General features: G+C 44.0%; 2 protein-coding genes across 4 annotated transcripts; one reads left to right on the top strand and one right to left on the bottom strand.

Moving 5' to 3' along the window:
* Window positions 1-2,806: 2,806 nt before the first annotated feature.
* LOC121671147 lies at window positions 2,807-16,448 on the top strand. Its single transcript, XM_042042394.1, has 8 exons — window positions 2,807-2,926; window positions 6,465-6,568; window positions 11,508-11,655; window positions 12,136-12,229; window positions 13,238-13,356; window positions 13,913-14,055; window positions 14,669-14,866; window positions 16,262-16,448. Exons 1-8 carry the CDS (start codon window positions 2,807-2,809, stop codon window positions 16,371-16,373), a joined length of 1,038 nt encoding a protein of 345 aa, XP_041898328.1. The 3' UTR covers window positions 16,374-16,448.
* Window positions 16,449-34,276: 17,828 nt separating this feature from the next.
* Window positions 34,277-64,502, bottom strand: GOLIM4 (golgi integral membrane protein 4). 3 transcript variants are annotated; one of them, XM_042042025.1, is made up of 16 exons: window positions 63,963-64,502; window positions 51,864-51,938; window positions 50,623-50,672; window positions 49,832-49,885; window positions 49,178-49,328; window positions 47,885-47,967; window positions 47,243-47,326; window positions 43,970-44,137; window positions 42,805-43,134; window positions 41,365-41,591; window positions 40,859-40,938; window positions 40,164-40,276; window positions 38,438-38,605; window positions 37,957-38,025; window positions 36,460-36,540; window positions 34,277-36,135 (listed from the first exon to the last, which is right to left on the bottom strand). In XM_042042025.1, exons 1-16 carry the CDS (start codon window positions 64,147-64,149, stop codon window positions 35,974-35,976), a joined length of 2,082 nt encoding a protein of 693 aa, XP_041897959.1. In that variant the 5' UTR covers window positions 64,150-64,502; the 3' UTR covers window positions 34,277-35,973. The 3 variants fall into 3 exon arrangements, with proteins under 3 accessions (XP_041897959.1, XP_041897961.1, XP_041897962.1); XM_042042027.1 differs by lacking the exon at window positions 47,243-47,326; XM_042042028.1 differs by lacking the exons at window positions 43,970-44,137; window positions 47,243-47,326.
* Window positions 64,503-70,907: the final 6,405 nt, after the last annotated feature.

Raw genomic sequence — 70,907 nt, 5'->3', positions numbered from 1 at the left:
TTGGCTCTGGGCTAAGGTCCCTGCCCTCGTACGCTCCCGTGATGTCTCTCTAATGCTGCAAATGGGAACAACATGATGCTGTAAATTGCTGACTGTAAAACAAGATGAAGGCTGATGTGCAGAACACGCTGTGCCCCAAACTGCTGGCCAGATCACCCACTGGCCTGGTTGGGCCAAAGTGCCAATGGGTTTATGTGGCAGGAAAATCCAGCGAGCAACCAGAGCATTCCAAAACAAGCTGACAGATCTGCAGCGTTTGGGAGCAGCAGCTGATGCTCCCTCAGAGATGTAACACGATTCCTATAATCACAGATATATATTTAATTTTGTTTATTTAAACCAGCCCATGTTTTGCTGGGAGCATTAATCATCTGGTGTCACACAAGGGAGTACGAAATGTCACCCTTTGAGTCACATCCCCAGCGACACTGTTAGCAATGCTCTGGCTGTACTCCACAGCTGGAGAAAAAAGGGCTTCATGCCTTGCTGGCTGTAGAGCAAACACGCTCTTGCAGCTTCATTTTGCATTCAGCAGCTCTCCAAAACAGTGAAGGCAGCATGAAAAATGAGGAGGAACACGACTGAAGCTCAGCTGCTGATCTTTCACAACTCAACTGCCAAAAATATGAGGGCTGAAAGGAGACTTTAAAGCACAGGTATCAGCAGAAATATTAAACTGCCTTAATCAAGACAAGAACACCTGGTCACTCAGTCGTTTAATAAATGAAAACAGGGCTCTCTTCTTCCCCCAGTGCGAGGCAAAAAGAAAACTCTAATTTCTCAACTGGGAATACAGCATGGAGCTGGCAGCGAAGTGAAGCAGCTGAAAGATGGTGTAGTTAATGGTTGAGACTGGTTCAGTGACCAGGCAGGCCTGTGACTGGAGAGTATTGTGCCATAAAGTAGTTCAACATCACCTTCATAGTCCCTTTAGGCCAGCACTGGGCTTAGAGCCTCTTTGAAGTCCAAAGATTGGGATGGATGTGAAGTGTATGGGGTTTAATCCTTTTTATTTTCCCTTAAAAAGCTGCTTGTCCTATCACTCATCTCTGTTAAACTAGAACGTGAGGTGAGGAATGAGCTCTGAAAAACACAGATTCGTCTGCAGAGGGGATTTTGGCTGAAAAGAGCTAAAGCAGAGCGAGGCACTGCATGAAGTCATTCCACTTTCAGCCCGTGGTTTGCCTTCCCTGGGCCCTGATTGAAACCCAGCCTTGGCAGCAAAGACTGATGCATATGGATGGAGCCCTGCCCTTATCAGGGATTACAAACTGGGCTCTGGGAAGTCCCAGCAGCAGCTTTGGTGTCCTGCAGTGCCAGGACTTGTGTGGAAAGCCAGTGGTGTGGAGAGTAAGGGCAAGGTAAATCATTCAGATGCTTTAAGGTCTTCTTGTCTTTTGAATACAGCCGAGTTCAGAATCCCTTCTCCACTGAAGTCAGTAGACCTGATTTAAAATAAATATTTATAGCTGTGCCTTGTGAATGTAAAGTGCTTGTTGCTGAGAAATCCCCTGCTTAGCAAGTACAACTCCTCAGCTGCGGCACAAAGCGATGGAAAATCTGTACCAGGAATGGCTCAGTACCCCCAGCAGTGCTGGCAGGAGAACAGCGTGTAGCCCTCAGGACACAACGATGTGATACAGAAAATGCAGTCTCTGAGCAGGAACACATTTTCATTACATTTAAGTTCTTCTGGCAGGCCGTGCCAGTTCCTAACTTTACATGCAGGAGTTGAGGACAGCTACAGTGTGTCTGTCTCCTGCCTATAAAAGCAGCACTGGAGAGAAGCAAGGCTCATTCTTTTTTTATGCAACACAAGGCTGCCATTTTCTCAAAATGAAAGCAAATGGGAGCAAATTATTTGGATTTTCTGACAAAAGCTGCACAAACACAGCACCTTTAATAAAAACAGTTGATTCTTCTCATAATGCTCCTCTCTTCCTTTCCCCATGATCACAGGAGGCCCTGCTTTCTGCTTTCAGCTAGAGAACATCTTTATTATCCTTGCAGACAGTGAATAACAAGGCATTCATTTGAACTTAATTTTTTTTGGCAATAAGACTCGGGGAAAGAATAGGGACAAAAGAATCGGAGATGTCAGGAACAAGTTCTGCCTGTAAATACACGTTCAGAGTTCTCAGTTCCTTCTTTGATTAGAATGGGGACAGGCAGCTCTGAATTTTAAACAACTGAGTTATGTTTGTCATTCAGCTGCATTGTTTTTCCATGTTTTCCTGTCCTTTCCCTCCTTTCTTAGCTCGTGTAGAGCTGGGTTGTTTTTACCACCTTGGCCCAGCAATCCAATTATTTTCCCATCCCATGCTTAAAGAGATTATGTCTATTTGTCTCAAATATCTCATACATGACAACCTGGCAAAGCCACTTTAATAAAGAAGTGCTCTGGTGACTCCCAAGTATTCCCGGATTTGCAAGATCGGATTTTCAGGAAGGCAGGGGTTTGATGGATGAAATGAACGAATTTCTTCAATATATTTCAGGTGATCAATTCCAAAAAAAAAAAAAAAAAAAAAGAGGAAACATAAATCTTTAGCAGCTGGCAGCAGCTTCATAATTAAATCCAAAAAAAAAGATGGAAGTTAGAGAGGAGAATAACCAGAGATGCAGCTTCCAATGACACAGGGGAAAAGGCTTACTAGGCTGCAACAGGAAATTGTCTATCAAAATTAATTTAGAAAGATTTTCATATGATTAAAATTACCTGATGAGACTTACGTTTGATAAATTAGGAAGTACTTAATGACTCTCGTATTCTATTGGGAATTATTAACAACTAACTCGTGAAAAGATGAAACATGAGATTCGTGATAAAGATGTGGATGGAGGAAACGAGACTGACCTCACACTGGAGGTTTCATCTCTGGGTGGTTCCATCACATGCCTGATTTGTTTGTTTTGGCAGCTTCGGGTAAGATGTTTTAGATTTTGAGTATTAGACAGGAATGGCAGTTGGAGAAGTGGAGAGTGAGAGGAAGCTCATTAAAACGGGTGGCAGTTTGTCCCTCAGCTTCAGTGAGCTCCAAACCGTGACCTGTGTGAAGGTTCAGCCTCTTGGGAGAGATCTGGCAGGTAGCTGGCAGGTGCCTTTGGGGTTTTTCCACATTCACACCCGAGTTTGGTTCTGCTCCAGTTGAATTCCATGGCTTTACTCCTGAGGGCTACAAGGTTAATCATGATCTTATGTGCATCTGTGGGTTAGGGATGCAATGACTTCATTCAATATAAAAGCCATGTTTTAAGGTAAAAGGGAAAATATACCTCATTTCAGCGAGGGATATAATGGGAGAAATCATCAATCAGGAGTGTTGTGTGCCATCAACTCCACTTGGGATACAATTATGTTTTCCCTTTCATACAGGCAAATGAAGAGACAGTGAGTTATGTCCATTATTTCTTTTGAAAAGGAAGTTTTGAGAGGAAAGAATCTTGAAATGTTACTTATTTGTGGTCTTTCCTCAGTGTCAGAAAAAGTCTAGTTCATCCAGAAATTTGTTAGAAAATATAGATTTTATACTGGAATAGGCCTCTCCTAAACCAAATAAAAATGCCATTCTTCATTCCATAAACATCTTTTCTTATAGCTTCATCCAAAAACTATTAAATCAAGGAAAGGCTCAATCTCCTTGCCAGACATTGTCATTATGACTTGCAAGCCCACTGTTTTTTCAGAAGAGAGAACCAAATTTCAGTCCTTGTTGCTTGGTTACAGCCCCTCCAACCCTCTTGGAACCCATGGGTTTGTAACACCTTAGAGAAGCAGCCATCTATAGTTTTCACTTCAATTATTTATGCAGCTGGTTGTTGATTCCTTTTTGTCTGGTGACCCCGATGAAATGTTTCACTCACTCTGCTCTCCTCCTGCCCAAGGCTTTATTCTGTTGTCCTTGGCTTTTCCCTGGGAATGCTCTCCAAGTCCTACCAGTGGGAGTCAAATACTCTCCTGCAATCCTGAATGGGCAGGACAAAAAGAAATGTGTTGCCTGGGTAACTCAGCAAAATAACCAGTTAGTCTGAGTGAGTGTGCCTGCTTATCTGCTGGGGCTCAGCTGAGCATTTGTGCATTAAAAGTGTGTTTCTTTTCTAGGGCCATGCACATCAGACCACTGAAATGTCCCAAGAAATTCTCTCTTTCTAACTGACTCATCCAACATGAATGCCCTGGATCCCTGGATATGTTCAAACCAGGTAAGATCAATGTAGAAGTTAACTTTTTGCTGGTGCTGAAGTGTTGTCACATTTTTAGGTCTGATTTTACTGGTGACATCAACCTAATGGTTTGACATCACCAGTATGTATCGAGTTAACACCAAAAAAAAGGATTTTACATAAAGAACATAAAATTACATCAACAAACTGATTTATCCCTGATCAGAAAAATGTTATAATAGAGTAATGTCTTTTAAGTATTCTTTAACAATGATTAACAAAATGTCAGCTCAGAAACTCAGGCAGTAAATGCAGACTTTAAAGCCACACTGCTCATCCAGTCGGTCTTAACGAAGTCAGTGGCTGGGAATCCTGTGTGAATGCTGACCCCGGGCACAGGAACAGAATTTCTGCTACCACAGTGCCAGGATTTCATGGTCTGAGCATCTCAGTTATTGCTGTATAAAAGGAGGAGGGATAATATTATTTCCTCTCTTCCTAGTCTTTGTCTGTCTGCTCTGTTCAATTAAAGCACAAACTCTCTGGAGCAAACTTTGTTTTCCTGCCTTTCTCTGGTGCCCAGAACAACAGGGCCTCTGTGGCCTACAGCAGTGAGAATAATTGAGATTATTTCTGTCATTAATCAGACCTCAGGATGAGCCAGATTCTGCCCAGTTCCTACAAATTTCGTGGACATGCAGGGAAGTGTCCAGTGGGTCAAATGTAGATGTGAGAGACCCATGGCTGAGACTGATGCCCACCCTGTATTTACCCAATTCAAAGAAAAAATTCCTGGTCAAAACTGGATAAAGTGGGAAAAACAATTTCTTTCTTGGAGAGCTGGGACAAGCTGCTGAGTTTCTTGTCAGAAGCACATTTTTATGGGCAGGTTGTAAAGATCTGAAAAATAGTGTTTATAATGGAAAGGCTGACACCATGTAAAATACATCGTTCCTCTGAAATAGCACAGAGATAATTTTTCATGGGCTTTATGAGGAATGCATTTGCCATAAAAGATCTGAAGCCCATTAGGCTGTGATGGAGACCAATACCTTTCATTTTATAGACAGAGGAAAAATGGTAAGTAGAAAGGCCCCAAATTATAATCTTGTTTGATTTAGATATTAATTTCTTTATTCTTAGCAGACAGAGAAATGATATGCTCAAGTGACCTGATGAATCTCTTAATACCCCGTCCTCGCCCACCCCGTAATAAACTCAGTTTTAGCACATAAAGTTTTAATGAAACCTGTGTGGAATGTCTACTTTGTTAAATTTCACATAACAATCTGTCAATTCAACATTTGGAACCACAAAATGCCTTTGCATAGAGCTGAAATTCTCTAATTACCATTATTCCCCTCGACTTTACCGGCACAGGGAAATTTGCCAGCAGAATTTCTAAGAGAAGGTTTTGGAGCTTTCAGCCACCATTGGGGAAGCACAGACCTTTCTGTAGAGAAAGATCTTATAATGATCAGCCTTTGTAATGACCAAAAAGAAGAGAAAAGAAAAATGTGAAGGAAAAGGAGGATAAGCTGAAAGGTAGAATTCTAAACCACAGAGGTTTTGACTATATGACATTTCCAATTGAATATCCCCAGGCAGAGGGGACTGTGTACTTTTTCCACATTGCTTTTAATCTATTTATCGCCTCTTTTTTCAGTACAGAGCCCAGGAGCTCAAGTGAGGAAGGAGCTGTGTCTGTGGTGTGGGAGTTGCAGATCAATAGGGCACGATTTACAGCTCCATTATAACTTTCCACTAAAACCTGGGTCCCGTCGCTACTGGTGGAGTTTAAAAGCCATCTGTGAACTTCAGCAGGGACTAACCAGGGCCCATAACCATACTGGGCTGCTGCAATTCCATCCTGGAACCCTGCCAGCATCTGCACTTTGTCTGGGTGAAGCAAACAAAAATCACTCAAACTCGTTTCGAAGAGAATAATTCACTGGGCTGATTCTCAGAACCTGCAGCTTTAATGTTTTAAGAAAAATATAATATAAAAACAGACACAAACCTGACCTGTTGGTTCCCACCAAGAGAAGGATCTCCTGTTTGCATTTTCAGCTGCAAACTCGAAGAGGGAAGCCTGGAAGGTTTTCCTAAAATGGCTGAGCACATTCAAATGAGGCAAGCACACCCAACAGAGTGAAGAGGTGCTCGTAAAGAACTTTCCTGAACATTACATAAAGTATGAGCCTCTTTAAGTATTTTCTTTTCATCCACAGTTCTTGGATAAATTAATAAGGCATTTAACAAGCCATTAATGAAGCAGGAGATCTTTTAGGCAATGAAAGTATGAACTTCAAGTGGACAAAACTGTGAAAGCAATTGGTGAAAGTGAAGTTGGTGGAGCGAGCAGACCAGAGATTCAGCTGGATGATCACATATCTTGCTACAGGTATCACCAACCTATCTTTAGGCACCTTCTGGAAAAACAGTTCACTGATACCAGCTCGATCAGCCCAGGAATTTGTTTGATGTGCTTAAGAGATTGGTAACAATAGCTCCTAACGTGACTGCGTTGCGAGGTGACAGTGTTTCCTTGGAGACAGTGAATCCATCCAGCCCCGCCAGGATCCCGGCAGGTTCCCCCCTCTCCAGAGGCCGGAGAACTCCCTCCCTGTGCCGGGGCAGAGATGGGAAGATAAGCTCTGCCTGTAGACAAATAGCCTTGTGCAAGATGTGAGGATTTTATGCAGCAGCGAGACATGTCTGAAAGGTAGGAGGGTGCAAGGAGACATGAACCTGTAGTCATTGCACAGCTGGCTTGACATGCTTTGACAATGAAGATAGAGTTACAGGATTGAGTGTCTTCTTAAAATGTACCAGCCTGTATTGCTAATGGAGATTGTTGTGCAGAGAAAACAGGAATTCAAACGGGGTTGTTTTTCTTGGTCTCATTGCCTGATCGCTGAAAGAAAAAAGCTGTCCCAACAAAAATGTTGAGTTTGTTATGAAAAGATGTGAAAGGCACATGGAGTGAGATGTGGGCTTTGTATCGTTGCAAGTTGGATCCATGAGGAAAATGTTAGTTAATATACTAGGAATGTATCATTATGGTGATAGGACCTAATTAAGTTAATTATGTCTTTGGGGGGGCAATTTTATGAAGCATAAAGCAAGATAATTGATGCTACAGCTATCAGCAAGGATGCTTTGTAGCTGTAACTTACAGGTGTGTTTGTCACTAAATTATGCTCAAAAGAACCGCTTCAAAATGTTGCATAATGTCTCATAAAACTCCTATAAAAATAATTGAAAGGTAATAGAGCATGCAAACACTATGTCCATATCTTCTACTATCCTAAGTTCAGAGAGTTCTCATAATAAATGTTTGCATACCAGCAAAGCTGCTCTGGAGCAGTAAATTGTGTGCTTTTGAAATGAAGCACAGCCTGAGTTCTGAGTTTGCCATCCTATAAATACTTCCACAAATTGTGTCAGGAAGTTAACCCTGCAGTTCATTTATGTGGATGATTTTGGCATTTGCCATTGACTGGGACAATGGAAATAACTGGGTGTTTGGAACCTGGGAGCAAATATTTATTTGTGCAAGTGGTTTGGGCAGATCCAGAACCAGCTCTCTCAGAGTCTATGCAAAATCAGCAGCTCTGACCTAGTGATAACAAATCTTTGCTTTGGGAGGATTTATTGCTCTTTTCTTAGTTTCTTTAATTTGGATTTTTTTTTCTATTTCTTAAAGATGATCTCAACACACACTTGGTTTGGTTCCTTTAGAATGGTCCAAGTTTTCACTTCCATAGTAGCAGGACTGAACAAACTTTGCTGCTAAATCAGAACCTGACCACTGAGATCAACCACCTGGGAGCAGGGGCCTTCCCATCAGATATGGGCTGTGATTTGGTGGGATGTAGCAAGCACCACAGGAATTCTGACTCTGGATATGTGAAGAGTTAGTATAAATATCCCTACTACTTGTTCCCAAACCTTTTATCCAGGGCATTTCAGATCTGTAGGAAAAGCAGAGAAAGCTAAGCCTGCTTGAGGATGCTGATTCCTGAAGAGCAGCCAGGGATAAGGCTGTGGGAAGCTAGACCAAACCCCAAAACTGCTTGAAAGGCTGGGACAAAAAGCCTTTCAAATCCCAAATGCAAGAGTTTGCTTAAAACCTCCTTTATCTTTGCTCCTCTTTAACTGAGCTTCCCATTTTCCGTGCAGCAGAGCTGAACCTGTGCTGGAGAGTCTCAGATGTTTGTTTGTCGAGGCTGCTGTTTTATCAGGAGAAAGGAGTCCTTTGGCTGACAATCCTTTTTTAACAGCCAAATATCTAAAATGTACCCAGGAGGGATTTTTCACTCAGTTTTTCACTCAGTGTCTTTCACTGGTGTCATTTCAAAAGTAGCTCAGCTTTAGCTCTTCAAAGTCTTTTGTGGGCTTTTAATGTATCCTGCACTTAAAGGCAGCTGGACTCAAATGTACTTGCACTGCAGTCAGGAAACTTGGAGCATTCTGGGCTCCATGGAAATGTGGCCAAGGTGTCAGGGAAAGGAGAAGCATTTCACAGCCACACAGCCGATACTGACATCGTGGTAAGGTGGGACTTTGATCAGGGAGCTCAGCAGTGCACGATTTTCCAAGGTATGGCCTGATATCTCCTCAGTCATGTTCTGAAAAATGCAGGAGCTGTTCTGTTCTCATTCCTGACAGTTTGCAAAACATTTCAGACACTGAATTCCTCACTGGGACTTCCACTGAGGAGAATACATAAAATACAAAGGGTTAGCTATGAGTGCTTCCAGTCACCCCACAGTCTGTGCTCCCTCTTGTCAGTTCACATGGAGCACTCCAGACTTCAAGGTGCCTGCAAAGAATTGTTTGGTACAATTTTGTGGGGTTTTCTTTAATTATTGAGATTAAAAAAATGTTGTACCTGGATTTGGTGTCAGTGGCAAAGCTGTAGCCATGACAGGAACTGGACTGAGGGCCAGCCTCAGCAGTTAGAAGCTGGTCACACCAGGTTTTTCCCCCCATTACCTTTTGAAATTTCCTTTCCAAACTCTATAATAGAATTCTTAAAATACAGTCAGGTACCTCTGCTTAAAAGACATCATAAATACTCCCCCACACCCCCCAAAAAGAGGGGGAATGGAAGAATGCAATTTCCACAGAGGGTTTCCATTAGTGAAATTAATTCTTCTCTCCTAAGAATTTAGGTCTATGATTTATGATAACCACCAATTTCTCACTGCAGGCAAAGTGAGAGGAAATGACTCAGCCTGGACAGACATCATGAATCTAATTTTTTTCCCCTTAATGCTTGACATAATCTAGTGTGCTGCTCCCAGAGGTGTCATTGGAGATTCATATCCAGCCAAAGGGCCTCACAATCAAGGCAGGAAATTTTGTTCCTTTCATGTATTGTGCGATCTGTAATTGCTTGGAATTGCATCCTGCCTTGTTCATTGCCAGTCCTTTTGCATCAATTTTGCAGCAAAGTAGGAAGGCAAACAAAGCAAGGGAGAGAAAAGCTGTGTGGCACTTGCCCCCCCCAAAAAAATCCTTCTGTGACATAATGTGGGGATCCAGCTGGTGCTTATTAAACTCAGGCAGTTTTGAGGTGAAAGATGTTTCTTTCTGTCACTCTTTCCCATGGAAATCTCACTACCCTCCTGATTGGGGAAGTCGTATCCATCTCACTTTTTTTTCTGGAACTCTGTGTTTTATTTGCCATCAGCAATACAGAATTCTGTGAGTGGGTTTTCTGCTGGGAGATCAGGATAGATATCATGTTAAATGGTTCAGCTAAAATGTTTTATCCCACATTTCCAGGGACTGGGAGTGTATATTCCTGTCTCAGCAGAGGAGGTAGTATCTAGCTGAGAGGAAGGTAGGTTTTGAAAAGTCTTGCAGTTATAAATAGTCATTTGAATACATCTTAAAAGATCACTTCCAAACTGAGAAGAATAACAGACCTTTTCTTAAACACAAAAGAATTTCTACATATTTCATATCCAAGATAGGACTAAACAAGAATTCCCAGCACTCTTTTACTTTTCTGGCCTTTTTTTACCATTGACCCAATGTAAATTCTCTTTTCACGGGGTTGCTGTGTGTGAACTCCTGCTGCTCTGTAACACACACACCCCACAAGGGTTTGTTTGCCTTGGAGTGACCTCAAAAGTGTCTCAGTAAATAGCTGTTGTTTTCCAAAATGCTGAGCTCACACAGCTTCCTCGAAGTCACCTGCAGTTCATGGGGGCTGGTTTGGTCCCATTAAAACCCTGCCATGAGGCACGAAGGGAGGAGAGCTGTTCCTCAGAGCTGTTCTTGCATAGTTGCAGTGAGGTCAGCAGGACACATCTCCTCAGGAGGGTTTGCCAATAATCTCTAATTGTACGTTTTAACCAATGTTCTATTTAGCCTGTCTGCTACTCTCACTATGAGAGCTTCTTTGCCTTCCTCTCCAAACCATTTTAAAGCTGCATTTTTATTCTGTATTTCTGCTCCTGACTCCAGTTGTTTTGATGCTGACTGACAGCTGAGACTCCCTGGCAAGAGCTCCCTGAGCCTGTACAGCAAACAGCAAATTACAGTGCTGGGTGCACACCCTGACTAAATTAAATCATTGTTTTCAAGTATTCCGTGGTAAATTCCTAAATTGCAGCTGCCAGTCTGCAAGTTCTTGAGTCCCTCTGAAGCACAATTAGAGCAATTGCACCATTTGGGGTATAGAAAATGTGCTTTTGGAAGTGTTCCTAGGCAAGCAAAGCACACGAACACACAACTTCAAGCTGAAGGTTGGACTTGATAACCTTGGAGGTCTTTTCCAGCACTAATGATTCTATGATTTGAGCACTCTATTAAACAAAGTTCAGCTTTTCTCTGGCAAATACCTGAGATTCCCCTGGAACCTATTCAAGAGATTAAAATAAATATACTAATATTAGTAAAATAATTAATTAAAACTCATGTACAATGAAATAAAATAAGTGACTGAGGTATCTTTTCACCCAACCTGGATCCCTAAAAGCAGGGCTCTCCTGGGTAGAAGGGAACACATCAGGCTGCTGAACAAGTTCAGCTCTCAGTTTTCTCCAAGACTCAGTTTTTCTAACAAACTGCCAGTAAATTCCTCTTTCTGATGTTTGGACATATCTGTGAAAGCCTCCTGTGTGCAAAGAAATGCTGCTCAGGTGAGAGGTGAGGGGATTGCCCATGATTTGGCCTCAGGATGTGGCTGTTGCCTGCTGGCAAGTCCTACCCTGCCTGACCTGTTCTGTACTTTCTGCAATTATTTTCTGTAATTATTAAACAAAACCAATAAAATTTGCATTTCTCTGGACAGAATCTACACTGGCTTAACATCTCCTCTCTAGTTCCTCAGGTCTGACTACAAGCAATCAAAAGTTCAAGTCCTATCCCACCTGCTGCTCCATCCTTAGTGATGCACACAATATTCCGTCGGGTTTATCCCAAAACAGAGGAATCTTCGGGCAGAACTGGGATTCCAGGCTACCTTCCCCAGTAAGTGCTGGATTTTCCAGTCTGATTGCAGGTTTGTAGAAAAGAGACATTGACAAAGAGGAGCTAAGGCAGAAACCTCTTCCTCAGCTTTGAAGTGGTTTTTGTCCACCTCCTTTTATCTTCCAAAACTGCAACAGAATATAAACAAGATTCTATTCTATGGGGTCAGCTGTGGCAGGGGGTTTGCCTCAGCCTTTGAGCTCTGTGCACCAAACTGATGCCATGGGCAGGTGGGTAATGAGCCCTGAAAAGGCTCTCTCCAATATTTGAGCCAATTTATTGGAATAAACCAGGATGAGCTGTGGCAAACTCCGCTTAACTGTGAATTCCCACAGCATTTACCAGCTCCTGGATATGGCTCGGACTGGAGGGATTTCTGCTGTAATAAGGCCAGAAAGTAAGAGAAAATACAATGTCAAAAACCTCAGGAACTTTTACTGATTCTTTTATATCTTTATTTTGCCTTTTTTTTTTTTTAAGCTTCCTTCTGACTCCTTCAAGTATCTTGGCTGGTGTGACATAGAAGAACACAGTGTTCAGGGAAATCAGCTCCACTGTCCCCGAGTGAGGGAAGGTAAAGACCAAAAAGACACTTTGACATTTCAGCCCTAACTCTATTTAGTCAAACAGTGCATCCTTAAAAGTTAGGAGCTTAAATCATGGAGTTTGCCATTCATTTGAAAAAGGGCAGGATTTCATCCCACAGTGTCCATGCTTGCTTTTTTTATTTCATCATTATGAAATGATCCTTTGTAATTTCAAAAATGAGAAACAACTGCCAGAACTGCAAATCGAAGAATTTTAGTATTAATGTGGTGCTGATTACTTCTCTCAAAAGTTCATTAACATTTGAATGTTCAGGATGCAGTAGCCATATGCCAAAGAGCCAAACAAGAAAGCAAGAGGGAAACTCTGTCGTGCAAACAGTGTGTTTTAAGACAATTGTCTCAATTTCTATCTATTGACACACTCAAGAATAGAGTATGAAAGATGGGTTTTAAAATCCAGTATTTGCATGTTTGGGAGTAAACAGTGGAAAATTTCCAGCCTGCCCTTGCTTTAATTAGGAATTTGAAGATGTCCATAGCTCTGAACATTTCATTAAGACTTTAAGTCTCCAGTGTTTGTCTGTCTTACTACAAATGAGGTTTGAGTGGGGCTGTTGGTCCCAGCTGCAGTCGTTGTCGCTGCTCTGGAAGCTGCAAACGTTTTCCTTTCTCAGGCCAATCAAAGGCTAACTCACAGCATGGGAAGGAATAAGAAGGATTTTAGAACCCAGATCCTTATGGACAACCCTTCAGAAACAGTTTTCATTCTGAGCTGTAGCAGATCTGTCATTTACCAACCATGCACAAAATCATCATGACTGTAGATTGCTGGCTGAATTACAGGCCTGGAAATGGTAGAAAAATCTTCACAGTAATTTATATCTCAGAAGCCTGGAAACTCACACACCTATAATATTATATCTATTTCTTAATTACAGAATCTTCCCCGCAATATATATATATATTCTCCCAGCAAGTGACTAAGTGCCAGTTCTGTATCACATCCTTAACTGTAACTCTTTCTCTCTGACCAGGGCCCTCAGAAGAAGAGCTGTTTTTCAGAAAAGAAGAACATACTTTGAAAAAAAGAAAACAAGTAACTGACACGGAGAAATGGGAAAAGAGACTGCAAGAGAACTGGGAAAACTGTGCTGTAAAACTTTCTCATTAACATTTTGTACTGGAGTTGTAAAGAAGCCAAATAATGATGTGCTGGCTGCTCACTGCATTTAATAGGTTTAAACCTGGTCTAAGGAAGGTGTCCCTGGCTAAGGCAGGGGGTGGAACTGGATGAATTTTAAATTCCCTGCCAACTCAGACCATTCTGTGAGGACTCTATGAATATTTATATCTGGCTGCTGCACAGCACTTTGGTGCCAGATGAGTTTAGAAGCCAAACCCATAAACCACGATCACTTGGTCCTGCTCCCTCTCCCCACACACACTGGTAACCCCTCTCACAGAGGAAGGAGGGGCTGGACACTAAAATTCATGCTTGAGAGATGGTTTCTTTCTTCTTTACTTTCAAAGAATTATGGAGTCCATCATTCTGAAATGAATTTGGCACTTGGTACCACCGTTACAAGAGCAGCAGCATAAAATAATATATTCTCATTTTAACTACCTCTGACTAATTCTATATTTAATTATATAGTTATTACAAAGCAAAGGGGGAAAAAAAGTGCTTTCTTTTATTTTTTCCTTTCCAGGAGTTGAACCTTTCATTCCAGGACCTGGGTGATCTTTACCAGGTGGAAAACTTCAAAAGAATCCTCAGAAGATTAATTCGGGTGGAAAAGCTTTGGTTGGTGGACAATTCTTTGACAGACCTAAGTGCCATAAGGTTGCCAAGGTAGACAAATTGTCCTGTTTCTATTTTTATCTAATATGACAGAAATCAAAATTTGACTTAAGTGACAGCTGGAGCAGGCTCTTGAGAACTGCCAAATCTGCTCTTTTGGGGGGGATTGGATTGGGAATCCATCAGTTTATTGCCATTCTGAGTTCATGTCATCCCTGGGCTGCAAATATCCAGTGAGGAGATCAGATGATGTGCCCTTTATTCCTGGGGGATAATTAATGAGTCTTGTCAAGTTCAGGGAGATCTGTGCCAAAAGGGGAAGTTGTTGAGCACAGAAGGAAATTCTGTGAAGAAATGGTGGAACATGACCCAAGCAGAGAGGCCAAGCATGACCATGACAACTATAAATACATTTTATAATCTATCTGTTGCTACTCTGCTGTTGTGTGTTTAGGGGTATGGAGAGTTGTTATACTGAGGACAGGAATAATGATGCATCTATTGTACACCATGAAGTTGGGAATATGAAGTGCAGGGATCTGATCTGGCAGTCCATGATTAGGCAAAACCAGCACAAATGTAAAACTAGCGTATAAAACCCACCCCTGTTGTTGGGATTCTGTCCCAGATGTGATAGTGATGCCATACACTTTGTACTTTACAGATGCAGGGAGCTAAATGTAAATAAAAACCACTTTACATCCTTCAAACAGCTGCCAAAGATCCCTCAGATTCAGCACTTATCTCTCGCTGAAAATAACATCGCAACCCTAAGTGGAATATCAGACTTCAGATCCACTCCACTCGAATCCCTCGTACTCAAGAGGAATCCCTGTGAGTTCCAAGAAAGATACAGACAACTGTAAGTCTGACCTTCTCAGGGCTAACAAAAGTGATGAACACAAAAATGTGTTTGTCAGAGAGTTTAAAAGGAATAAGATCTCAAATCCAACCAGCTTTCTAAAGAAGCTTTTCGTTTACCCATGGTTTCAACTACCTGAAATGCTTCAGGAACATGGGTTAGTGAGCCATTATGTGATAAAAGTCCCAAAATATTCAGAAAGTGCCTATGATGCTTTTTAATGGCATGACTGGCAGTCCTGGAACTGAACTAAGTCCATGGATCAAGTTTAGAGACAGTGAGCAGGGCAGATAAATTAGATTCCCTTTTATTAATAGAAACTACCTATTACTCAAACTCTCTTCAGTCTCATTGTATCCCTGGTGGATTCTGCAAGGAGCCTAAATTGCATTACATGTCAGAGGCAGAATCAGGAGGATGTCTTGAAAGATGGGAGCAAAAGTAGCAGAAAATTAGGTTCCCTTCGTTTGATTTTTCTGGATTCCCTCCTGTCCCTGTGGCAGGGCTGTGGAAGCTGCTCTGCCTCGAACAGCCCCTCAGTGAAGATTGTGTTGCAGGCTTTGGGGTGTGGTGGAGACTTAACAGAGCAGCCTCAGACACTGGAAATGGAAATTCAAATCCAAGGCATTACAATCCTAGCAAATGCAGGAGAATATAATCTATTCTAAGTCTCACTCTTAGAAAATCTGCATGGTTGCATGGTTTTCCCCCCTACAAACACAGCCCAGTGTTGATATTTTAAAGATGAACCTTGCAGGGTGTGTCTGAGATGGGATACATCTCTTCCCATCACTTCCTGGGAGGGGGGAGAAAGAAAGGAGAAGTTTAAAAAAAGTGTTTAATGCAACTTTCTGAGTTTCCAGTATGTTTTCCCTTTAGTCTAGTGGGCATCCCCTTGGCAGTGTGGTGGTACTGGTGCTTTCCAAAGGCCTGGAGGCAAATATCAGCATGGAAGTGAAGTACATTTTAAAGGATGGATTTCACATTTTATGTGCATATCAAAGGGTCCAGGAGAACAAAAGCAGAAAAACACCTTTTAACAATTCCTAATTGTGCTTCTGCTCTCAATCTGCCAGTTCTTAGGGCAATTAAATATTGGTATTATTTGGTATTATTCTGGTATTATGTTCATTCTCAGGGTTGGAAGACAGATTCTTTAAGTGCTTTATTGAGTCTGAGAATATAAAAGTGGTGCAACAGAGTGAATCTGAGAGTTTTAATTAGCTCTTTATCAGATAAATTCTGCAACAAATGACAAATCAAGATTTCCAACAACCCAAATGTATTTTAGATATGTTTGAATCTACTGTTTCTTTTTTATCAGCGTCTGTTTTCTCAACATTTCCCAAGATTATTTAATCTCAATTTCTATTTTTTCTTTTGTCTCTCTTTAAGTGTATTCTCCAATTTGCCAAACCTGAAAATACTGGATGGTATCCCAAAACTGCCAGAGGACTGTTCCCCCCCTGATGTCAGGTTTTTTTACAGGATGTGTACTATACTCTAGCACTGTATTTGTGTAGGATCACAACTGTGCTACAACCACCTTGCTTAAAAGACATAATAAATCCTGCTTATGGAAGTCCTTTTTTTTTTTTTTTTTTTTTTAATTTTTCTGGCCAAAGAGATATTGAAACAGAAATATAACATTTTGGAGTGCATTTGTGATAGCACAGACTTCAAGTAAGTATGGATATGGATATGGAAATAAGACACAATGGTATGCTGAATATCATGGGTTTGTTGTATTAAAAATATTGTGTGATTTTCTCAACTAGGAACTCAGTGTAGACAACACCTCACAATTACTGACTCCTACTGCATTTAAGTAAAACACATCCAAGTTCAGACCCCAAGTTCACTGTGGGAAATGACACAGGGATGAACACCCAAAGAAAAGGAAAACAAATCCCACAACTGAATAAAAGAACCCACCCAGGTCCAAGTGCTCTTTAATGAACTTTGTACGTGGGAAAATCTGAGCCACCCCAATCATTCTGACCCTTAGAAACAAAAAAATAATAATTAAAGAAGGTCTTGCTGTGGAGTTTGGTGTGGCCAGAGAGCACTGGGGAGGTAAATTGTGAAAAGGAAAGGAGTCTTTTGACTCACTGCTGACATTGTTTAGGGATGTGCTGTTGCTTAATAGAGGATCCTCAAAGCAAAGCCACAGGAGGGAAAGACCTGTGGAAGCCGAAAAGGGATTTGTAAGGGCTCCCAGGAGATCTGGATGCAATTATCTTTGAGAGGTATCTGTCCTTGGCTTTGACTGATTTGCTGTTCAATTTTAGGGGTTTTTTTCCCAACCAGCACACAAATAGCTGTGCCACCAATGGCGCAGGGGAAGAATGACAGGGTCCTGGGAACGAAGACAATTAAGAGAATTGCCTGATTCCAGAGACATCAATAAATTCTCTGCTGTGTGTTGGCTGCAGGGGTAGGTTGGTTCAGTTGCAGGGAGGAGGAACGAGAGCTCAGCCCTGCAGGGCTCTGCAGTGCCATGACTTAGCAGCAGAAAGGTCACACAGCAGCTCTAACATCTGTACTGCATCCAGGCAAGAGAAATCACCAGCTTGGAAAGTTTCCAGGCTCTCCCTTAGGGCTCTCCTTACCTCTCCCACAGCTTAGCAGTCAAAACTGGTGATCAAAATATTGCATGAACTAAATCATAAGATTCTGAAGGTATTGCAGGGTCTAGCTCAGAGGATTTTCTGCAGCTGTGACAGGAAAAGGCAATGGAGCACTGCAAAGAGATGTCAGCTTGATGGTCACTCTCAGGCAATATTCTTGAAATTCAGAGAAGCAGAGCAGTATTTACATGCTCACAGGGCTTGATAAGCAGACCTGGCCAGTGGAATCCACCCCAGCACTGGGAACAGAGCACACTGTGCCAAACCCCTTCATAAACACACCCCAGAATCAGGAGGGAAATTCAACAACACACAGCAACGAGCTTGTACAGGTTCAGAGAGACATGATGTGGTTTACACAGAAACAACAAGGCAACCAGGGCTCTGAAACAGGGAGACAGAACATCATGTGCTATATGTGACAAACTGGTCCAGAGAACAGGAATCTTTGCTGTGGAGGGGATAAGAACAGAAAACATGAAAGCTTTCCATGGAGTGAGGCTAGTGGCCTATTTCAGGCCTAGAAATTAATCTGGAGATAGTTTAACACAGTAATCATTATCAAAAACCATTGTTGTGTCTGGGGATGGAGGGGTAAACACAAAGCATTAAATACATTCCTCTCAGCTGAGGATGTGTGTGAGCAAACACCGTGTTCTTGGAAATAAGGCAGGGAGCTAGAGCAGAGGGGAAACAGAGCCTGAAGGACCACCCTCACTGACCAGCCTACCCTCACTGACCACCTTAGTGTACACCTCACTGACCACCTACCCTCACTGACCACCTTAGTGTACACCTCACTGACCAGCCTACCCTCACTGACCACCTTAGTGTACACCTCACTGACCACCTTACCCTCACTGACCACCCTACCCTCACTGACCACCTTGTGTACACCTTACTGACCACCTTACTGACCCTTACCTGGCCAAGCCCAAGAGCAGAGAGCAGCTGGACACTGCTGTGGGGCTGTGTGATTGGAAATGGGAAACAGGCTTTTCCCAAAGTACCAGACCCTAAGGAGCGTTCAAATCAGCAGTGCTCAGATCACTACACAAAGCACTCGAGGACTAGGCTCTCTTCCCAGAATTCAGCATCAGAAAGTGAGGCTGAGATGGGAAATTGCTCCAGTCCCCTGGGTAGATGTTCCAGTTACCAGCTCCTGGTAAAGCTACCACCCACTTCTTGCACGTGCAATTAGGAGCTGCTCGAGTCTCTCCTGGGAACAGGCCCAGGGGCTCTGCTGTTTAGACCTCAGTGCTGGCTCAGTCACGACAGAAAGGCACAGATGCTGATTTATTCTTTCCCAACAGGAAGTCGGTTCTGCTCTCATAATTTTTCATTTCATTATTTTAATGCTCTGGCTCTAGGATCCCAGGGAAATATGAGGTAATACAGGGGAGCCTGATGATTTTATTTAAAGTGCATCCAGAAGCAAGAATGTACTGGTGATGTTTGAGTGATTTTGCTGAAAAGAGGTCTAAAGGAAATCACAGAACCACAGAATGGTTTGGGTTGGAAGGGACAGAAAAGCCCATCTTATTCAGCCTCCTGCCATGGGTTACTCCAAGCTCCATCCAACCTGGCCTTGGGCACTGCCAGGGATCCAGGGGCAGCCACAGCCTGTGCCAGGGCCTGCCCACCCTCCCAGGGAAGAATTTCTTCCATCCATTCTGAAATAACAGCTGCCACCGGTGAGCTCGGTACCAAAGTACCATGAAATCAATTTCCAATTACTTACAAAGATTCCTTTGAACCTGACATTTCATGAGCCCAACACTGTCTCATTTAGCTGCCTCTTCACTTCTCATTATGTCTAAATCTCTCAATACAGAATAGAAAAGTTTGAATAGAAAAATTTGAGCCATATCAAATCAAAACCCAGATTAATTAAATGAACAGAAAACAAGATTTTTCATTAAATCATTTATTATGATCCCAGGAATTCCAGAGCAGGGTTTAAAAGCTCTGTAATTATTACAGTTCATGGGTCATGGAAGCAAAGTTGTACCAGAGAAGAAACCATCAGGAACTGATGAGCATTTCAAAGATCATCTGCTCATATACACCTCATCTTGTAGAACATGAAGGACAAACACCCTGTGTTCCTACTGATCCGAAGTCTTTAAATCACTCAGGAAATAAAGCCTTTGAGCCAATATCCTTCCCTGGGACTGTTCACTGCAGCCCCGAGTGGATGTGAGTACAGTGAAGAGGGAAGCAGGGCATTCCCTTGCAGAAGTGTCTTCTTTTAGTGCCTTCCACTGGGCTTCAGAGCCTGGGAGAGTGCACCAGAGGCAAAGCAGAGCGGATCAGCTCAGCCTGTAATTCATCATCAAAAGTGTTCATGCAAATATTCACCCCCAAATTTCCACACTGATATGGACTAAACAACTTGCCAGTGAATCCCTTGAGTTCAGCCTGGCAGTGCTGGAGCACTGAGTGGTTTTAAGGACATCACAAGGGACTTCTCGAGGTCCTTGTCAGCTCTCCAGTTGTTGTATCCATTAGAAATTTGCCTGGCACACCCTTTGGAATGTGCCGTGGGTGTGGTCAGTCCTGGCGGGAGCTGCCCCGTGGCCGTGCCCTGGCAGCCACAGCCCCACTGTCCCTCCAGGGGCCACCTGGCACATTCCCATGGCCAGGAAGGGCATTCCTCCTTTCCTTTTCCTGCCCTGGCTCCTGTCCACGGCAGCTGAGTGTTGGCAATGCCAGGACTGTGGTGATTTGGTGTTGGCTTTTTCCCTGACCCCACACAAGTGAGGACCCAATTCCTGCCCATGCTGGGCTCACCAGCACAGCCTCCAGGAGCACATCTTCATTCTGCTGCAGGGATGGAGGGAGGGAAAGCACTCACAAACCAGGGATCAGGTCACCAAAAAGGGCACTGCGAGGGGCTGTTAACCTTGGAGAAGCAAAACTCTCTCCCCTTTCCCCAGAGAACCTACAGTCTGAATATATCAGACTATATTAATTTTTTTTTCCCATTTCCTTCCTGACTGTTTAAAACCAAATACCTCCTGGTCTGTGTAAGGCAGCTTGCAATCATCACCACTTAATTTTTGCTGTTCAATAAAGCATTTTCAGCATTTTTGAGTATTTCTTTGCTATCAACACCAAAAGGAAAAATTAACTTATTGAAAATGCTGACTGACGCTTTGATCTATTTGGATGCATGTATGGGACATGCAGGGGAACATGGCAGGAAACATGGTGGAAATAAGCTATTAGGATATCACAGATCACTCATTTTCCATTTGTAATCTATCATTCCAGGCAGATTTGTTTTGGAATTACCAGGTACACACTATATTATGCAATTGAAAGCCCTGAAGGTAAGGAAAGAAGGCCATCAACAACAAATGCTTTGGATAAAAACAGCCTTAAAAATAAATGTACTAACCTAAACAGGGTTGAGAGGAGCTTGGACAGTAATAAATTGGGAATGACCAGAAGGTTCATGATTAGTCAAGCTACAGGAAATGGTCCAGTCAGCCTTGGGGACTGAAATCCTAGCCACGTTTGGGGTGGGTTCTTTCTGGTTCTTTTTCAGACTGATTATTTTATTTTTCTTATGTGATAACATATTTCCCATTCCTACTCTACACAAAGTCTATTTTTTATCTAGTAGATTGCTATAATCACTCTTTACACCCCAAGCACTGAACCAGTTTAAGGATGCTCCTATTAAAAGGTGTGGACAATGAAGTCAGGGTTTCTGTGATGCACTTTTAATTTTCTGTATAAAACGTACAACTTTCCATTTTTTCTGAGCTCAGGGAAACTCAAACAGGTGTCTGGATCTGTTCTCAGGGCTCCCAGCCCTTCCTCAGTCAGTTCTTGGCTCTCACCTTTTCTCAGCATCACACACCTTTGAGCTGTGCTCTCCCAGCTTTTGTCTCACTGCTTTTCCTGTGTCAGCTCCGTCACCCTCCTGTGCCTGCAGAGCCCTTCCCCACGCTGGGCTGATGCTTCCCAAGAGCCTCAAACTCCATCCCAGGCTGTCTCTGGGTGCTGCAAGTCCATCATTGCCTCCAGACCGAGCTGTTCTCTCCTTGTCCATTCCCTGGTCCTGCCCTGCTCCTTCCAGTGCCACCTCCAGGGCCACCACAGCGTTTGGGATGCCTGGTGTTGTGTAGACAAAAGGAAATTGCTGGTGGAGCAGGAAGTTCTGTGGGATTAAACAAATCAGTTAAACATCATCCTGTCTGTCCAAGCTATCCCTGATTATCTTTCAAAAGCAGAATTCTGTGTGAGGACAGATGCCTAAAGCAGGGCACATTCTACAGCAATGTGTTCAGCCTGGAGGACATTTGGAATCTAAAAGACAAAGAACAGGTTGCTCAACCCTGCTGCATTTCTGGTATACTCAATTCAACGTTTTACCGCTGGCTCCCACTCAAAGTATCTGCAGTTTGCTCTCCTCTGCTATTTTGTTTTATTTTATTATCTTCCTTTAAGCATTGCAGCAAATACAACAATAGAATCAGAGCTGAAGCTCCAAAGGGTGGATGAATGCCTGAGGAGAAGAGGGAATATAATGTTAATTCTACAGAGGGGAGTGCTCAAAGTGCTTGTCATGTCCCATACCACAAAGATGAGACTAAAATGTCCCAAGTTTTTACTGTGACAGTGTCACACTCAAGCACCCTGAACCAAAATCCTCACAGTATCACAGTGCCTAATTATTATATTTGGTGCCTAATACTTGTCAGCTTGAACGTGCCAGAATAAATCCAGGATTACATTCCCTGCAGATATAATCCCATTTATTCTAGCTAGGTTTATTTACATCACAGATGTCTGACAGTTACTGAAGAAGCCATAATTAAACCTGCCCTAAATCTGCCTGTAAGTTCTGGATCTTCACATTCCGATTCAGTGCCATGCCTGGATGTCTGAAGCAGTTTTGGTGCTGGATGCAGCGCTCATGAGCTCAGGCAGGGCCTGGAGGGAGCAGTTTACCTGAAGAAACGTATCCAGGTTTGTCCAGGTTCCAGCACAATTGTGTGGCTCTGCAAAGTCCTGCACAGCACTATCTGGGGACAGGGAATCATGGAATCATAGAATGGCCTGGGTTGGGACAGACCTTAAAGCTCATCCAGTTCCACCCCGCAGCCATGGGCAGGGACACCTTCCACTGTCCCAGCTCACTGCATCCAACCTGGCCTGGAACATTTTCAGGGATGGGGAGTCCACAACTTCTCTGGCAGCCTCACCACCTTCACTTCCTCCTAACACCTAACCCAAACCTGCTCTCTTTTAGTTGGAATCCAGCCCTCCTTGTCCTGTCACCCCAGGGCTTTGCCCAAAGTCCCTCTCCATCTTCCTTGCAGCTCCCTTCGGGTACTGGAAGGCCCCAGTTAGGTCACCCCAAAGCCTTTTCTTTTCCAGCTTGCACAAACACAATTTTCTCAGCCTTTCCTCTTAGGAGAGATGCAGAACAAGGTAAGCAGATCATTACTCACTTTTTGTAGGCTGTAATCTTCAGGTTATTAATTACTGAATGTGACTTTGCTGTTGAAAAGCAGCTGCTAACCAAGTTCTTTAAAGACTCTCTATACTGCTGAAGGTTCACACTCTCCTTGCTTTTATCCACTTTTCCAGGAGCTCTGTCTGCTTCCAGCATGGACACTGTGCTGGATTTTCCCCCTGGTGCTGGGCTGGGGGTCAGGGGTGCCTTTGTGTAAGTGGCACATCTTGTTCTGTCTGCTGCCACTTGAAATCTCCCAGGAGCTGTTTCTGCTGAGTTCCCATCCAATCTCCGTCCCTTTTTGTTTCTAATACAAACTGACTGTGGAGTGAGTGAATTCTGTGTGCTGTGGGGAGAAGGTGTCTTTGTGAAGCCTGTACCTGAGGAGAGTCGTGCCTCCCGGGAATAACTAATGGAATTCCTGTGCTCTTGATGTATGGTGTCTGAATGGCTTCTTTCTTCAAGGCCTGTGGAGCTCCCTTAGGACTCATCTGAATTCCTCCTCCAGCCTCCTTATGTTGTTTTAATTAAGTTGTAATTCATCTCTTTCTTTAAAACAAATTGTTGTCCTCATTTACTTGGAGTCCTTTAATTTCAGTGGGGCTGCATGGCCTCTGTGCTGCTTGCAGGAGAGCCAAGCTGCAATTCCAGACAGGAGGAATCACTTCCCAGATATCCTCAGCACTTGTCCTTTCCTAGAGGTGAAGGGCAAGGCTGCTGTCACCGGCTGGGACAAGGCTCACTCTGAACCACGGGGCTTTGCAACTCCCTCAGTACTAATTTTAGCTGCTTCCTGGAGTCTCCTTTCCTTCATTTTGCTGTATAATCCTGTTAGAACAAAACCCATTGACTGGGAGAGAAGATATTCACAGAATTAGGGGCTTATCTATTTGATAGATGTCTGTCTGAGCACTGGGAACTGTCACAGCCATTCATTTTGTCTCGGGTGAGATAATATGACATGAACTATCCAACAATGAGAACTGGGGAGAGCAGAGCAGCCACAAAACCCTGGCCAATGAACTGAAGTGCAGCTGCCAAAAGTTCAAATGACTTAGAGAAAAAACGGGTTTTATTCAGTGGAATGAACCACAGCCAAAAGAAACACAGATTTCACAGAAAAAACACTGAACTTTTTGACAATAATAACCAGCTGCAATTTGCCACTCTTTCTTCCTTAAGCCATTCTGGGTCTCTTGGTTGTTGAGTTTTTGCTGAAAGTTGTACCCAGCATGCCTGAAAGAGCCCACCTGAGGGAGCTGGCACTAGGTCTTGGCTTTAAAGTGCCTTTTTTCCTCTTTGTGCTAATTTTTTGGGTTGTGCAAATTATTCTCCAGCGCTTCCTGCAGGCCTCAAAGAATTCCATTTCATAGGATTTCTAAAAGGGTAACATCCCCTTGTTATGGAGCCCCTTAGAATTGCCTAGATGTTGATGTTAAAGATCTCTTTTAGAGTTACAGTGTGCTGTTTCTGAGGAGAGAGATTCAGCTCCCAAAACCCTCTGTGGGGCTGGGTACACTCAGAATGATGCCTCTTCCTGGTCTTAAAATCAAGAGTCAGACACGGTTAGAAGGGAAAAAGGGATTTTACTTTGGTATTTATTTTAAGGATCTTTAGGTGCACCACGTCCAGGTGGAATGCACCGAAATGCACACAGCAATGCACACCCCAGAAGATCTGGTGTAACATTATACGTGTCACTAATTAGCAGATCTATCAAAAATTCCCCAATGAGAGGCTCGAGTGAGCCCCCCTCCCCAAGGAGCCTTCCCCTGGATGGTTCTATCTTGGTTTACAGAATTTGTTCTGGAGAGCACCTTGGGCTCTGGGGCACACTGATCCCCAGCTACTAAGCTTCTAAAATGTTGAGTCTCTCAGCTGAACAAACAAGTCGAAGAATGCAGGCAAAAAGCACTGAGAATACAGAAGTTGCAAAAAAGTTATAACAAGGGTACAAAAGAAAAGGCAAAAAATCTTCATGGCATCAAGAGCACCCCACGTGTCTCTCACAGGCTGTTTCTGCTGAGCACTGTCTAACCATTTCTTCCTAAGAATTATGAAATTCACATTTTCCACCTTTAATTTCACCTTCAGATGAAGCCCTATCAATATTTTCACTCCCTGGTTTGGGGGGCTGTTACCGAGAGGCCCCAGGTGCTGCCTGTCCTGTAATCAGGCATCACCTCTTGCTGCCAAAGGCAGCTGGGGCTGAGCTCCTCTCCCAGGTGGATCTTGTTGCTGGCATTTATTGTGGTGCTCAGGTTGGGGTAATTCAGTGCTGACCCATGGACAGAAAGGATGGACATCACTTCCTGGGACAGTTCAGGTTGGAATGGAACCTTCTGGAGGCCACCTGGACCAGCCTCGCCCAGGGAAGGGGAGATGCTGCACCCCAAAGGTGCCCAGGTTTCCCCAGAAATTGCTGGCTGTCACCAGTGTTTGCGGATCAGTGCCTGTTACACCGAGGATCTGTTTGCATGTCCCCTCTGGCCTAAGGGCTGTGCTGGAAATGCCTGGGGTGAGTGCAGGGCTGGCATTGGGAGCAGCTGTAATGTCCCAGGAGTGCCAGACTCTGCTTTGCTCAGGTACCAGGTCGCAAACAGAAGGGGCTTTATGCAACAGGTATTTAGCCAGCACTTTTCCCAGATGGAATAATGTCCAGCACAGCTTTTTCATCCCCTCAGCTGCCAGTGGGGATCAGGGTGTTATATACAGAGGAAAATAGTTCTTATCATCAGTTTTTGAGGGTTTTGTTGTTAAGTTTTCCTTGTATGATGGAGAGTCTATGCTGCTTTAACATTACACAGTGTCTCAGCTCCTAATCCTTTCACAATGAAGCAAATATATTTTGCTAGAGAGATACCAGAAATCCTGCTTGAAACACAAAGCAAAGCCAAGCAACAGCAGCAACAAAATTCTTGTACAGTGAAATTGCACGAGTAACACTGAGGAAGCATTTCAAAGGCAGTGAAACCTCTCCACAAAGGTAACTCCAGCCAGCAACCACTGTCTGCAGGAATGGTTTTAAAGTATTTCCACAGTTTTCATGCTCTTTTCTTTGACCTTTAGTTCAAGGCCATCTGTGCTGAGCAGCTGATTCTTGTGGTCCCTTGAGTGGCTGCTGTTGTTAGGCTTCAGAGTGTATAATGAGGACTAAAACCTGTTGGAAGAATACACTTTTAAACCTTCCTCCTATCAGATAAAGTTTGATATAACTAATTTAGCCCCTGGAGGAACAATTCTATTAGCCCTTTGATAGCTAATTTAATTCCTGATAATTTATTGTGCTGGATTAGTTGGGAAAACAGATTCCAGCACCTTTTGGAGAATAATAAAAAATCATCAGGGGAACAAAAACACTATGGAAAAGGAAAATAGTTGAAAGATGAGGCTGAGAGAGCTGGAAGTGCCTGCCTGGCGTGTGTTGTGTGAGGAAATTGGCAGCCCGAAGGGGGATCTGAAGGCAAGTGCAGAGTCTGGGGAGAGGATAAGGGGAAGAGCCTGGCTTGAGGGAAAATAAAGGTTTTTTAGGCTGTGTTTTGGCAGTTCCTGCTTTTCACTGTCAGATAAAAAGGTGTGTGATGAAGAAAGGGGCAGTGGTTACATCTGAGTTTGCTTTTTTTTCATAACCTCAGGGATTTTTGTCACTTATTTGATTTTTAGCTGTTGTTCCCATAGACCTTCATCTCTGGGTAAGGCCACAGAGTGCTGATTTGTGCAATCCCCTGCTGGCTCCTGTTGTTGACTCTGGAGCTGGTGCTGTGCTCCCCAAGTGCCCAGCCGGCATCAAAGCAAGTTCTGCGTATGGAAATCCAAAAGGAGATCACTCATTGGCACTTGCTGTGTTTCTGACGTACAAGGCTGGGGAAAGGTTCTGTCAGTGAGCTCAGGGAGGAGCAAAGCTGCTCCTGTTTGCAGGACATCCTGCTTTTTAACCTGCAGTGCCCTCACACTCAGGCACAGCACAATCACCAAAGTCCATCTCTGAAATCTGTGTCCATTCCTCCCCTGATGAGTTTTGTAGCGCCACAGTTGCTGCCAATCTGATTTGATCACTGCCATGTGTGAACAATTTCCCTGCCAGAAACCCAGCTAGCAAACACTGCAGCTTCCTGCTCTGGTCAGGCCTGGATCAGGACAAAATTTCAAGGCATGTGGAAACCCTTCTCCTGTTTCCTTCTGTAGCCTTGTCACAGGTTTTTGTGTCAGTGTTCGGGCAGGCTGCTTCCTTTCTCTGTCCCTCCTTCTTTAAGGTGCAGCCACAGTGTTACTAGGGAATAACTTGTCTGTCTGAAGCAGAAGGTGCTTAGAGAGCAGAACACACAGCAACAAACCCAACGTTTTAGAGCAGTGTTTGCACAGTCAGTCACTCCAGCAGCACTGTGGATCTCAGTGGGATGAGCCCTGTGAGGCTCGAGAGGCTTTCTGTCACCTCAGAGTGCCCTGAACACCTTGTGGGCATATCCCTTCTGGCTGATTCTCCCTGTTGGAGGAGTGGCTGTGCTGGGAAAGCAGTGCTGCCCACAGGAGCAGGTCCAGGGGATGGAGGCAGCTCCCAAAAATCCAGTTCCTTGCAGAGGCACAGCTGTCAGGGCTGACAGGTTGTTAGAGATTCATGTTCACTTATGAGCCATGAAATAAAGCTCATCTCCCCAGCAATTTATTGCTATGCAGTGCCATTGATTTTTATGGGAGCTGCCTGGTGTTTCATAGCAGAGTGTAATTCTGCTCCTTTTTTCTTGGACATTTCCAATTTGCCTATCGTTCACTTAATGGCTCAGCCAAGAGCCCACTGAGCTTTTATAGTATTTAAATGGGAGACATTAGCATGGCATGGATGCTTTAATACACCTATGTATGAATCTTTAATACATTCTTATTGATCAAGTCCTTGTATGATAACAGAGATCTGTCCTCCCTGTTTACACAGCCAGAAGGGAAAATTATTGCAAATGTCATGTGCAGGATTTAGCAACAAGGGACTCAAACCCACTTACTCTAAGTTGTAGAATCACAGAATAGTTTGGGTTAGAAGGGATCTTAAAGATCATCTGGTTCCAGCCTTTCCCCTGCCATAGGCAGGGACACCTCCCACTGTCCCAGGCTGCTCCAAGCCCCATCCAGCCTGGCCTTGGGCACTGCCAGGGATCCAGGGGCAGCTGCAGCTTCTCTGGGACCCTGTGCCAGGGCCTGCCCACCCTCACAGGGGAGATTCCCTTCCAATATCCCATCTAACCCTGCTCTCTGTCATCCCCTTTGTCCTGTCAATCCAGTCCCTCCTAAATAGTCTCTCTCCATCCTTCTCGTAGCTCCCTTCAGGTCACAATTAGGTCAGCCCAAACTCTTTTCCAGGCTGAACAACCCCAGTTCTCCCAGCCTTTCCTCATAGCAGAGATGCTCCATCCCTCTGATCAGCCTGCTGTCCTGACTCCTGGGTCCTTTGAGAATGTTTTTGCTCCAGTTTGTGTTGGAGTTTTTGTGCCCAGGAGGAGCCCTGTGTCTCTGCCTCTCTGTTACTGGTTCTGCCCAGCTCTGTTTGGGCTGGTGATGTTCAATCCTGCTCTGCACCGAGCCTTGATTTACAATTAGATGAGAATTGTTGCAAAGGAGCTAAAACAGGTGGTAGGGTTTAAAAGGCCCTCAAGGAAATAATTAATTTATGAGGGTAAATCGTTGGTAAGATGATGTGAGCGTGTGGAAACAGCTCTCAGGGTCATTAAAAAACAAGAACAGATTTATTGACTGATCAGATGTCAATAAGCTTCCCTTACAAGCGTGGACATTGTATCCTGTGAGGGAGCTGGAACGGGCAGGGGAGGGATCTGCCATTGCTAATGCAATATTAAACAGAATTCCTCTCTACTTAATCCTCTTATTAGGTATTGCATTTCTTGGCCTGTCAGTGTCTGCTGCCTGTTGGGGAGAGCCAGGAAGGGAGCGAGCTGCTGCTTTTTGAGCACATTTAAATGGTCTGCATACAAAGGGATGATCCAGCAATCCATTTGCATTGGTGCTGTGCCTATTCCCAAATAGGCCCAAATCTTGTGAGGAATGGGGAAAATTCACTCAAAGGTTGCCATTTTCCACCCTGACAGTGGGATGGATGTCCTGCCCTGCAGAAGATGGATGTGCCTTGCTCGCTGGCAGCTCAGTTATTGAGTGTGAGACTGATAACACAAAATGAGGGTGGCCTTTCCCTCCCTATCCAGAAGGAACCAAACAAACCAAGCCCTTCCTGTGAGGCCCGAAGCCTCAATTTCTTGTTTCTGTGTTTTCCTTGCCTGGGATGAAATCTGTGGGCTTTGGAGGCAGGGAGGATGCTCCAAACCCCACTGCCCACAGCAGAGGGGGTCAATGGGTGGCTGAGGGATCAGTCAGCACAAACAGGCAGGGAACTTCTGCAGGTCCCCTGGAATCTGCCCCAGTGGCAGCCCCTTTGGCTCTGAGCACAATTACCCCAAGAAAACACTGTCAGAAGGAAAAACGCAGCTTTATGGAGGCAAGGCAACAAAACTGGAAGCTGACTCTGTACTTTTACTTGATGTGAATGCTGCTTTCCAGAGGAGGCACCTTTAGCAAAGCCCAGCTGCCTGGGAACAGGAAGAGGTGATGCAGGATGAGCAAATCACAGACCAGGTTAATGGCCAACAGAATTAGCAGTTGTGGGATTACCCTCTAAGGGAAAAAATATTGATTTTTATTTAATTTTTTGTTCTCAGCTGCTTAAACTACCAGCAACCCAAGCTAGAGCTTAAGCTGTGATGCTGTACCTGGAATGAAAAACATCACAGCTGTTGCACACCAAAGAGATTTAAGGCACCTTTCTGGAAAGCCAGGGCACTTTGAAATATTCATGAATCTTTAGCAGTTTCCTGAGATACAGAGGAATGTCAAATAATCTCCTCTTCTTTTTCCACACTGGAAGGTTTAATAGCTGGAGCTGTGAAACCTTTGCTACCCAGCAAGATGGAAATGCCTCCTTCCTTCTCTCCTCACGACACTGATTGTAATTCCTGTAATGCTGATGGTCCCTCAGAACAGGGGCAGCTCAGGTTTGGAGCTGAGGTTAATTTAGTGGAGGTGTTCCCTGCAAAGGCTTCAGTCCAAGAGGCTCAGTAAAGCAGTTTTTAGTGGTAAGGGGAAGACCTGAGGTGTCAGTGCACACATCCACAGGGATCCACACGGAGCACTGGAAAGCCAGAACAACTGCTGAGGGCAGGAATGCTGAATAGGGGGAATAAAACAGGCTAAGAAAGGCTGGAACTGGCCTTTGTGTTGCATTTAGGCAGCAGTAGAGCAGAGGTTTCTTTGAGGCAATCTGACAGGAAGCTTTGGGTGGGGAATGCAGCAGGCACAGAGGTAAATTGCAAATTTAACCATGTTTGCTGCAAGGAGAAGCCTTGAGGGGGATGTCTGACAGTGTGGAACCACCATGCAGAATAACCTGGTGAGCTGCTAATTACAGAACAGTCCAAATAAATGTGGAAACTGAAGCAGGATAAAAGTTATGGCCTGTTCTTTCCTCATCCTTGCACTGAGACCCGTTGCTTTGCAACAGAGCCCTCAAATAACCCCCAGGAACTCAGGTTTTTAGGCTTTGGAGATCTCCTGGTTGGGTTCCTGAACCCCTGTACAAAAACACCAGTGAGAAACTCCATTCTGAGTAACTTCTCAATTTTGAAACTGCTGAAAATTTTTCCAATATTCTAATTTTAAACTTTCTCTAGAATAAATCTCAATGCCTCTTCAGGAACAACGTGGATTGGGGCTTTGCTGATCTGTCACTGTGAATTATAACACTTCTACAAAGACTTTCTTCAAATCACAGCATTATTTTCAACAAATTTATTTTAAAACTCATCAAAATATTGATTTTGAGGTTGGAAGCATCTCAACATTTTTCATTATTGCACCACATCCCTTAATTTTACGAGCAAAGCAATCCATTAACGTGGCCATCTGGCATGGCATAAAACAGGGAGGGGAACCATTTCCATTTCCAATTTGCCTTTGTTTTCTAGAGCATTTGGCGGCCCGAGGAGTGCAGTTGGCTTTTCTGTGCCACATAATGCTTGTGCTCATCAGGGAAAGAGGTCAGTGGGATGCAGATATTCATAAAGGTCTGTCTTGGGTTGCAGGAGAGTCTGGAAACTCCAAAGTGAGCTCATCCACAAGAGGCTTTTGCCCAAGGCTCAAGTAAATAGAATTCTGCACAAATTACTTCCTCTAATACAGATTCCTGTATATCTGTGTATTCATGGATGGAGAATTCCAGGATGGTTTGGGTTGGAAGAGACCTTAAAGCTCATCCCACCCCTGTCCTGGGCAGGGACATCTCCCACTACCCCAGGTTGCTCAAGGTCTTATCCAGCCTGGCCTTGGACACTGCTGGGGATGGGGAGTCCACAACCCCCCTGGGAAACCTGTTCCAGTTTCTAACTACCCTCATGGTAAAGAATTTCTTTTAATAACCAGCCTGAATTTCTCTTCTTCCAATTTGTACCTATGTCATATATATATATGTGTATATATATATGAAACCATCCCAGCTTCATGCATGGGAGCTGTCACATTTCTCACCTGTCCCAACAAATGACTGGAAAATTTGCTCCCTGAAATGCAGGAATTCCACTGGAATGTCTGCTGTACACAAACAGCTCTGGGCTCCTGCAGCCAGGAGTGTCCTGCACAGGGCTGACCTGGGCCCCTCACCACAGCTGCAGCTTTCCAGGGGTCCTCTGCATCCTCTGCTGGGAAAGATCGAGCTTGGCTTTTCCACAGGTCAGGAAGACCCTGCAGGTCTTGCCCTTCTCTCTGACACCAGTGGGATAATGGATCCCACACAGTCTGGGAGTTAATTCCATAATCCCATTTTCACAGAGCTGACGACTTTGTTCTGCTGAGCACCCAGCAGCAGCATCTGTTCATTAATTAAGGACGCTTCCTCTTCCAAAATGCCATCTATGACTATTTTTTGTTCTTTTGGTACAAGACTGTGGATGAAAGTCCCTGGGAGATTTAACCTTTCATCAAAGCTCACCTTTTTATCTACTTCAGCTCATAGCTACCCTCAGAACTGCACTAAAGGCAGCTCTTTGATCCTATGGCAGCTTTTCCAGGCTGTCAGCTCTGGGATGGGCATTCCCTGGAGGGGCTGCTTCTGCAGCTCTGAAGGCACCAGGAGGGTGTTCCAGGCATTTCAAGGTGCTGTGGTCACGTATGTGGCTGACAGATGGAGCATTTATGATGGAAAAATTGTCCTGATAGTTTTGCCAAGTCTGAAACTTCGATGGAGCAGAAATTTGGTTGGTGGAAATGCAGATGTGGAGCTGAGGAAACACAGCTGGCAGCAGAGGGAGGGGCGAGGGAAGGCTTGTACACATGAGGGATGGAGACTAAAAACAGTGAGAGATCACCCCAGGTCAAAACTCTGTGGAAAAATGGGTTTTTGACCTGACAAAACCATTTACTGTGTGGTTGAAAACATGCAGAAGATCCAGTTTTATACTGGTGATGGTGATCAGAAAGTTCAGCAGGACTCTGGGGCTAAATTTGGGTCCAATCTGGAGGTTTCCTCTCAAAACCCTTGTCCAAATCCCTGTGCTGGCTTCTCTCTGCACCTCTCACTGCAGTGGGGTTTAGCACTTCCTTAAAATGGTTTGAGAACAAAATATGCATTAAAGTCCAGTGATTGTGTTTCAAGGAAGGATAAGTTATTGATGCCAGAATGCCTGTGGATTTTCTGTGGCGTGTTGCAGCACACAGGAACAAGTAAAGCTGTTGTTCCTCTCATCAGCTGAGTCCCTGACCATAACAGAGCTGATAGATCCTATCATATGCTGAACTTCTAAGGAAAAAAACCCCAAACTTTATTAGCAGATACGGCAAAATTATTTGGCTTTTTTATTCTCTTCAGTTGTGATGATGATGAATAATGCTGCATTTGAAGCAGCAAGAAGGGAACTCTGTCTGTGGGCTGCTGCTGTGTCAGATGTACCAAGGGGCAACTTTTTCTCCTGCTCTGGCTGCACAGCTTTGGTTTCTCACTGCCCTCAGCCTGCAGATGCTGTGTCTGTGCATTTATTCCCGATGCAGCAGAGTGAGCAGCTCCATGAGCTCTGTAAACACTGACTTTACGTGCTCAGACTCACAAAGCTGAGGGAAGGTCGTTTTTAGCAGGGAGTGCCCTGCGGCTCCTTCCCGTGGAAACCTGAGCAGAAGTGCATCAACGTGTCAGCCCCGAGTTTGTGCTTCGGTGACAAACGGATTTATGGGCTGTGGTCCTTCCCTGTTTGCCTTTAATGGCAACACCACACGGAGCAGCCCCACTGAGGCGCGCTCTGCAGCATTCCCTGATCCATGGAATGAATCCCACTGGATTTTATTTTTTGCACTGTGTTATTTCTTCACCTGTTCATGGCTAGAGCACCTCTTACCATCCTCTTGAGTGACCTTTCAGCTTCTGGTAGGCAGGATTCTCTGGTGGTGCCTGAGCTGGGGCTGAACCAGAGAGGCTTTTCAAAGATGTGATCAAAAATCTATCGCAGCCTTTAAATTAATTGCTGCAATTACTAATTAATGACTAAACACACTAGTTCTGGTCTGAGTTTTTTGTGTTTCAGTGGGGGCTGAGGGCTCCTGCCTTGCTGGGTGTTTCCATGTGTGTGTTCTGAGGCAAGGCACCACGAGTCTCCTCTCCCGAGCTGTCTGTAGCATGAACCTTCTCTCCACAAGCAGAGTTTTCCCAGTGCTCTCCCCCTGCTGCCTGAGCTGCCTCCAGTATTTTGATGAGTGCCTGCCAGCCCTGGCCACAGGATGCTGACGGCACTGCTGAATCCCAAAGTGATGGAACTCCTCCCTTTGAATTCCGACTTCCACTCTCGTTAGTCCTAAACCAGAGCACCACGCTGGGATCACACTCTGTGAGCTGGGAAACAGCAGTTCCCTGTGCTGATCATCCTGTGCTCCAGGGCTGGAGCTGTGGCCCATCCCCACTTGGTTTTTAGGTCACAGAAATTTATTAAATTCATTAATTCATTAAAGCCAAGCATTTGGCATTCCCTGAATTCCAGGGATCGTAGGGCAATGAGGACCAGCTCAACTCAACCCCATGGTCCCCTGGGTGTGGCACTAAGTGACCCTTGTCAGGCACAGAGGTGGGAATATCCATTAACAAAAATATTCCACATCCCTGAAAATGCTGCCACGGCTCCATCCCATCCCCTGCCTGTCCCTGCTTCCTGTATTCAAATGGAATCCAAACACATCATTAGGAAAACCAACACAAACCCTCACGCTTGTGAAAGATCAGTAACCACATTCTGGTTTATTGACTGCAGTCAAGTTTTATTATGCCTCAAATAATTAAATACTGCAACCATGACATTAAAAATACAGGCCAATTTACCAAAATAATTGTATTCTGAAGATTATGTACATATTATACATTTTACAGTCTCATGTAAACTTTTTTTTTTTATACATAAGGTAAATCTGATTTATGGTAACTAGAAAACCCAAAATACTCACTGACAAAAATCTTCCTATGAAACATAAGCACTGGATCTGGGACAATTAGGAAAATTGCAAAGAATGGGAACCAACTATAAAACATAATATAATCAAGTTAGTAGAAAAATGAATTAAATTACATTCATATAAAAAATTGAACTAAAAACATTGCTATGCATCATTATAAAAAACCAAAAAGGGGAAAACCCCCACTCCCTCTCCCTTTATATATTAACACAGCCTTTGATGGGGAGCTCCCCTGTGCCTCATTTCCAGCAATGGGGCATAGCCTGGGAAACCCAGATTCCCATTCTCCTTTACCATATATTAAATAACTAGTGTCTGTACCAATACAAATATTGTATAATTCATGCACTGGGATTATGTTCAGAGTAGCCCACACCAAGGCACAATTTTTGTGTCATTCCCCCCACCCCCCCTCAGGTTTCAGCATGCAGTGCTGGAGATGTTTGCTGGCCTAAACAACTTCTGTGGGCTCTGGCTCGAGTCTGAGTCTCACCCTGGGGCACACAGAAATCCTTCCAGCAGGTATTTTTTAATAAATAAGGAAAAGAAGGTAAAGGCCTCAGTTGAACATCCTGCACCAACTGTGTCAGCTCAGCTACCACACCCTCCAGGAAAAATGGCACTGAGGCAACATCATTGTGGTTCTGGTCAAATATTCTAGGTATTAACCAGGACAAGGAAATTGCTGCTGCTGTAAATCTCCATCCCTGTGACAGCTGTAGTGTTTTGATTTGGCATAATGGAGCTCCAAGTCTAAATTGGTTTTTAGCTCCCAGCTCCTCTCAGCACAGCCCCATTTGCATGAGCAGCCAGGTACTGCTGTAACTGAAGTACCTGGGAATGCTCGTTAAAATAAATGCATAATTGAACCGTATCTAAACAGCTGCCAAAATTAACAGCTGGTAACTTGGCTGCATTCTGAAGGCTTGTAAAATTTGCATATTTTATAACTGTTCTGCACCTAGAAAAGGCCTGGTCCTGCAAGGAGCTCGGCCCGTGCTTGTCTTTGAGGTTACAAGGAATAGCCAGCCCTTGGTCAGAATAAATCCATGGAAGACAACGAACTGGAGTGACTGAAGTCAACTGGATTTAGGCACTAGGAATATTCCTTCAGTGTTGAGTGTACCTGACAGGACACCAAACATTCTGTCAGACCTGGACAAGGTGAAAGTGGATCCAAAATGGCCTCTCTAAGCCGTGCCCAGAGTTACAAAAAATTCAACCTAGAGGATGTCTGTTTATGTACAGCCTGGATAGAAAAGAAATCCTAATCTAGAGTATCAAAATACTGGATTCATATAAACACAGGAGAGCATCTAATAGAAAAGTAAAAAGTGGAAAACACAAGTTTTGGTTGCTTTTTTTGGAAATTAAATACCCTAAAAAAAGTTGGTTTGTAAAAAAAAAAAAAAAACAAAAACTACAACAGGAATTTGTGTACTGGCAAAGGAAAAATGAAGGGGGGACTACATCTCCCCTCGTCTGCGAGTTTTTGCTGCAACAGCTCTGCCTTCCTCCTCCTCCTCCTCCTCTTCCTCCTCATAATTTTCTTCATGAATTTCTTTCTGGTTGTTGTCTTCTTGCATTTCTTGCTCTTGGTCTGTCCCTCTGTTATTCTTTTCATCTGCCTGATTGGGGAAAACAAAACAAACTTACACACAGATTCAGTGCCAGTTCCCTTACAGCTTGTTTTAGGGCAATGAAATGATTTTCAGCTGGAGTTGTGAGAGCTGATGGGCAGAAACAGAAAAAAAAGATTTTCCAAGGCCTCCAGGGAGCAAGAACTGACATGGAGATGGAAGGGTGAGCAAAAGGAAGCTGGGACAGCATGAAGTGTTGAGGTCTATGATCCAAAGCAATCTAGAACCATTACTATGTCACATCCCTGTGCCAGGATCAGTTGTGCTCAGGGTTTGATCCTGTCCTGAGCCCTAGGCTTGCACAGGACTCACATTTTCCTTGTTTTCCCCATAGGGCTCCTCAGCATTGTGCTCCAGCTCTCGCTTCTTCTCTTCAGTCAGATCTTCCTGCACCTACAAGGCACAAGAGATGTTCTGTGTGGTTTAATTGCCTTTTAAAGAGTGGCCTGTGGCATAACAGGGCACATTTTCACAGTGATGTTTTTTACAGAATGAAGATTCTAAAGAGGGGAGAAGAGAGCATGGAGAGGTTAAAGGAGGATAAAAAGAACCATAACCACCCAACAATCAGAAAAGTCACTTCTGAGCATCTAACTTTTAAATACAATGCTCACAATGTCTTCAGTGCTTCCTTGGAGAGAGCAGGTCATGCTGAATCTGTGTCCCTGATGCTCAGCTTTTGGATCTCTCATTCCTTCCTGTTCTGTCAGCACTATCCCTCAATTCCATGCCCCTATTCCCATGTTACGTGCAAATTTGAAAGAGAAATGTTTTGAAGTAAACTTGATTTCCTTTTGTAAAGTGCTGCTGTGCTTATCTGCTTCGAGCAGTGCCCTGTGAGCTGGGCCAGAGGCATCCATCACACCAGGATCACTTTGGGAAAGATCTGAACAGCACTGGGTAATATTTGAGTCAACCTACTAAAGAAACTGATCCCCATTACAGCATCTCACGTCTCTCTTAATTGCTCACTCAATCCCTGCTGCCTCTTTCCTACTTCCAGTAAGCACAGTGGGCACATCCTTTATGAGATGTGGATAAATTGTTTCCTGTAAGCCAAAGAGCAGCTGCCAAAGGCCAGCTCTGCCCAGTTCCCAGTGGCCTGGTTGGATGGAAGCAGCACTGTTTTGCACTGGTGAATGCTAAGTGCATCCCAGCTAATCCAAAGTGTTCCCCATGAGGGAGCAACAGCAGCCAGTTCCAGGGCTTTTATTGAAAGGGATTTTGTGGGAAGCAGAAACAGGGATTGATCAGGTACTACTGAGGGGCTGTGGGGTGGATCAGGCTGGTGCCTGCACAATGAGCATGACATGAAGGAGAAAGTCCCTTCCCTCCCTCTCTCCTCCAGCTCAATGTTCTGTCAGCTTCCTGAGCAACCCCACGAATTGCAGCTCGGATTGCTCAGGAGGAGCACAGATAAATCAAAGTCAGAGCTAAAGAGTAAGTAAGTGGCCAAGGAAGCAGTTTGCTCAGAACTGCAGTGTGTGATTAGAGATTAATGAGGTTTTCTGTGACCTTGAGGTTTCCAGGAAATTTTCCTTGTGTTGTGAAAGGCTTAATCTTTTCAATTATTGCACAATTAATGCTGTGTGGCATGGAAGACTAATGGATTGCAGCACAGGAGCATGAGTAACCCAGAGTGTATCCAGAAGGGGACAGTAGAGTAATGGCAAAGACTTCCCAGGTTTGTTAAAGTCAGACAAAGTGATTTGGGTTCATCCTGCAGTTCTAAAAGATACCAAGGTTGAGTGTTAATGGAGCTGTGCTCTGCTACCTGAGCCTACACCTGCCCTAGGTCTGTGTTCTTACCTCCTCTTCTCCCTCTTCCTGGTATTGCTCATCCACATTATCCTCCTGCTGGTCAGGATTTCCTGCCATCTGCACAAAGATCACATAAAAATTCAGTTCTATGAGCTTGCCTAATAACCAGAGGGCTAAAGACTAAAGCTTCTTGTTCTGGAACTAAAACTCTCTGTAAAGCTGAAGTAACAATAATGGCAGGAGAAGTTTGAGTGCATTCATTAGCAGTAGTGAGAGCCCAGCTCTGTGATTTAAAATTGCCCTCAATTAAAGAATAGCAGGATGAATATGAGAAAAATCACTTCACAGAATAAAGCAAGATTTTCCATACTAAGCAGGGAGACAATGGAATATTCACACCATTAAAGAGCAATACCATAAAAATACAGACTCTCTCTGCCTGGAGGAGTTTACAGCTCCAACACAGTTGAAATGTGCAGCTTTAACCTCTTGAAGGGGCCCTAGAGGTGCCTCCTTTGCCTTTACCCACCACCAAGTGCTCTTCCATTCCTGGATGTCCTTGTTTCTGACCCATTTCCTTGTGCTTTTCATTTTCATCAGGGAGGTTTTCTTCTCTCTCTTGCCCAGCTTCTTCAAATTCATCTTCTCCCTGATTATTGGGGTCATCAGCAGGATTCACATCTTCCATGGCTGCCTTCTGTAATTTACAGAAGTGAGTGTTAAATACTTTTAGCTCGTGGTCCAACTGCACTTCCCTTGAAGGAGCAGCAGCATGAGCTGTCAGAGCCAGCTCCATCCCCACTGGCACCAGCTGGAATCCCTGCAGGATGAGGGGTCACTGAGGTACCTCAGCAGTGAGCAGGGACAGAGGTGCAGGCACCTGTCTGCTAAAACCACAGTGAATCTGAGCACTTCTGTCAGAGGCTGCTGAACAACTCATGTTTAGTGACTATCTGACAGTGCCTGATAAGGCCATGTGAACAAAGATAAGACTTTAATGCTCACATCTCCAAATGGGATCCTTCAGTATCAGCCTGTCCTGCTCTATTGACCTTGGCTGTGTCTACAAGAAAAGAGAACACTCACTTTTCATCTTTGCCATGCAGAAAAGGAGCATTTTCTGTCTGCTTATCATTCAGTAAAAGCAGCTTTATATCTTTATAGCCAACAAGTCAAAGATCACTTAGAAATACTCACGGTGCACCTTAAATTGCTGAAGGGGAGGGGAGTAAGGAAGATGCACCTGATGTTCACAGCACCAGGTAAGCTGGGCTTTGGGGGAAGGCTCAGGGTGATTCTCCTGCCCCAGATCTCTGTGCAGTCGATATGAGGGCTCAGTTCAGTGCTGACCTACTTCCTCCTTCAAAACCTCACACCTCTGCACTGACTCCAGCTGGTTACAGTGACTCTTGAGTTGGCCTTTAATTAACGACAGCATGAAAAATACCATCCCCTCTCATTTTTCCTGGCCACTGCTGGTATTTTTTGAAGTCAAATGTACCTGTAAGTCCCAGCTCAGACCAAATCCTTTATTCCACTGAAAGCACAGATCAAAGTGATGCCATGAAGATTTTTTGCCTTTTCTTTTATACCCTTGTTATAACTTTTTTTCAACTTCTGTATTCTTAGTGCTTTTTGCCTGCATTCTTGGACTTGTTTGTTCAGCTGAGAGACTCAACATTTTAGAAGCTTCGTAGCCAGGGATCAGTGTGCCCCATACCCCAAGGTCCTCTCCAGAACACATTCCATAAACTAAGATAGAGCCATCCAGGGGAAGGTTCCTTGGGGAGGGGGGGCTCACTTGAGCCTCTCATTGGGGAATCTTTGATAGATCTGCTAATTAGTGACACCTATAATGTTACATCAGATCTTCTGGGGTGTGCATTGCTGTGTGCATTTCGGTGCATTCCACCTGGACGTGGTGCACCTAAAGATCCTTAAAATAAATACCAAAGTAAAATCCCTTTTCCCTTCTAACTGTGTCTGACTCTTGATTTTAAGACCAGAAAGGGGCATCAAAAGGAATGTAGAAATAGGCACCTTGCTTCCAACACGGAAGCTTTTTCCTTTTATTTCTTCCCAAATGAGTAAGGACACCTTTAAATAGATCTTAGATGTTGTTTCCAACTGTCAAGCCTGTCTTTCTAGCAGACCTCTGCTTATCTCATTTCTCTAAGGTGCAATTATGTCAGACAAGACCTGTGGATTCTCACTTCAGTAACACTGCAACCCTTAGCATCTTAATTCATACTCACTGATTCATCAGCCTGCTGATTTTCTGCCTGATGTTGTGCTTCTTGCTGTTCATTTGCATTATTCTGATCATCATCTTCACCTTCATCCTGGTGCTGGTTGTCATGTTCATAAGCTGAGGAATTTTTTAGGTGATTATTGTATGACAGCAGTTTAGAGTTATCCTTTTAAGAGTCTCCTATAGTCAAGGTTCCACACATGCTTTTAGCAGTGGGCAGCCTCTACCTAAACAGATCATGCTCACAGAATTGATTTACTCCTAATAGGAAACAGAAATTCAAAGATCAGGCCAGGCTGGATGGGGCATTGAACAGCCAGGGCTAGTGGAAGGTAGGCCCTGTCCATGGCAGGGGTGCGGAATGAGATGAGTCCCTTCCAACCCAAACCATTCCATGATTCTGTAATTTAAAGAGATCAAACAGACCCATACACAGAGCCAGCAACATAACCAAGATCCACAGAGCCCTGTAATAACAGCTCAGTCAAAAGGACACTTTTCAGGAATGTGGATATGATCTTTTTTAATTCCTCTATTTCAGTCAGTCAGTTCAACCACGGTTATTTGAGCTTCTGGTTTTAAATTGCGAGTTTATGTTTCACTTGAATCCAATCTGGATATGAAATGAATATTAAAGTCTCCCATGCAAGGCAGTACACAGGGAGCCTGAGCATGGCAGAGACAGAACTTCTCTCTTACCTCCTTCCTCTTCCTGAATCCCTTGCTCTTCCTCCCCTTGTACAATGTCCTGGTCCATGTTATCATAACGAGCCTGTTGGCTGAGAACATTAAACACCAAACATCATTTCAGCTTCAGAAGTGTGTTTTCTGCTCCAGTAAACAAACCCCCCACCTGCAGCTCTGCCTCTCTCAGCACCTGCCAGAGCAGGCCCCAGTTTCATGCTCTATTATCTGGTATTTTCTCACATCACCTTTCCTGAAATACGCTTGACAGAACAGAGCCTTTCCTGTGCTGTTACAGTGACTTTGTGCTTGTGTGTCTGTGTGTGGAGTCTGCAGTCCTGATGGATACAGGTCAGGCAAAGAGTGAAGTCAGGACTCTGAATTTTAGGGAACAAACTTCCAGCTCTTCAAGGAATTAGCCAACAGGACCCCCTGGAAATCTGCCCTCAGGAACAAGGGAGCAGAACAGAGCTGACAACATAAAAGCCAGAGCACGACAAACTCGGGAAGGAGAATTTAACCTGAGGCGGTTTTTGTAGAGTTTCTCCCCTTGCTCTGCCTGTCTCTGCAGCTGGAGCTCTCTCTCCTGGAGCTGCTGCTGCCTCAGGAGCTGCCCTCGCAGCCTCTGCTGGTGCAGGGATTCCTGGTGCTGCTGGAGCTGCTTGGCCTCCTCTGCTCTCTGGGCTCCAAGGTGCTGCTGCTCCAGCTGCTGCTCATAAGCTGCTTTCTGTCTCTTTGTTGGCGTTACCTGTCACAGAAATGTGTTAGTCACACATTAATCATCCTTTCAGTGATCACAAACAAGCACAGAGAAACCTGTCCCGAGGGAAAAAAATGCAGGTGCTCCATGCAATAGGCAAAATTACAGTGAAGTTATTTTTAAGTTTTCCTGTCCCTGCTTAAAGTTTAAATGTTTTTTTGAACACAGACTGGAAGTGTTGAGGTGTTTGTGGAGGACATGGGGAAGAAAGAGGAGATTGTAGGCTGAGGAAAGCCATGATTTTCCTATAAATAATAATAAAACCTCCCAACATATTACACAGTAAAAGGAGGTTTGATGGCTGATAAGACAGCAAGGGTTTCCATTGATTGAACTGGTAATCGCAGTGGGAGTTGCTTTTAGCCTTAAGTGAGACACTGCACATCTTTTTATACTCAGCAATAACTTAAACTAACTCCAGTTTCACAGCTTAACCCATTGCTGCTGTTCTGACCCTCTGCACCTCTCCACCTCTTCAGCAACAGCTTCTCATCCCACCAGAGTTACACAATTAATCTGCCAGGACAGAAAGTGTTTACAAAGCCTAAAGTGAGACCAGTGAAATACATTTTCCACTGCAGATCCAATCTAGAATGTAAATGCAGGATTTGCTGGCTTTATTTAGAGCTGCACTGTGATTTCCCCTGGCTATTTCAGTCATGTTTGTCTGGCAGTTAAAATTCCCTGTCAAGTGACAGTGAGCACTGAGCTGGCAGTGTGTTTGCAGGAGGCAGGTATCTCTGACAAGGAAACACTCTGCAATTTGCTGAGAGGCATCAAATTACCAAAGCAGGACAGTTCTCCATCCCAGCCTCCCTCTCACCTGCTGAGTTCTTCATCAGCTACCACGGGCCTCAGGTTTAAAGTGGGAGACAGGATTCAGTCTGCTGCTCTTTTTTTTTTTCCCCCATCTGTTGCTTTTTATCAGCAGAATTAATGTTCATTAAGATCTGGCCAGCACTGCAGTACAAGTGTGCTCAAGTTGAGCCTGAATCTTATTGCATCCAAGTGCTTTGAATCCCAAATTTTCTATAAATATGGCAGTAATTTTATCTTAAAACCAGAGAGTGCTCTGAATCCCAAACTTTCTATAAAAGATGGATTTTGCCTAGAAATAGGTGAGTGCAATACAAGGCCAGCAATGATAAGAGAAGCCTCCATTTAAACTGCAGATTTAATCAGTTAGAAAAGAGCTCTCTACCTCTGACTGCAAGTGATCACCCAACATGTTGGTTTCTTCTTCCTTTTGTTCCTGCTTTTTCCATTCATGCTCTTCTGGGGCTTGGTCCTGCTCCTCCTCCAGGTGCTCAGGCTGCCCTGCCTGCTCCATTTCTTCCTCTTCGAGCTCCTTTTTGCGTTCTTCTTCCATCTGCTCTGCCCGCTGCTCCTCATCCTCTCCAGCTTCCTGCTGCTCCTGGATGTTCAGCTCCTTGGCATTGTGGCCCTCAGGAGCCCTTCCCTGCACGTGGAAAGGCTCAGCCCTGTCCTGTTCCTGGGTATTTATTTCTTCTCTCTCCCTTGGCTTCTCATTCTGCAAAACAGACACAGAATTATGTGTGTACAACACATTATGGATTTCAGTTTCAAGAGAGCCAAGGACAGGCTTGGATCCTTTATCCCAGCCTGGAGCTGTTGTCAGGAGGGCCAAATGCCTGCTTTGGAATGAGCTACTCCTGCCAAACAGTGTCATTACCTGGTCTGTGACTCTGCACAGCTACACAGGGTGTTGTACAGTTACATCACAGAGTATAAGCCTCGTTTTGTCTGAAGAGGAACAAAAACTCTTACAATTCTACAAAGCAAATCTTGTATTTTTAGAGACACAGTTTAGTGCTGGCTTTGGCAGAACTGGTTCACAGCTGGACTCGAAGATCTTAAAGTTCTTTTCCAACCTAAATGATTCTGTGATTTTTATTTCCTGTAGGTTCTGCTGGCCAAGAATTCTTGTAAAACAAAATCACAACTGGTTTTTCTTAACTCCTAGATTACACATTTTCTGCTTGAACATTAGTGTGCCAATTTTAAATACACCGACTTCAATGTGCCACTGGAACCTTATAAAAATTTCTTCAGAATTTGTTAAAGCTTTCTGGAACACTTGAGATAGCTAAAATTTTAGATTTCTTATTCAAAAAACTTAGATTTTGGGCAACTTCTTAAAACAGCTGACATAAAGACACTTAAAACTGGCTTAGTCATGTGAAAAAAAGTTAATTATGAATAGATCTTCCTACTACTCAACAATTAAACCATTCCTCACCACTTTCCTCCAAACTGACAAAGGTGCACAGTCAAACACACACTCCTGAGACATTCAGCACCTTCTGTGAGTAAGAACCATGTCTGGGGTGTCTGTAGCCTTTTACCTCCTGCTGCTGCTCGGCCCCAGCTCCGTGGTGCTCCGGGAGGTGGCTGTGTGGGGATGGGCCCCGTGCCTCGGGCTGCTCATTCCCTCCTTCCAACTTCTCTGGCTGTTGGAAACTTGGGATTTTTTTGAGCGTGTCCTTCAGCTGTTTGTATTCCTCCACCTGAGTCTAAAGCCAACAGGTTAATTACAGTGTGTCCAAATTCATTTCTCAATCGCCTTGGAGTGAAGTTGCTGGCAGGACACGTGGTAGAAAACTTGACATTCCAGGGAGGAGAAGGGAGCTTTTAAAATATAATTTTTTTTTTTCTCCACTGATCCATCGGGATCTTTTCAAAGTGCACATGCATACAAAGTGTATTAAAAACATCTCTGTGGGACAAAGAAGAGGAGTTGTTTTATTCATGCCAAGCAGGAGAAGTGTCAGAAGGGGATGATGCAGCTTTCCTGGCAGACTAAAGCAAAGGAAGTCGAGAGCACAACTTCTCCTTTGCTGGTGGGAAGAAGTGCAGCTCTTTCAGAAACAGAAGTTTTAAAGTACATCTACATGTTGTGAAAATGCCAAGTGCTCAACATTTAGACAGGTGTTAGACAAGACAACAGCCACCATACGGAACTGAGGCAAAGAAAGTCACAGTGGAGAAGAGCAAGGGGAAAAAAAGAAGGGAAAAAAAGAAAAATAGAAGGAAAATGTAAATTTCTAAAGTCTTCCTGAAATGCAACAGTAAAATGTTGTCATTTGATTTGCTGTTTAACTTTCTACAAGATCAGGATCAAGAAGCTTTGCAGAAAATCCAGTAGCGTTGGTACCCCAATCCCTGGCTCTGCAGCAGGAAGATTTCCAATTAAAGTGGACTTTTTGGGATGGGCAGGGGGTATGAAAGGTGCCCCACGAGAGGGTTTCTGGGCTGCTCCAGTGGACAGGTGGATTGGTGTGTTTAAGAACCTCCACGAGCCTGCGGCATCCCTGAAAACAGAATGGCCTAAATGGAAAGCAGAGTGCACAGTGATCACTCCTGTCTTTCCAGAGGGATGCTTCTGCCCCCCAATTAACTGCTGGAGAGGACAAACTTCGGGGCAAAAGGAGTATTTCCTGAACATAAGGCTAATACTCAGGTCTCTGACATTTTTGTCTCCACTCGGTGAGAGATGGACACACTGGGATATGTTGGAATGAGTCCAGAGGAGGCCATGGAGAGGTCCAAGGGTGAAGCTCCTCTGCTCTGGAGCCAGGCTGGGAGAGCTGGGGGGGTTCACCTGGAGAAGGGAAGGCTCCAGGGAGACCTCAGAGCCCCTTCCAGTGCTTAAAGGGGAATTTACAAGAAGGTTGGAGACGGACTTTCCACAAGAGCATGGAGTGACAGGACAAGGGGGAATGGCCTTAAGCTGAAGGACGGAAGGTTTAGATTTGATATTAAGAATAAATTCTTTACTATAAGGGTGGGGAGGCCCTGGCACAGGCTGCCCAGAGAAATTGTGAGCTCCCCATCCCTGGCAGTGTCCAAGGCCAGTTTGGATGGGGTTCTGAGTAACCTGGGATAGTGGGAGGTGTCCCTGGCCCACGGCAGGGAGTGGAATGAGATGAGCTTTAAGGTCCCTTCCAAGCCAAACCATTCCATGATATTTAAACAGTGCCCATCCAGATAAAAATTCCAACACACTGTTCTACTGCTGAGTCACTAAACTGAACATTCTGATTCAAGGCCACAGCTTAAAAGGTGCTGATACTGGCAGAAAACAGGGTTTATTAAAATATAGAATTAATCTGCCTGGCTGTGGCAAAGCACAACGACTAAAATGCTTTAAAGACTCAGGTTAGTGCAGTATTGACTGCTGGTATTCAATGTCTAGAATACACCCAGAAATAGAGGGATCATTTATGGAGCTGTGAAAGAATCCCTTGGGGACTTTCTGCAGCTGGTTTGCAGGAGGCACTACACAAAAGTGTGAAATACCTTCTGTTCTTAAGGCATGTGCAAGACCCTTCTCTGGAGGGTCTCCACGGGACAAATGTCACACCCTGATGCAGACAGAGAGGCTTTGTGTGACACAGGTTCTCTAATTAAAGACCTGAATCAAAGCCAGGAGTGTGTGGAGCTTCCCTTTGGATTTAGTGAACCTTAAATCAGCCCTTCCATGTGGCCTTGTGGAATTTCAGATCTTATCAGCACACACCACACAGCAAACTTGGCCAGGGGTGGAAGAGCTCAAAATTAGCTGCAAGTGTGGTTTAGTACTGCAGATTATGAGTCTTCAGATATTCAGTCTATGAGGGATCATCCTGATCTTTCCCTATTTTTTGACAGGCACAACCAGCAGAACTGCGAAAAAAAAAAAAATTCAATGCTTTTAATGCTGCTAATGATGTTGTGGACTGTGAAAATGCCTAAATGAAGAAAACCAGTCAGGAATAAAAATAACTTCACGCTGCCTCATTGCCTTTTCCTCTGATCTTTCACCAAAAGTCTTCCTCTGCTCCAGCATTACTCCCACTTTGAGATTCCCTGTGGCCTCCACAGCTTGTACCAGCACAGCTGATTGAGCCTGCAACAGTTTGTGCTGTGGATAGTTCACTTGAAAGTGACATTTAAGAAACTTAATGCTGCTGTTTTTTTAAAAACTAACTTGAGTTCCATCTGGAGTTTTCACTCCTCCATATACATCTCCATCTATATTCTGCTGCTGCTGCACTGATGTGTATTGCCCAGAGCAGCTGTGGCTGCCCCTGGATCCCTGAAGTGTCCAAGGCCAGCATGGATGGAGCTTGGAGCAACCTGGGACAGTGGGAGGTGTCCCTGCCCATGGCATGGGTGGCACTGGATGGGCTTTAAGGTCCCTTCCAAGCCAAAGCACTCTGGAATTCCATGAAAGCCTCACAACCTCTCCAGCCACACACAAGAAGAGATTTTACAGCAGCATCCAGGTCCGAGTAAGAGATAAATGTGAAGGTCAGAGTGTGGGATGCTCACTAACAGCAGTTCCATCAGAGAGGACAGAGAGAGAAAGGCACTGACAGCTCTCAGGGAAGCACAGAGACCCTTTCCTCAGGAACACATGCACTGCTGGGCTGGCCCACAGCCTGCTCTGCTCCCTGGCCACCCTGGGAGCTGTTCAGCCTCTGAGGAGCAGCCCCTCGTGCCATGCACTCGCTGCGAGGGCAGCGCTCCCGCTGGGATCCCCATGCCAAAGGCACATGCAGCACCCTGCAGCCAGCCGGGCCAGGAGAGACGGATTTGGGAAGCTGAGAGCCCGCAGGAGCTGCTTTCCTTCTGACCTGAGCAGCAGCTAGTGCACTCTTGTGGTCTTCCAATGTCACCACAAGCTCGTTGTGCTGGGACAGTAAGTTCTTATGCTGTTGCTACACAAAAAGAAGAACATCACACGTTTCACACAAAGTTCATTCTAAAGATCAGTTAGGGAGCCTGGGGGGGGGTTTGAACTAGGAAGATAATTCAATTTATTTTGAAAAGAAAATCCTGAGCTGGAATGGCAGCACTTATTTATCTCACATGGAATGCATATTAAACAGACAGAGGAAGCGAGCACACCAGGGAAGGTAGTTTGGAGGCCAGGGTTTGTGTAACTAAAATAAAATTAGAAGTAGGGGTAGATGTTGATGAACATTAAAAAAAAAAGCAGAGCTGAAAAAATTAGGCATTGAGTTTTGCCAAAACTCAATTCTGAACTTCTAAAATCAAATTCCCAATTGTAATCTGTACCAATTTTTTTTTTTTTTTTAATGGGCATGTACTTAAAATGCAGGTGGCCAAAGACAAATCCAATTCAGCCTATTCCTCTCCTTTTGCTCACATAACAGAAACTACAAGTCTTCAGCACAGCCTGCTTCGGGCTTGGGAAAACTTGGGAAAAAATATTTCCTAATGATCTTGAAAGTTCTCCCCAGTGCAAAGCCTACCTTGACATCCTGTAGCTGGGTGTGAATGTCTTGGTGAGCTTTCCTCAGCTGCCTGTTCTCCTCCTGTAAGTTATACAGGGATTCTGTTGAAAAGAAATGAAAAGAAATACAAAGTTTAAAGCTGGCTGGATTTATAACACCAGGCTAAGCACCAAAATTAAGTCTATAACACAATCTACATAAAATCCCACACGACTGCTGCAGTAAGAATTAAGCAGAATAATTGTATGGCTTGTTTTTCTTACCTCTCTCCCCAGCCCTATTAAAAAGCTTTCCTTCCATTTTCAAGCAGAAAATTTTAACATTTGGTGAAATTTTCTATTGGTGCACCCAGTCTGCACCTGGAATTCTGCATCACTGCTCCCGCTGGGCGCTGCAGATGGCAGAATTCCCTATGGAAATCTGAATCCTGAGAAGGCAGAGACGAAGGCACCCTCCTCTCTTTCCCCGCATCACATCTGGCAAGTGAGAATTTTCTGTCATAGGACCCAGCTACTCCTTTGGAAGGGATGCCCAGATGGCCAGCACGCTCCAAAAGCTTCTGGGTCAGGGAGAGAGGCTTCTATTCCCACTTTTTACATGATGTTGACGTGGAGCCAACAAACAACCCCTGCCTGCAGAACCCTCTGCAGACAAAGCTGCAAACAGCTCCAGAACCAACCCCTGTGTTAGGGACACGAGGCAAAGAAGGCTCTGATGCACACAGCCCCATCCTTTTGTTCAATGGAATTGTGTAATGAGGATGGAAGAGGCCTGAAAACTGCCCAGAATCTCGAACAGGAAACTGGATGCCATGAGTAAAAACTGAATTCAGCATCCAAGTGTGCAGGTGCAACGAGCTCCAGAGGAGCTGGTACATGCAAGGAAAAAGGAGGTATAAAATGTAAATAAAGTCACTTCATAAAGAGGCACAATTACATCTCTGCTAGCAGTGGCAAATATTCTTAGATTGCCTTTCAGTTACAAAAAAGAAGAGGCAAACCTTTTTTTTCAGGTTTATACAAGTCTTAGAATTAAAAATTAAAAACTGGCTCAACAACCTCTGATGCTTGACGGGCTTTTAAGTGCTGGGTTTTTTGCTATTTCTGTAACCCAGACAGAAACACAGAGCACATTGAACAGATTTCAGAGAGAGGCCACAGAAAATCATCAATAAAATGTAACTTGCCAGGAGGCAGAAGATGCACAAATGACCTGTGAGTGAGAACAGAGAAAATGCCTCTCTCACACCACACAGAACACAATGGCAAACACCCAATTTAATGTGGGCAGCCAGACACAGGTTACATTTACCCTTCAGCTTGGAGATCTCCTGCTCCTTTTCCTGCTGCAGCTGCAGGTATCGCTCCTTGTGATCACTGAATGTCCTGCTGAACTCTTCTCCTTGTTTTCGGTGATCTTCCTCAAGGTCAGCGTGCTGTTTCTTTAGTTCTTCGTGTTGACTCTGCAAATACCAAGTTGGGACACTGGAACAGCTCTGTATCTGCACATCTGGCTAATATTGTCTTTGGCAATTTGTTTAATAAGTGCAGATGAATAGGAAGCATTCATAACAGGAAGGTTATTATTCAAAGCATGCACATTGCAGCTCCTTTCAAACACAGAATGATCTCTGTGATGAGCAGGCTCCTGTTCCAGGGCTGTGTCACCTCACCCCAGAGCTGCACTGTCCCCCTGGGAGCTGCTGAATGTGTCTAAGAAAACCCCTACGTGTCAAACGACGCGAGGGCTGGTAAGTCGGTGTTCCCTACAAGTAATTGCATCTGGTAAGATTAAATTACCCACTGGAAAGCCTGACAAGGAAAAACTGCAAGAAACCACCTTTCAAAAGTAAGAGGAAGGCACTGCCCACACCCTGCCACTCTGCAGTGATACCAGAGCCCAGCCAGGCCGTGTCTCCCCAGCACAAGCAGTTCCTCAGGGGGCCCTGCTGTCCCAGTCACCCACCTTCAGCATCTGGTGCTGCACACTCAGGGCGCTGTATCTGCTGTTTGAGTCTTGCTGCAAAACAAAAGCACTCGTGTTAAACCCCCTGGCATCCCCCTGAGCTCTGCACATGCAGCTTTTGGGAGTCACCAGCCAAGGGATGCAGCTCCCCAGGAAACAAATCCATCTCTCCCCTGGCTTTGGAGCAGAGCAAGCTCCTACACTCTGCACCTACTGCAGCAACAACCTATTTTAACTCCTGTTACTCAGCTCCCAAACTGCTCCCCAGTTTCAACATGAAATAGCCATAAAATCCTAATTTACTTGCTTTATGAAGAGTTCTCTACAGGTCTCTGGATCCTCTGCCAGATAGAGTTTTCCTTCTGGCACTTGGTACATAAAACAAAGTTTCTTGATGTTTTTATACTTTCCAGTTCAAAGCCCATGTGTTAGAAAGCTGTCACTGTTCTTTTCCCTGGGGGCTAAGCTACAAAAAGATTTCTAACACCTTCTTATTCCCCTTTCCCCTTAAATATAACAACATTACGTTTGAACTACCGTAATATAAACAGGGGATTATTTTCTGAATTAATTTTCTGGAGAGATATTAGTATCTCCCACTATAGCTCAAATAATTAGGAATTGGAGAGCACTTATGAATGCAGAGTAGAACTGGGATAAGTGAGAGCTCTTTCAATTAGTATTTTGCAAGATCTCTTCCTTTGAACAGTCATAATTGCAAAGCATTTCCTTTTCCTTGCAACTCAAATAGCATCAGCTATTAAAAACTTGTGCTAGGCATGATGACTTACCCTTCCTTTATTTAGTGTTTCCTGTGCTTCTAGTTTATAAACAAGAAAATCTGCAACATAAAAGGAAAAGTACTGATGAAAAAAACACCAGGAGGATGAGAATCTGTGCTTGAATAACTCGGCTGTTGGGTACATAAATTCTCTTTAAGAGCTGAATATTTATGCAGAAACAATTTTCAAAAGGATCTTAAAAAAAACAGAAAAACAACCTATAGAGAATTTGACAAAATGCACAATTTTTGACAAAATATTTTCTTTTAGGAATTTCATAATATATCTTCACTTTAAAGTTTCATATTACAGTGAGAGATGCAGAGTTCAGGCTCGAGACTACAGATGGGTAATTAAATCTGTTACATTAACTCTCCCAGCAGAAGCCCAAGAGCATCATTCAAAAGGAAAAGGATATTTATAAATCGTGTATTCTTGGAAATAATAAAACATTTCCTCATTTGCTCCTCGATCCTCTCTCTTTTCAGGGTTTGAAAAGGTGTCTCACCCTCGGGTAGCAGCAGGACCATTCTACACTAGATGGCACCAGAAACCCACTGAGACCTGCACGGTGAGAATCGTTTATTCCTCCTTGTCAGCTTTGCTACAGTAATATTTTTAATTCAGCAGCTGAGTCCTCAGTTTTAGGAAGAATAGAGGCTCTACTCTAAAATTTGCAGTGAATTTAGAGACTGAGGAAACTCAGAGGATGGGATCCTGCTGAACTTGCACAGAGGGCAGAGGTCTAAGAAGTACAATTTGTGTTTGCCCCTCACACACACCTAGAATTTAGTGTTAATCAGGAAAAGGCATGTAAGCATGTGCTCACCCCAAAGAACACGTAAAGGTACTGATTCCAAGTTTAATTTCCCGTTGATGGAATGCAGGAAAAGATCCCACGGTTTTGGTACAAGTTTTGAATTTTTGGCATGCCAGGACAGCATTTACACATGCCCATACCCCCCAGTGTTGGGCTTTTTATGCACATGGATACAAACATAGTCTCTGGGTATATTACTTCATGTTGCAGTCATCTGTATATAGTATTTAAAAGATGATTGCTTTTTAAAAGATCTGATTAAAAAAGATTAAATTAAAAAGAACTAGCAAAAGACCAGCACAACTCTGCCAAGTGGATCCTAATACATTGCTAATATATTATCCAGCTCATTTAAAATTGAAGAAAAACCATTTGAAATTACTATCTACTATAATCAAGTTAAATGTCAAAGTGAAAAGCACATTTTTACCTTCCTTCGCTTTCTTATGTTCCAGCCTTTCCTTTTGTAATGACTTTTCTAATCTTGACCGGTGCTCATACACAACTGAGAAGAGAAATTTTGTACAAATCCCTTTAAAAAGTAACAGGCACAAACCCCACACCACCCACCCCAACACACCCAGTGAGTGCTGGAACGGAATACACCAGGAAAATCCAAGTGGAATGAGGTCATGGGACAAAGGGCAGTTTGTATCCCCTGTGACAGGAACTTTTTTCCTTTTTGCATGCTTTATCGATCCCAAATCCTGGGTTATTTGCATTGCTAAACATGGAATGGGATAAGCAGGCGAGGGATTTGTTTATGGAGGCAGCCAGCTGTGGTGGAGCTACCAAACCCTCTTCCCTTCTCAGGAATGCAGGGACATTTTCCACGTTTCTCTCCTCCCCTGCCTTGTTTGCACAGAGACAAGGGAATAAGACAGGACAGCTCTGCTGCCAGAGGAATTCCCTGCAGCACACGAAGCATCACAAAGAGGGAAGGGAGATGCCCAAGGGCAGAGGTGCAGCAGGGCATTGGACAGGCTGCCTGGGCTGAGGCATGGGGAACCCGGGAGCCACCCTGAATTCTTCCAAGAACTGGGAATACAGCATTCCTTTGCACTGTCTCCCAGAAAAAATGACTCCCAAAGACTGTCCAAGCTGCCCATGATTCCTTTGCAGACACCATCCCAAAATGGGGGTTACATTTATGACTTTGTTTGTTGTATCCAGGTGTGTTCAGGACATCCAACATCCTCTGGCACAAAGTTCCCCATTTGGCTGCCAGTAAAGCAGGATTTCATTCAGCCTGTGCTTTGGACATGGAGTTTGGGAGGTGGCACATCAGACCCTATTTACCCTTTCCTCACCTCTCATTATCTGAAACAGCCAAGTTTGCAGCAAAGATATTGATTGAAACTCATGGAAATATACAATTATATGTGTTTAATAGTACAATTACATGTGCTTAAGCTCAGTTTAACACAAATGCCTTTCACTGCCAAATTACAGTTTGCATTCTTTTAATGAGTTATTAATTTGTATTAAAACAATGAGTGATTTTTCCATCAAAACTAGGAAACTCATTTTTCTGAGAATAAACCATTGGTGAGCATAAGCCTTCAACAAGAAGCGTCCAATAAAGATTTGTATCTTGGCAGCCACAGAAAACTCCTCTTGCATCTTAAAACATGTTCTTTATTCCACCAAGGTGCATTCTGCAGCCTTATGTACCAGTGTTTACGTTTTGACTCAGAAGCGGGATTGCTAATCAATCCCTGGCACCTATCTCCACTTTGCTATTTATCTTCAAAAGTCAAGGGCATCAGTCAAGATGAGCCAAAGTATCAACACCCTCTGTAGGAAAACAAGCAGGCAATGAATATTCACAAAGTCACCACCAGGCTTGGAGAAGGGGAAGAAAAAATAAAAAAGGCAGTACTACAGTGATGGTTTTATTCAGGCCCTGAAGGTGGTGAACGCTGAATTATTGTGCAAAAGGAACAGTGGTTGTAGCACAGCAGCTCAGGAGAGCAATGAAAATCCATAATGGGCTTCCCCTCCCATGCAATCGGGGTGGAACAGGCTTTTTGGCAAACACGCGAAACCACAAATGGATTTGGAGGGAGCATTTTCTATTCCACTGCTCCGCCTGCAAGTGCACCTTCCACGGCTCCTCCCGGTGCTTTAACAAGTGTGTGTGTGGGGGGAAACCCTGCACAGCAAACCCATCACAGGGGCAGCAGGAAAGGGCCAGGAGAAGGCAGGATTTGGGGTTCAGGGACCTCTCAGAGCTCAGAGAATCCCTGCTGAGCTCGGGGTTTCACCCTGCACTTGCAGAGTCTGAACTCAGGCAGTGCATCCTCTCCCCTACCTGCTGTGTGCCAACCCTTGAAATACTGGGACAAAGCTGGAGAAGTCCTAAAACAGCCCCTCAGGTGGCTAAAAAGGACAAGAAAAACCTCCTCCTCCACCTGTGCCCTTTGAGTTCAGTTACTGGTAGGCTCAGCACATTTCTCTCTGATAAAAGTCCATCGAGTGCAATGTACTGAAGGTGTTGATCAAGAATAATTATTAACAAAGCACAGCTTCCATGTTTTCTCACTTGCTCCTTTGGGGAGTAGCTTGCAGGTCAGATTTTATAAGTACATACAGGAGTTAATCTCCCATAAATTTGAATTATTTCCACCAGTTAGGAACTTTAGGAAGAGCCCAGACTACAAAGGGCTTGTTACTACAGCAGGGATTTCTCCTACTTCGCTGCCAGCCTGGATATAAGATGTCTAAGCAAGAATCTGAATGAAATAAATACACTGAAAAACAGGTTTTCGAGAAAAGTCCACCCCAGGAGGGGGTGGAACCTACATAAGGAATCTGACAAAATCCCACAGCTGGGATGCACAAATAATTCTTCCTAGGGTAAGCTTTTAATTTTGTACGGATCTTTGCACAAATAATTGAACTTTACTTCACCATTATATTTAACAGAATGGTAAAAAAAATGGGGACAAATACTGTCATCTAATCTAATAGCTAACAGGCCCTATTCCAAAGCTGGATTTACTGCAGGTATCAGTTTAATTCTTGAAATTACCTATAGAATGTAACCTACACAAATGAACAAAGAACCACAAACTCACAGAGCCCAGAAACTGAACTGGTAACCTCACAGATCAATAAAGACCTTTCACCTTCAACAAGGAAACACTGAACAGTCTTGGAACTCATCCCAATAAAATCAAGTCCTTAAGATTTTCCCCATAAAGAAAAGGAATTGAGGGAGAAGGGAGGTGTGGGATGCCCTGCATGTTCCCAGATTACACCACTCAGACCAGTGCTGAACGTTAATTGCAACACAGGAGTCAGGGAGGTGATGAAATTGAGATTGTTTAACAGTCAAGGTTCCTTCTCTTATCTTTGCTCTGTACCTCTAAGCAATAAAGCCATTATTAAGCAAATAAGCCATTACTGTACATTTAAAAGAAAGCACTGCCTAGTTTACATTATCAGCAATTTTGTGACCGTGCTACATTAATCATTTGATCAGAAAGATGATCCCAGAGTCTAAAATGACCCAGCTCCCATTACCTTATATACTGGAAAATTAAGATTACACTGGGGTTCAAAAATACATGATACAAGAAATTTAACTAATTTCAACATGATTGTTTGTAACACAATTCTGAAGTCATTCTCCAAGCTTACAGTAACATCTTTCACTTAAAACCAGCAGATTTCAGTAGCCTTGGCAACTATCAGTGTTGTTTTCCCTCACACTGTGGCAGAGTTGAGCTGAACCAGCAGCGTGGGGTAAACCACACTGGCACTTCTCTAGTGACACTGCCAAGGCCTGCAGAACACAGACTTGCTATAAAAACAGTTCATTCCCCATTCTTGCCCTGCAAATAGAACCATTTCAATTGTGAACCCACGGAAAAAGCTTTTCTGCTGAGAGTAAAGCATTTCCATGAGCCAAAGTGGAATCCCTTCAATAGGGGATGTAGGATAAATTCTCTAATCCAATGAAAATAATTAAAATTTTGATCTCAGGTGACATTTCATGCCTCCTCTGACACATTTCATGCTGTGAGGAGATGTTAATAATACAGCAAGAGCTGTTCCCCAAGCTTCCAGCCCAGTATTTATATCAGTGAATCTGCTTTCAAACAAGGAGATCCGCCGATTTCACTACTGATAATCTTATCAGAAACAGATTATCAAACTGTGGGTAGCTGCTGGACAAGCAGCAGGATTCCCCACCACAGTACAAGCCATGCTGGCCACAGCATCACAGTGTGAGCTTCATCTATTTCAGACTCAACTGAGGCTTTAGCAATGAATGGATATTCAAGTGACACTGGAAATATCTTAGAAAAAATGGAAGTATTCCCACAATAAAGACTAGGAAATCTGTGTTTTAGGTACAGCACAAGGAAACAACATTACAGAAACCATCATAGAATCATAGAATGGTTTGGGTTGGAAGGCACCTTAAAGCTCATCTTTTTCTGCCATGGGCAGGGACACCTTCCACTATCCCAGGGTGCTCCGAGCCACAATATTTACCATATATTGAACAAAATATTGCAGCTATTCAATAATTTATGTCCCTGGAGTTTCCTGGTGTGAATTTCCACAAAAAGGACAGAAATAGAAACCAAGGTAACGTGAAACTGATTTGTGTGTGAGGCTTCATTACGGAACATGCAGGCAGGGATGGACTGCTCTCATTCTGCTCTCTGCAAACCACAGCTGGCACTGTGTGCACTATGAGAATTACCTTCCAAACAAACTCCTACACTTTGCAATTTACTCACATGATCAAATAATGGCTTTGTCTAATTACAGCCAGTCATGTCAAATTCCCCCTGGAAAACCACACCATGCATGGGCAGTTGTGCTTAAAAATGACCTCTGCTTTGACTGAATTCCCACATCATTTAATTTGCTCAGAGTATTAATAATTTGAAAAGTTTGTATTTAATATCTGGATCTTCACATTCAGGGAATTTTTTTTGTTTTTAAGAGAAAGCATAACATCTGCTTTCAGAGATCCTGCACCAAAAATGAGCTATCAATTAAAATACATGTGTTCCTCTGACTCAGTGTTCCAGTAAGAAGTTCTAACCAAAAAGCTCCAGTAAGTGGTTCCAGTTTTGCCTTCACTGCAGTTCTGAAAAATGGGAAATGCTGGAGAATTTGGCACATTAATGCACTCTACCTCAGAAACACACACTTGTATTTCTAAGAGATCATTGTGGCCTCTATTCAATCGTAAGGATGACAGGAAAATTAATTTCTAAACTGGAGCAAGCATCCACATTTAATAGAATTCTTTTACTCCACCCTGCCTCCCATAGAGCCTTTCTTAGAAGTCAATAACACCTCTAGGAAACAACAGATTTAAGATAAGTTGGGACAGAAGAAGGATTTATCATGTTCAAACAGTAAACTGTAATAGCTGCTGCTAAAAATAAGGTTGAGAATGGGTATTAAATGCGATTAAATATTTAATCCCTTACAGATAGGCTTCAGACCTGACTTTTATCAGGAAGGAGAGCATGTTTTCCAGAAAAGATTTCCAGTGCACTCAACAAAAGGTTTCTTCCAACCCTTGGTACTGTGGGTGGGATCAGCATCCCACCCTGCATTGCTGTTTTCTATACACCAGTAGATGACAAAGGTTTTTTTTCTTGGAGTGATGATAAATGCAAATAGTTCAAAGAAAAATGGTGTCGTGATTTGAGACGTAAATTAGCAGAAAAATACACAAGCTTTGATAAAAGCTGCAGAGACAACAGTTTTCTTCTCACGTCATCTCTGAATCTCTGGGTCTGCTCAACCCTCAGCTCCAGGAAACAAGGGCCTGTTCTTTCTGTCAAAAATTATTTTAGACTTTTTTTCAATTTTATGCAGGTCTAGTGATTGTATCGACATGGTGTCAGGATCTACATGAATATCTATATTCAGGAATTAGTAAAAAATAGACCTTGAAGAAAAAACCCCAATCTATAGATGCACAAACTACATCCAGAAATCAAGAGTTTGAGTTAGTGATTGATTTTTTGACTGAAAATGGCTTGGTTGAGCGTGTCAGTGTGGATAGGAGCAGGCTCCTTGCTCTGCCCTCTGGGAGCTCAGGCAGACCATACTTCTCTCTCATCATCTCTGTAATTAAGCCCTGGAAATGACTGCCAAACTCTGGGATCTGAGTCACCTCAGGAAAATAAGATAGCAGGCTAATTTCAGATACCTTAGGGGAGGGGGAAACCATAGAGGACAAGGTGGAGCAATTGCAGTTTCTTTTATTTCTTAATTAATGATGCATAGCAGAAAATCTCAAAAAGTTTGGGTTCTGCTACATGGCCAGAAAAAGATCAGACCTGCATCCAGCTCACAAGACCCTTCCTTAAACAAGGATAGCATCCAAACAGGTTGGATTCCTCAAGTGCTCACCTCAGGCTCCAACAAGACTAGAAATTCATGCCCCTGAATCCTGAAAAAGAATCACAAGAAAAATCACCCAGCAAAGGATTCAGCTTTAATTACTTGTTCTGTATAGCTCTTTTTTTTCAGTAATCTGATTTATTTAGCTTTCATTACCATCAAACCTCAAAACAGCACCTGACTTTCAGCAGGGCACATTAAATGACTTTTTCCCTGCAAGGATCCCATTCCAAAAAGAGGAAAGTGAACTCCGTTAGCCACAAATTGCTGGCAATATTCTCACCAGCACATCAGAGATGCTATAATGGGCACTCTAATCTCACACAGGGTGGAAGCCTTACTCATGAATTGCCCCACCCAAACTTGCAGGCTGACAAGCAAAAGCCAGCCCAGTGAGGCAATGTGCTTGGAACGTCGTTTTAAAGGCTTAGGAATTCAGGCAGGCAGGAGTATGTGACAGGAGATGACTGTCCAAGAAGCCAGAATGCAAACTCACCACCATCAACCCATCGTACCTCCCTCCTCCTGCCCCAGCTCTGAAGTGTCCACTCAACTCCATCACTGACAAGCTTTAGGAGACTTAAATCAACATCAGTAACAAATATTGGGATCTGTTTTGCATCATGTTGGCCACCAGGTCTTGTGTTAAACCAGGGAGGGGGAACACCAAAACCCAGGGAACAAACCCACCGTATTGCCTCATTCTGCTCAATATTCCCTCAGACTGCTCTGTGACTCCTCAGCCAGGGACTAGCTGGGGTGCAGAGGAAATGCTGCTGCACTGGTAGAAATTTATCCTGGAACTGTTACATCCACAAGGAAAGGGCACTTGGGCATGGATTACAGGAATGAAAAAACAGAAATATGGGCACGTGCTCAATTTATCTTTCAAGTCAGAATTCAGCTGCTGGACATGGAAATTCTGCTATGGACCTGGAAACAAACTTCCCTGAGTTAACTGATCTGAACAGAGCTCCAGCACCTTTTCTGTGTACTTGGGTTATGAGTAAAAGCTGGATAATTCCAGATAACCCCAAATCTTGACGTTGAGCTGCAAAACAAACACATATCTATCTAGTTAAATACATACATATATGTACATGCAAAAGCATATATGAATATACCTTACACCACATACCTCTTCCATACTAAAATTCTGCACAATTTCAAGCATTTCATGTGTTTCAAGTATTTAGAACATTAAATATCCATTGAAAATGTGAAGGGAGGTACAGCAGCCAGGTGCTCAGAGGAGGTTACAAACCAAACCTTTCCCTTTCAGGAAGCCAGGTAGGAGAATTTGGGATGCTGGCCTTGCCATTTCAGGGGAAGTACACACAGAACCAACCTTTCCTCTTACAGTGCTACCATGGATCTCTCAGGCAGCAACAAAACACCATCAAAATAAGTGCTGCAGTGTTATGTGCAGCCTGAAAGTCATAGGAATGACAGGAATTCAGGATTCTGGTTTTAGGAAGAACAACCAACCACACAGGAGCTGCAGTAGATGCAGCTCTACTTGTCTGATGCATGTGAAAAATAAGCCATCAAATTAGTGTTGGTTCTTCCCAGCTCTGCCAACTCAAGGTACAAGTTTAAGGCACTATAAAAGAGGGATGTGACAGTGAAGTACACCCACATCTGTACGATGTCGGAGCAGCTTTGGCACCTGTGCAGTTTTCAGGGTAGATATGAACCCCTCAGGTGGCACAGAACTGTGATCCAGTACTGTGGTGCACTCTGCAATTCTACACACATAAAGCTACCTCAGATCTGACCAACTCCTAGCAGGTCACCCCACAGGGAGTCTTGATTTAGGAGAATTAGCACAACAGGTCCAGAGGAATCCACATTTGCTTTACAGCCGGTGCTTTCTAGCACTGGATCAGAAACCTCTGAGGAAATCCACACCTTGTCCAGAGTAGGGAAAACTCTTTTAAATCCATAGTCCCTGCTGGGCTGGCTCCCAAGATCACAGGACAGTCTCAGGCTGCGCAGAGATTGCACAAAGCCATCAGACACGTTAAGACTCTCAGAGGAAGAGCAGGAAAAATGAAGATAGTAAAAGGCACTAACTGTAGGCTGTTATTAGGATTAGGGATGAAAACAGATTAAACAGATTAAAATAGTACACGAGGGGTTACTTAACACCCAGAGGATGAGAAGACAGAAGCTGCAAGGGCTAAAAAGACATCTGTAGATACTTTCAATCCTGCAGCAGTCACAGGTACAATCAGGCTCACCTGCAGCTCTCAGTGTGGTTCTCTTCTAGCAACTGAAGCCTGCTCCTGTATGGCCAACGATTCAAGACTTAGTCTGACACATTTTTAAAGGAGGCAAAGAGCACCAAGTTTTGGTTTTATCATTTTAAGAAATGCTAAATAAGATTATCTCTATATTTCAAATGTATATAGTGCTCAAAGAATGAGATTTAAAAATAATCAGCTTACTGGGAAGATCAGCTTCTCTATGAAAGACCTTATAGATAACAATGACTTTAGGTTTTCTCAGCAGTCAAACAATTTTGTGACATCTCTAAATTCTGCCCCTGGTATTCCCTTTGTGGATTACAAAAGCAGCCCTACTTTCTCCACGCCCAGCCGAACTTTGATAGAGAAAAATGCCAAAGTTCGATGTTCTTTACAAAATCTTCTGCAATCTGATCCTCTAAAGGGGGCGAGTTTAAGATCCCAGCCTTTCTAACCCAGTTACTGTGTTCCCCAGGTCTGCCATCCTTCCCTTTGTACCCTGGGCTTATTCCAAGGGCCACCAAACACTTCCCAGTGGAGTGGCTGGAGCTGTGAACACCAGAGAGAGCAGAACTCCCTGAAACGGAACCACGTGCAGCTCTCTTCATATCAGGTGTGTTTGTTAATGATTCTGAGACTCTTCCTGCACCATTTCCCAGTGATCTGTGCATTCTGCCCTGGTATTTTCCTACGTACTCCCAGGAGGTTGAGCCTCCTTCATGTGTTGCTGTGTTTGAGCAAAACAAGGCAATGAAAAAGATAAAAATCTAAGAACGGTGGCTTTTCAAGGAAAAACAGAAAGAACAGCTCATTCGGGCATGAAGAACTGGCAAGTACCAAAAAGAAGGTTGTTATTAGCTACATAGATTTAAAAAAACCCATAAAAATGTGAAAAACAGTAGGGGGGACAGTAGGAAGTGATGGGAGCTGCACTCTGAGCTACAGCTGAGGATCTTGGTTCAGATTTTGGGCAGACCAAAGGCAGTCAGGTCCTACACTACAACCATGTCCATAAACTCAGGAGTGTCCATGAACCTCAGGCATTTCACAAATGGACTCAAGTTTCACTCACAAGCCCTGACAGGGGCACTCACAAGCTCCTCTCTGTGCAATCAGGAAAGCAACTGCCTTTGTAGGCTCCAGCAGTCACAGCAAAACCCAACAAAAAGTCAGACAACAGGTGATATTTCACTGTCATCCAAGAGATTCAATCCAGTCAGACTTCCAGGGGCACAGCCACAATACAGCCTCAGGATCCTCAAAGACACCACTTTTAGAAGCTGCCTTTTATTTTTTTAGTTTACATTTAAAAATAAAAAGCCTCCTGATTAAATGGTTGTTCGGGAAATAGAAGTCCAAGGTACCCTTTTCTGCACAGCTTTAAAGTCTTATTTAATCACCCAGGAGAGCTGTGAACACCAAGAAACCAGCCCCTGTTGATACAGCACCCTCCTTTCCTTTAACTTTGCCCTTCAACTGGCTTCTTTTTAAAAGATTTCAGAGTGCTTCCATCATATTTCAGGCCCCAAAGTTATCTCTAGTCCAGGATCTATAGACAAACTGGTTATGGTGCATGGAAAAGATAAGTTGCATCACTTTACCAATGCAATACCTTAATTTTATTGTTCTCATAAAACAGTAAACTCAAAGAATAATCTTTGGACAGCCAAGAGATGTAGCTCAGATATTCTTAGAGGTTTGTTTTCATTGGCCATCAGGAATATTGTTTATTTAAAATCCAGGTCATTTAAAATCAAAAGTTCAAAGTGCAGTCAGATACTGCACCTGCAAATGGGATTTTCTGTCAGCATTTTATGTTGTGTCCAAGTCTCTGCTTAAAGAGAACTCCTTCCTGTTGTTCCATAACAAAGAGTTAAATAGGAAAGGTTCAGGAATGGGTTTGGTGGTGGATATCACAGTCAGCACTGTGCTTGTGTCTCTCCAGCTGAGCTGGGCATAGGCACAGGCTCTGAATTCCCTGTGCTCTCCTCACTAACAAACTCCTACTGCAAAAATCCAGGGCCACTGCAGAGAGACAGGGAAGAAAAGTTTATTTCCCAAATCCTCTGGAGTCCTCAGGAACATAACTTCCCTTTCCTTCAGTGGGATATTAGGCAGCTAGTGGCTGCTGCTGCATTTTGTATTTCTCTGGGCTCTCACCCTCTCTTAGGTCTAACATCTACTTCCAGAACACAGCAAAATTTAAACAACCATTTTTTATTGTTACATTTTTCCTTCTATTCTGTGACTTAATTGCCAGTGATTATTTTTTTTAAACAGGGTTTACTGCTACTGTACTTGGCATAGATAAATCCTCCTGCTTAATGGGCTTGATACGCTGGCATGGATCCCAGAACCATGTGAGTTTATTGCATGGATCATCAAATCTATTAATGTTATCAGATCCTGGTCCATATTTCACATTTCCCATTGACACACTGACACAAGCAAGAGAATTACACAAAATGCAGCTCCCACAATTGCCTGCTGCTCCCATGAACATGCTTGGACAGATGATGGCTACTCAAAATAATGTTTCAAGCATGGAAAGTTCAAACCAGAAGTCCAGACCTCACATATCTGATCCAGAGAATCTCTCCTCTGTGTAAGGATAAAGGTTGTTGCATGCTCCTCTTTGGCAGAGCCGGAGTGACAGAAAAAGCCAACTTGTCAAATTTTAACTTGAGAACAAGATGTTCCTGTGTCCCCTGTTGGCAAATGCACAGCCTAGCAAGAGTAGCCCTTTAGCCATCTGCCACACACCCACTTCCCAGCCAAACATTTACACCTTTTTCGGGACTAAAATGAAGGTTTCTGGCAAAAAGCTCCACGGTATTACCTGGAAATGGCCTGAAATTGAAATACTAGGTAACGATGGTGTCAGCTGGTGACTAAACACACTGAAGGAACAAATCACGGTAAGAATCTTACAGCACAAGCCCAAGTCTGTGCTGTCTGCACACAAACTGTGTGCTGCCAGGCATGCTTTGATGGATGCTTCCACAGGGAAAAGGATGGCTGAGGATCATCCTGAAGTTTAGTGTTGCTACAGCAGATCCCTCTGATTCTTCTATGCTATTTTGAGAAAGAAAACTTGAAAGCTGGCTCTGGGCTTTATCTGTGCTGACCTGATAACCTTGAACTTGACAATTAGAGAGGTGCTGAGGTCTTTCACGTCCCAGACCATTGATGTTTCAGGTACATCCCTGCTGCTTTGCTTCTGATTTCTGGGCATGCACATGTCAGACAGACAACTTTTCATCTCCAACTACAGGACACCCACATCTGCATCCTTAAACCAAGATACACAAGGATCTGTATTTATGTGGCACCTTTAAGCCAAGAAATTCAAAGTTATTCCAAAAGTAATAGAATAGCCTTACCCGTGTAACTTGCTTGAACTTTACTTTTAAATTACCCTTTAAAAACACTTTATTAGAATACTCCTCTCCTCCATCCTGGAGCTATTTAAGGTTTATGCTGCCCAGGAACTGCAGATGGATGTTCAGTTTAAAACCCTGCAAAGACAACAGAGAAGCCCACAAAAATTCCAGCCTGGACACGGTCTGTACTGTTTGATGGGCAGCAGGCAGCACGCCTGCCTTTCCCTTTTATGCCAGGAGCTGCCAAGTGATGTGCAGTCCTTTGGGAATAAGAGTCACTGCAGGCTGTGTGGGAGCGAGTGGGAATGAGAGCTCTCTAGGAATCCACGACAAAACCTCACCCTGACCTCGGCGGGGCTGGGATCCCAGCGCGGGGAGACCCTACAACCCCACAGGCTGCAGGAAAAGAAGGGGGGGAAGGAGCAAAACTTTGAGAGAGCCGGAGGAAGAGGAGGAGGGTGTTCTGCAAGCCCTGGGGAAGGGCAGCAGAGGCTCCTGCCGAGGGAGTACCTTGTAACTGAGCCGAGAGGGACTCCTGATGCTGCTGGTACTTGAGCGCCGTGGCCTCAGCCTTCCTCAGCTGGCCCTGCAGCTCGTAGTAGAGCATCGCCCCGTACAGGAACCCGAACACCACGGTCAGCAGCAGCAGCGTCTGGAAAATCCGCTTCTGTTTCCGGGAGCACATCCCGTTGCCCATGTCCCCGGCGGGGTCCCGAGGGCCCCCGCCCGTCACGGCTCAGCAGCGGGCGGGAGGCGGCGGCATCGGAGGCCCCGGGAGGAGGAGGAGGAGAAGGAGGAGGAGGAGAGGAAGGGAAGGAGGGGCGGCGGAGGCGGGGCCGGCCCAGCGTTTCAGCCCCTGGGCACGGCCGCGGCGCCCGGGGCGGTCTCCCCGGTGCGGGCAGCAGCGGGGCTCATGCTGGGGCTGCTCCGTGTCGCTGCGGCTGTGCGCCGGTCCCTGCGGCCGGTGGGGGGCTGCGGGCCGGGGCTGCGGGGAACAAAGGCAGGTCCCGGCCCCGCACTGACGTGTCCCCGCTCGGCCGCGGCTCCCCCGCCGCGGGATCCCCGAAGGAAGTCCCGCTCCGGGCGCGGCCTCATTGGGTCGGGCCGCGGGGCTCTGCCCTCCCTCCGGAGCGCATTGGGTGCCCGCCGCGTCCGTCCGGGGCGGGCCGCGCTTCCCCGCCCGCCCCTCCCGCCGCCAGCCTCATCCCCTCAGCCCCGGGGCGGGGGCGCCTCGGGAACGGGGCTGGTGTGGTGATGAACACGGGCTGTGACAGCGGGGCTGTGACAGCGGGGCCCGTGTGGCACCGCCCCGACCGTCTGGGGCTCAGGGGTACCGGGAAGGCAAAGCTCCAAGGAGCCTCTTGTAGCCAAGCACCTGAGGTGTTCATGGAATCGCAGGATGGTTTGGGTTGGAAGGGACCTTAAAGCCCATCCAGTGCCACCCCTGCCATGGGCAGGGACACCTTCCACTGTCCCAGGCTGCCCCAAGCCCCAATGTCCAGCCTGGCCTTGGGCACTGCCAGGGATCCAGGGGCAGCCCCAGCTGCTCTGGGCACCCTGTGCCAGGGCCTGCCCACCCTCCCAGGGAACAATTCCTGCCCAATATCCCATCCAGCCCTACTCATCAGATTGCTTAATGTTTTCAGAGGTTGTTGGCTGCACTTTGTTTTGGGTGTTGAATGTCACAGCCTTCACCGTCCTTGGCCTTTTCTTCTCCCAGAGCCCAGCCCAGGCTGCTGGTGCGTCTCAATTCAGGCACCCAAAAATGTGGCATCCGAATTCTGTGCTCCCAAATCCCTCTGTGGTGCTGAAAAAAGTGAGACAGGTCACGTATACTTCATCAGCATAAATTCAGAATTAGCCTGAATACAGTTCCCTCTCCTGCTGTATTTTATTACAGGACAAACAAAACCCAACCAAGACTCAAGCTAAACTAGAAGAATAAGCAAAAAATCAAATTCATATGCCAAAGTTATTTTTTTTTTTCTAAATATATCTAGCTCATAAATCTATGTTTTTCATAGGCATTATTCTGGCCTTAATAGAAAAACAACATCAAAGAAGCTTAAGAAATTCTTATTCAAATATTCTGCATATTCCAGTAATTAATAGCAGTCAGTACCACAAGCTAATATGATTTCTAGGTGTATTTCAAATATCTGTTTGATATATCTTCATTTAATAGAATCCCTTGCTCTCGGTTTGAGGACCAAAGTGTTTGAAATTATGAGTTAGACACCCAGGAAGGAGCTGTAATTGCTTTGAAACAGTGATGATTAAAAAAAAAAAAAAAAAAAAAAAAAAAAAATCGAGACCTTTTCCCTTGTCTTTCGGGAGCTTCCTGGGGTACTCAAAGTTACATTTAAAATCTTTTGTTCCAACCACGAGTGTTTCAAGTTGAGGTATTTTCATGCTGGTTTAAGTATCCATGTCTTTCACAAAAAAATATTCCCAGAAAGTTTCTCAGTATCACCCAAGCTCCAGCTCCCCTCCCTCTCCCAAGCTCCTTCAGAGCCGTCCTGTGCTTTTTCCATTTCTGCGTCTTCAGGCGGAGCTCTGCTGAGTAAAGTGGGATAATTCTCCTTTTTTGGACTGAGATTTTCAAATCACTGGGGTGATTTATACATCAGTATAAATTTATAGATTTATACAGGTCTTCAAATGATTTAATTTTTCGTGTTTCCACTTGTTGCTTACATCACCTCTCATAAAACCAGTCTGTCTTTAGTTTTGATTACTTTGCAGTGGAGAACAATTGGCTGACATCTAAAAATGTTTAAAATGATAAAATGTAAATTTAAAAGGACACTGAACCCACAGTGTTATTTAATACCTATTCCAAATACATTTAATTGATTATGGTGTAAATTAACTGCTTGTAGAAATTGGCAATATCATTAACAAATGCTAAGAAAAAAAAAAAGCAAATTACTATCTCATTTTGTTTAATCAAATATTGCTTATATGCAGTAGCTGCTAGTGATAGATCTCTTCAGGTCGTGTAAATTGTGATTCTCCATGAACAAACCAATTAAAGTTGAAATGAGGAATTTATTGGGAGCAAGGGACTATTATGCGAAGCTATTAGGCAAATTTGAATTGGAAGTCCCAAAATAGAAAGGTTTGGACCTAAAAGAGGCTGTAATATATTAAAAAGCATTAAATTAGTTGCTAGGAGAGAAACATTACTTGGGCTAATCTCTGGATACGTTACTGGTCTAATCAGAAGAGATGAGGGATGAGTGGTTTCCGAGGCATGGGGAGCTCAGAGGCTGCAGAGGGAATTCATGGCAGGAATTTACACCCAGCCATTTATCAGCTCTGGTTTCATTTCCCGAGCAAAGGAGGCTTGTGCAACCCAGCTGCCTGTCAGTTTGGGCTGCTCAGCACCAGGCGTTGGCCAAAGCATTGGCCAATTCCATCAAATTTAACCAAAAAAGCAAAATGAAATTCCTCTAAGTTTTGAGAAATGTATGAATTATAACCCTGTAAGTTCCTGTACGTGAGGGCACTCAAACTCAGCTGGATAAGTGAGAACCTGATCAGGGGAGAGATGTTAGAAAAATCCCATTTCCTAGAGACACAGGTTCTCATCATGAACCACAAGATGTGGGAAGTGCATCCCTCTTTAATTTGGACACCACAGAACAACACTTTTGGGGTTGCTTGTTTCCTTTGTTTATTTTCCTCCTCATCATGTAATTTTCTTGTATTTTCTCTCATTTTTTTCACTGTCAGTTTTACTAAACTCGATGCCACAGTTATTACAGAACTAGGGATACCAATATCTTATAAAATTGATCATTGAACAGCTTTGAGTTTTTCCAGAATGCTGTAATGAGCACAGCAGCTAATCAGGCAGCAGATATTTTATTTATTTTTATTTTATTTTAATCTTCCCAATCAATGGATCAGGGATCCCAAGCGATGGAAATGCACAGTGAAGGTTGTCCCACACAAGTCACGGCCCATTCCTTTGGTTGCCAGAAGCTAAGGAATGTTCTGGCAAGGCATCTGTTATTAGATCTCCAGCTACAAAGTACATTCCAGCTGCAGATGTTTAGCCAAGAATGACCTTTCTGTCCAGTGGCTAAAGCTTACTAAGACACACGAAGATTGTTTTAACATGCAGAGTCATCTATTAGTGATCAGGAACTGCAGGAATAAAAAGATTGGACTCGAAGAGGTGAACACTCCTGGGAAAATTGAATTTACCCCTGCCTGAGGTCATAGTTTTGACACTGGGAGAAGTCAGGATTTTTATAGCTGGCCCATGTCTGAGTGTCCAGCTTGAGTAATCAGTTGAACTCTGTTTGTTGATGTCCACATTGGAGGTGAGGACCAGGAGGGCTGTGTTTTAATATAGAAAGTTCTATGTTATTTAATATTCTGGGGGAAAACAATAATCAAACATAAGGCATCCCAAACTGAACACTCCAAGTTGTCAGACCTTTGACATTTATGTTCTTGTACCCCAGTTCTGGATGTGGAATTGGAGGTGATGATTGACTTCTACTTCATGGATGCATATAAAGATACCTTTATGTAAATCCCTCAGCATTCATGGTAGGAATGGGGATAAAACACTGGTGAGAAAATTGTGTGGGGGTACAAAGAGTAATTTAAACAATTCCCCGCTGAGGTAAGAAATGTGGTTCCTGGTGGAGATGACTGAGAAGGCTACACTGTGACTTTATCTTGTTTCTGATGCTTCCTGACTTAAACAGCCTTGTCGTTCTAGTGGCTCAAAACCATTATCCTTTGTGAATAATTCATGCAGGTAAGTAGATGCATTCAAATGCACAGATGTTGTAGCAGGGCTAGGAAGTAATGGAGCTCTATTTGCCACAGAGTTACAAATTCCCTGTACTCGTGACACACGCAGGATGCACTTGGAATTCCCATACGTGACTTTATGTCACTGCCATGCAGTCACCACAGCTGAACTTCAGTGTATCCTGTGCTGGAGCCATTTGTTGCCTGTCAAGGCAGAACAACTTGTAAGAAACACTGACATTTGATCAGCCTTTTGCTGCAATCCCCAGAGAAAAAACCCCTCCTCATGCCATTACATGCTCCATTGTTCTTAACATGACAGCTTACATAAAAACAATAGTAAACACTTAAAATAAAGAGTAGGATCCTATATCTTTTAAACGGTGAATTGACTTTAAACAATTGGAAACCCCTGTTCCTGAGGAACAAAAAAGAAAAATAATAATGATTGAGTGCTAATGATAATCTGGATACTCCTACAATTAAGGGGCAGGATATTTGAGCCTTTGGGCACTGATCCAACAGCACATTTTGTGCATTGACACAGGGAGCTGTTTGTGTTTTGCTTCTGTGGGGTTTTTGGTGCTACAGATCCCTCTGAACCAGTGGGTGAAATCAAACATCGACTCGGGCTGCCCCATGCAGAGGAAGGAGTTCTGTAGGATGAACAACTGCACATCAAAGCCCTGGGGCTGCGCCTGCAGCCCGGTGGGAATGGGAGGGAAAAGTCCTCAATGGGAGGAAAAACCCCTGACTCCTGGGGGAGCACCATGCGGGGGTGAGGACAAAGGAGCCTGGTGGCTTCTCCGTGCCTGGAGTGCTTGGGAATTCTCTGTCCTACCTGCGAGGGAAGGGGGCTTCCCCACGCTGCTGTTTCAAAGGACAGCAGTTGCATTCTGCATTTTATGAGTCAGAGGAAATTGTTGAACTTGGGAAGGCTGACTGCAGACATTGTTTTTCTCTCATACATAGGATAATCTCCGGTGATTACATTTTCCTGGTGCATTTCCCATTGGGCTGTCCAGACTGGAGGCTGTGGCAGATGCAGGAGTAAATAGGTCAGTGAATTTTGAATTGTTCCATCCCCTGCTTTTTCCAGTCTTGTCACACTTATCCACATTTTTTTTCACAGTCTTTGTTTTTCCAGCACCTGAATAAAAGCTAGGATCTGAAATCCCACAGCTGTAAAACTGTCTGGCCTTCCAGAAATCCCATCTTCATAATTGTTTATGTTATCATTGCACTGTAAGATAGTGAGTGATGAACTAATGAACATTCATTGATGTTTATATCTGGGATATCCTTGTGAATTTTAAAGGATCTGAAATGGAGACTTCAAATGGAGTTTGGAAACTCTTGCTTTGTAAAGTTAATCTGAGGAGAGAAAACAACCACTCAGGAATTTATGTTTAAAATCTGAAGAAATGTAAATAAAGAATTTTAAATTAGCTTAAAATGAACTCAGGACTTCAACAGCCATATCCACATTCATTTTCATCTTCATGGGACTGCAGTCTCTGTTAATGATATTATCATGGCCTGGCAGACTCAGAAACAGCAGCTGTTTTTCCAGTCAGTTACAGGGTTATCCCTAAATAGTAGTTTTAATTTAATTGGAGTTATTGACTTCTAGCTTCTTCCTATTCACCAGGAAAATGTGTGCAGGCTTTTTTCCTAAATTGTTTCCTAATTGTTAGTCTTGGAAGGGCTTTGCTGTTACATTACAAACTGAAATTAGTTCCAGTCCAAAGGAATTCTATGTATTTGTTTGGGAACATACAAGAGCCCAGAGGAGTGGAGAAAAGGGCTGAATTTGAGAAAGACCTGCTGAAAAACCTTCAATCTCTTCTGAAAGATATCCGAAATTACTTCAGTCCTATTAATGAGCAATTACTCTTGACTACTTCCTGTGTTGAGAGAATTATTGTGTTTTATTTGCTACCGAAGCCTCATTTGAGTCACGTTTTGCCTGATTCTGGTTTCATCTGAGTTCCCTACAAAGGATTTTGTGTAGGATTCTCTCCACATTCTCTTATTTACTGGAAGATGAATGGCTGGCGGCGGTTCTCAGTCACTTCCACATCAGTTTTCCTCACAGCTTTCCCTGTTTCCCAGCTCCTTGCTCTGTCTGGCATCAGGGTGTTCCTGCAGAGGTCAGGTTTACTATGTATGTAAGTGAGGATGACAAAGTAAAGAACCACTAAGCACTCGAATGATGATGGTCCTAAAAGAAAAAATTAATAGTTACACCAGTCAGACTCCTGAACCAGCTGTGGAAACCACGCTGAAAACTGATCTTTTTTGTCTGTGAAAAAACACAATTTGGCTTTTGGCTTGGATCCATCCAGCACCGTAAGGACAGGAAAAAAGATCCCGGGAGCTGTTTGTTTTTGTAGTTATTAAAACCGATGAGCTCAGGGTTTGGAAATGCTGAAAAAAAAAAAAAAGGAGAGAAGACCTGGAGCAAAGCAAGGGGAATTCACACGCAGGGTGGAGAGGGAATGTTGGATATCGGTGCCACCTAGTGGGGATTCTCCAGAAGATCGAGGAGAGCCAGGTTGCTGCTTTTGACCCTAAAAAAGTCTAGAGAAATAAAGAAATCCTTGATGAGGGTGTGGGTGCTCAGCAGCATCAGTAAGTAAGGCTGGGAGTGTGTGAGATGGAGGCCACAGGTGGTGG

The sequence above is a fragment of the Corvus kubaryi genome, unplaced genomic scaffold (genome assembly GCF_017639235.1).
Source record: "Corvus kubaryi isolate FWS band 111438036 unplaced genomic scaffold, C.kubaryi_AGA036_p1.0 37397, whole genome shotgun sequence".
In the NCBI taxonomy this organism is placed as follows: Eukaryota; Metazoa; Chordata; class Aves; order Passeriformes; family Corvidae; genus Corvus; species Corvus kubaryi.
The sequence above is the reverse complement of the archived record's forward strand: the minus strand, read 5'-3'. Positions and strand labels throughout refer to the sequence as shown.

Coding starts and splice junctions, on each gene's coding strand:
- LOC121671147 (XM_042042394.1), top strand. CDS start 2,807: ATGAAACATGAGATTCGTGATAAAGATGTGGATGGAGGAAACGAGACT. Junction 2,927..6,464: donor GTTTGTTTTGGCAGCTTCGG/GTAAGATGTTTT, acceptor AGGCAATGAAAG/TATGAACTTCAAGTGGACAA. Junction 13,357..13,912: donor AGAACTGGGAAAACTGTGCT/GTAAAACTTTCT, acceptor TTTCCTTTCCAG/GAGTTGAACCTTTCATTCCA.
- GOLIM4 (XM_042042025.1), bottom strand. CDS start 64,149: ATGGGCAACGGGATGTGCTCCCGGAAACAGAAGCGGATTTTCCAGACG. Junction 51,939..63,962: donor CCTCTCGGCTCAGTTACAAG/GTACTCCCTCGG, acceptor TTCTCTTCTCAG/TTGTGTATGAGCACCGGTCA. Junction 40,939..41,364: donor CTCTACAAAAACCGCCTCAG/GTTAAATTCTCC, acceptor TAATGTTCTCAG/CCAACAGGCTCGTTATGATA.